This window comes from Primulina eburnea, chromosome 12 (assembly GCF_022965805.1).
Source record: "Primulina eburnea isolate SZY01 chromosome 12, ASM2296580v1, whole genome shotgun sequence".
Taxonomy (NCBI): domain Eukaryota; kingdom Viridiplantae; phylum Streptophyta; class Magnoliopsida; order Lamiales; family Gesneriaceae; genus Primulina; species Primulina eburnea.
Window position 1 is genome coordinate 7070264 of NC_133112.1, and position 72089 is coordinate 7142352.

Here is a 72089-nt window from a genome sequence, read left to right on the forward strand (position 1 = left end):
ATTGTTATTCATACCTGGCACTAAAGAATTGTGGCATCTCATACAGATTAGAAACATCAAATGGAACTATGTTTGAAGTTGTGTCATGCACTAGCTCGGTAACGTTTTCGAATGCATCCTCATTATCCTCATTGTCTGAATCATCACCTCGTTGTGTGTCAAGCTCGATATCACTTTCTAGATTTTCTGGTAATGCAGAATCAACCAACATTTGACGTGCTGCTTACTCATCTAGTGCCACTGCAGCTATTACATGACCTAAACTACCATCATCTACCATATGACCTGAACAACCAAAATCGATAATAGCTTCAGAAGTTACTTGTGATGCATTTCTGTCAAGTGAGTCACTTGTTAGAATTCCATGCGTGTAGTTTGTTCGGCCAACGAGTATTATCTTTATCTGCACATCCATTAATATATTGATCACAGTCACCAACACAATTATCCATGGATGTACAAGGTTGGTCCACATCTTCATGAAAAGCAGTTGTCGAAGTTCCAGCTTGTGATCAAATCCTATCATGTTTAAGCCTTGTGTAATACAAGGCATGTACGACTCGAGAATATTTGTTACTGCATTATCTTTGATGGTCTCACATTCAATATACAACTCTATGCATTGAACGTGAGAATTAGGACCCAACATAAATTGAAAAATATCATCATTAAGGACAACATGTGCTTTCACTAAACACGATCTGTCTATATACAAATATTTGATTGAAAGGTTCAACCTATACTTCGTGCCATCGATATCTAATTTCCGATGAACTGTTTCAAACAATTCATATAATGTCGTAGATCTAGATATACAAATTAATTTCACGACTTTAGTACTATAATTGATTGTTCCATGTCTTACAATATCATTACCACTAACATATAAAATTACTGAAACAATGTTCATGCATGCATTTAAATATATCAACAAATAAAATAACAATTTAAATAAAACATGTTAAGTATTACCATTAAAAAATACATGTATTTAAAAAATATATGATATTATCAACATATAATATATAATATTAAAAATGATCTTTTAAAAATCATAAACAAACAGCAAACTAATATTATTGATTTAACAGAAAGCAGAACTCGATAATTCATTCCTTTGGCTAATAACAGAAAACCCAGACCTATAAGCTCATAATATTTATGTATAAATAATTATATATACACAATATTATATATAATATATCATTAAATATTTATCTAATAATGAATTACACACATATATATAATAATAATAATAATAATTTAATGTACGTATATTGTATATCAAAAATCTTTTTATGACCGAAAAAAATTACAAATGAGTTATATGAAAAATCTTTTTGAGTTGCATGTAATTTAAAAGAAATAATTCATATTATTTAATTTCAAAAATTATGATATATACCACAAGAACTAGAAATCGTAAATGATTTATTTGCATATGAACAATTTCTCCTCGAATCTAACGAAGAAAAACAATTCGTGGATGTTGTAGCTAGCTAAGTTAAGAGATATCTTCATATAGATAATCAAGAACACCGACCAAATATAGTTAAGTTGTATATATTTTAAAGAAAAAACAACAAAAAAATAAATTATTTTACGAAATTTGTGTGATTCACACATATGATAAAAGTAATATTTTAATACATCAAAAAAAAAATTAAATTGAACGTGATCGATAATTTAATTTTTCAGAATTATATGAAATCAAAATTTTTAATTTAATAAAAAAAATCATCCGTCTCGTGGAGAGGAGTAGGTCTCTTGTGAGACGGTTTCACAAATTTTTATCTATGAAACGAGTAAACCCTACCGATATATATTCACAATAAAAAGTAATACTCTTGGCATAAAAAATAATATTTTTTCATGGATGACTTAAATAAGATATTTGTCTCACAAAATATGTATATGAGATCATCTCATAAATTTTTATCTGCAGAGAGACGGAGAAGTTTTTTAATTTTTTTAAAAATTCTACTCTCCTGTCCTTTGCACGGATGGGAGAGTGGATTTTTTTATTTTATAAAGAAATTGATATAAAAAAAAAGAAAAAAAAAGGAAAAGTACATGCAAAAAAAAAAACAGACTCCACCGAACAAAACGTGAACTACACGCGACCACCATACGCAGCTATAAATATCCTAATCCCAGTGGTCGCAGTAGAGAAAAGAAGGAAAAAAATGCAGTCTTTACAGGAGAAGGCATCGGAGTGGAGTGGGGTTCACCCAAACGATGCGTTCGCCATTGATGAGACCAATCTTTACGAGAAGCTTGGCCTTCAGACCTTCGTCAATCTCTCCACCAATTTCTACAACAGGTTTCGCTCTCCCCTTCCATTCAACATTTGCTTTCCGGGGTTGGTCGAATTTACAAATTGTTGGGTTTTGAGTCTTTGGCTTACAAGATCCTTTGAGTCTTTGGCTTACAAGATCCGAGTATCGGTTAAAAACCGATGGACTGTTAGTCAAATTTGTGGACTCTTGTTTGGAAGAGTTACATAGATTTCTTTTTAGGACTGTGTCTTAGGTTATAAATCCAAGTGACTTGTTTATGGATGATTAAACTTTTTTTTTTTGGTTACAAGCTACTTTTTATTAGTTTTAATATTTGAATATTTTTTCAACGTTGTCCGCGCCTTGAGAAGTCGATGTCTCGTGACGGCACACTTTAGAAGGGTTTCATATATCTTTCAATACTCAGTGTATGAATCATCTACCTTAATCCAGGCTATAATTTCACGACATTGATACAATGATAACCCTTTTCGCTACGCCAACTTTAGAACAACAATGTTAGCTTATAAACTCAAAGGATATATCATTCCAAAAGCTTGTATGTGTTATAATACTATTTATCAGTTTTAATGTTCAATGTGTCTTTTTAACACTATGGTCTGCCTAATGGCAAAGGGGTGATGCCCTTACATTAGAAGGATTTTGTTATGAATAATTGTTCTAAATATATAAGAATCTCGCGAAGAGATTAAATTGCTCATTTCGATCCGCGTCACCACCTTACCTCATTTTGGGTGGCTTTAAGCAACCCATCATGGGATTTAGTTGACCCCAAATTCCACGTCGTTTAGATTTTTTTCGTCATACGTAAATATGATGAACATTTACTAGGTCTCACAAAAGTGTTCCCAATCTAATGTGGCTCTTTCGTTTTCTCTTGAACGTGCTCTCGATGAATCTTTTTTATATTTGGTGTGCCTACCTTTGGGTCAAGAGATGTAGCATCTATTTGAGATTTTGAGTTTGAGTATTGAGAGATAGTTGTTAAGATTTTTATGATCTCTTTTGGTTTATAGCACAATTTCTTAGCCATCTGTGCCTATGGATCTCGCTAAACACCGAATCATCTCATTACATGTGTCATTGATTGTTCTGTTATATCTTACCATAAGTCTATTTTATTCGACTTTTGAAACTAGTGGTGTCAAAGATAAGTTATTTTTTTCTATTTTCTGTCTTCTGCATTGGTGGCAAGATTTGAAATTATAAAATTCTATGAGAAGAATAATTATTGTCTATCATGTGTCAAGATGTGAGCTCATTTAGTTCAGAAAGTGTTGCTTAAAGTGCTTGAAGGATAAGAAAGCTTAAGCAAGTCAGCAAGATTGTCGTATGATAAAAAATTTTCCTTGTAAGTTGTATTTAGCAAATGTGATGCTACGCTGGGCCACTGAGGAAACTGTTATTGCTAGGTTATGGCTTAAGCTCAAATGTTTGTATACAACTAAATCTTTCAGAAAGAGGCTTCATCCGAAATGATGTTTATACACCAATTGTTTTATAGGAGTTACACCAGTGCAAAGTCATCTCGATAACTTAAATAAAATCATTTTGAATTTGAAGAATATTGATGTGGAAATTTGCAAGGATCAGTTATTTCTTAGCTTTGTTATGTTTTGTATGAGCATTTTGTTAATACAATGTTGTATGGTAGAGAAACTATTGTTAGAATTGAAGAAACAGTGTCTGAAAATTGAATGAAATCATTCAAGTCAATTATGTTGTTATAGAAGAAGAGTGAACTATATATAGTTATGGTAATTGGTGATTATTGTGGCTTTATCTCATTCAGATCAGATTTTGATATTGCTTGTTCATGATAATGTGAACGAATGAGAACATTTTTTTTGAATTGAAACATTTTGAATGTATTTGGGATTTTAGAATTTGATTGGTGAATATTTGTTTAAGCTTTTGTAATTTCCTTTAGTTTACGTTTTTCCCATCACACGTGCCCTAGACCATGGATTGGTTATCAAATTTTAAGAATCTAATAGATTATATGTTGTAGAGTTTATGATGATGAGGAAGAATGGTTTAAGTCAATTTTTGCAAACTCCAAAAAGGAAGATGCTATACAAAATCAATATGAGTTCTTCGTGCAAAGAATGGGAGGACCTCCTCTGTACTCCCAAAGAAGAGGTAATCAATTAAACCTTGATTGTTTTATCTATAGCATCTTATATTATCGACACAATTGATGCCACCAAACTCCAGGCAGGACTCCGAAGTTCTATTTTTTGCATGTGCTGTACCTATTGTTGATGATTAAGAGTTAAGTAAATGGTTTCGTATCTAAAAGGAACAAGATGAGGTATTGGATCATCATTATGTTGTTGAGCAATGATAAAGCACAAATAACTACTGATTTGGTGATATGCTGCACTGTGACATCTCACTTTTGCCAAGCAGCCTTAGTGTTTCAAGTTATTAGATTGACTTCCTGCTGCATATCTCAGTCCATTCAAGGAAGGCCATTGCGATTGTAGTTCTATCAACCAAAAAAGTTGTGTTTGTTCTGGTATCTCCGATAGATACACATTTGTGTGTGCTTTTTTTCTTGATAGTTGCAAAATTTGCAATTTACTTGGCTTGAAACTTTGCTGCTTGGCTTTTGGAAGGACATCCCGCATTGATTGCCCGTCACCGACCATTTTCTGTCACCCACCAAGCTGCTGAGAGGTGGCTGGATCACATGAAACAAGCATTGGATTGCACCACAGAAATTGATGAGAGCTCCAGAATTAAAATGATGAATTTCTTCAGGTACAAGTCTATTATCCAGAATTTTTAATTTTGGCTCAATGCAGCGACGATTATTTTCTGGTATTTCAGGTGTTATATTTGTTCTCAAAAAATAAATTTGAAAAGTTAACTTTAGAAAATTCAGAAGGGAGTGAGCATCATTTATTTTCTTATGACAAGTCTATGAAGTTGAAATTTAATAAAAAAATATACGGTATCTTGAAATTTAAAATATGTTATTATAGTGGACTGGGATATAATATATAATAATAAAATTGATAGTGGAATGATCGGAAATTTAAATTTGAAAATAATTTTTTATGGAATGTATAATTTTACTATTGGAAAATAAGTTGAAGATCAGGTGAAAACTGTTTGTTTTCATTTCCGTGAAATGGAAATGAAATCAAATACAGCCTTTGTTGGTTTGTTTCCTGTGAAAAAGATTATGTTTTTGGCAGAGTCGTAAAGTAGCGGGTTGCGGGTGCAACTTCCTGTTAGTCCAGTTCCTTTTCTTTTCTGATAAATTTTAACCAACAGTTTTCTTCTGCTCAGGCACACTGCATTCTTTCTAGTGGCTGGGAATGAGTTAAAGAATCAAAAACAAGGATTTGCATGCAAGCATGCAGCAGGAAAACCTGCTGCAGCGTAAAATTCTTACCTATTCGGAGTAAACCCAATTGGTAACTAATTTCAGGAATACATCAATGATGTTTGAGTAGAACATGTCATAAAAATTTAAATAATTTCGGCAATAAAAATTTACGTTATTATTATCTCTTCATTATGTTTGTATTCAGCGTGAAAAACATGTGTTTAGATGATGTGTATGCTAGCATTTTCGCAAGTAGAGAAGATAAACCCAAGCTGAAAGGTTAATTTTATATATGTTTTAGGAAAATTAAGCATTAAAGTGAAGTTTGTTTCTTCATCTATATTGCCATGCTTTTCACCTATTGTGATTGCCTTACAATTTTATTGCGGGCTGCACCATCTTGCCTTCCTCGTTTGATTTCTTTGGTCCTGCTATGACATATCGGTGTCTGCATGTACCTCCAAACTTGTTCAACCTATGACCGAGTCGAACTGCTGGCTGTCCTCTGGTTTGCATTTCTTGAAAAGTAGTAGTGGGTTGCAAGTACAGAACTCACAGGGTTTGATTTGGATGTCTGGTTCAACAGAGGATGACCTACCATCTCTTATTGGTTTGGCCCTGCAGTTGCACTTTAAATGGCTTTTCTTTTTACACCCCAACACATTTTATCAAGAAAACTAAGCATAAATTCTGATATCAAAATATTGCATGTGGATGATACAGTACACTTCTAGTTGGACAACAGAGCAAGCTACTGTGAGACTGCCCAGACTGAACGGAAATGCTCAAGGGATTGATTTAATGTATTTGGAGTATATTATTAGTCAAGAAAATTACATAAAACTTAAAAAAAAATTCATTAAAACGCGAGGGACTGGCCCAACTCCCTCCCTGTTTTATCTGCTCATGCACATATGTCTCACAATGTAAGTAGCCAAAGGAATCATCCCCATTGTTAGGAAAGAGCTGGGAAAGTAGTTGTGTGTACATGAATGAAAAGCAGGCAAGTTTATCAACCGAAAGAAGTGAAAGTCCTGCCAAATTTCCATCTTCGCAAACAAAAGCTTCTCCTACCCCGGTCGTCTCGTAGGATCAGCATATCTGGCAGAGAAAGACCGATACAGATTGTCTGGCTCAGCCCTACCGATCCCTTCATCGAAGTTCTGCATATAACTTTGGTGATCATATGTTGTTTGCACAGTACAGGAGTCTGAAGTTGGATTCTTTAGTTTTGTGATTCTTCGCCAGAATATTAGCCATTTGGGATGTGAATCGTACTCTCTTTGCATGCCGTTTCGTCCCAAACGCATGCTTTTGCTGCGTGTAGTTTTCCAGTTGTTTAAGGACATAGTTGCTGTTGAAGAGAAGAAGGATGGAGGTGGCTGTGCATGAAAAGGAGAGTCATATTTGCTAGGAGGGTTGATTTTGCTTTCATAGAGAGGAAAAGGGATATCACATGGGCAAGTCATGATTGGCAATAATGGTTCACTTATATATGAGTTTCTGGCTAGCTAACTACCTTATCTCCCACTTTACAAATATTAATACATTAATGAACACATTGCGTGTTGTACGATATTTTTTATAATTTATTTGATATATATTTAAATGAAAATCAAAATGTAATTATAAGAAATAAAAAAAGGTAACAATTTTAGTGAATTTGTCCATAAGAGAGGTCAAAATTGGATACTAATATTTTAGTGTTTTTCTCAGTCGGTTTTTATCAAATCCTCAATTTTTATAAAATAGAATATATATATATATATATATATATATATATATATATATATATATATATATAGACACACACACACATTGCTTTGGAATCATAAGAGCACCATCTATATCTATACCATGATTGAACACATACTTTCTGACACTTTCTTGCAGCCAAATGTATACATTATTTTTTTCCGGTTGGGTGCAACATGTGCGAATCCATCATGAAACGGCCCTTCATCTATAACAAAGATACGTTCGCTAGGTTCAATAATACTAGAAAATGGACATATACATGTACTTGGAGAAGAAATTATAGAGAAAAATACAAATAAAATTTAAATTAAGAATCAACAACTCACACATATATATCAGCTTGGCCAATTCTAGTAAGTTCTACCAAACATGAACACTCAACATGAAGACCAAGTGGGGTGTGCCACAAGTTGCAATAAAAGTTCCTGAAAACCAAATTATCTGTAACAAAGTGACATAAAAACTTGAAACAATGCCTATAATCACAACCAACTTACGTACAACAGAATAGTATACCTTTTTCTTTAACTGCAATTACTTGCTATTTTATTAAATACAGTTCGACAGTTGAAAACTCAAATTTCCGAGTTAACTAAAATTCAAATTTTTGTTTCGACACGACATAAAATTACTAAAAAAAATCACCCGCCAACCTTTTCCCATTGTCCATCCTTTCAATTTTCTTGTCAACCTCCAACACCTCGGCAAATTTTTCTCATTCTGGACAAGGAGATGAATTTGAAAATAACTTAGAAGCTTTTAGCATTCACATGAAGTCTTCTTCCAGTTCTTGCAAGGATTTGTTGGTTGATGCTATTTCCTTGTTAGACGTCATCTTCTCTGCTACCATCAAATTTTTGTAGCTCCTTAAATCAGCCTGCCTGTCTTTTTCAAGCTTTTCCAACTCTTCCTTCCGTTTCTGCGAAAAGAAAAGGATCGACAAGAAGTAAATGCACAAAATGAATTTTGTTGTTCTATTATTTCACGAATAAAGTAATGTCTGGCTAATAAATGCAACTCATATACATCAGTTTGAACCAGCTCCATAACCATTTACTAAAGCCAAACCACAACAATCTGGGGAAATGGACCCATAGAAAGTATACAAATGTTCACACATACAATGAGCGTGATTAGGACCTTGCAATCTTTTAGCCTCAGCCTTCCCATAAATCAAGTGCTAACATCATAAAAGGTTTTGCAGCATATTTCTTTATCAACAACTCAATATGAATTTTAGCATACCATTACAACTTACATGGAATCTCAGTAGAATACCTATTTTTTTATAGATGTAAAATGAAGTGGAATGACTAAAAATCATTTTTTCTCTTTGACATGCATGATGAACCGAAATCAAACAATGATTCAATTAAATTAGGCTTATGAAAGAATATAAATAACACAACTCACTTTCTCTCTGAGCTGATGTTTCCTTTCTGCTCTTTCAGCCGCATTAACTGCTTCTCTTTCAGCTAAACATGAATAAAAGCATGAGTTAAAATCGCTGAAGCTCAAGTGTGAAATAGAAAAGCCATATACTCAAAAGGCATGGTTAAAAGAACCGATAAGAAAACATATGAGGGAAACAAGACTCGCAAAGAAAACACGAAAAGGCGCATACGCACCTTTTAAATCAGGTTTTCTTTCAACCTTTGTTTTGTTTAACCTGTTCACGATTTCATTTATTCGCTTTTCCACTCTCACGGTACGAACCTGAGCAAGAAAAATTTGAACTTACACCTCAAAGCTCAATCAGAAAATGATGAAACGCTGCAAAAGCTAGAACCTTTTCAGTGATTATAAGAACACAAAATGCATAATGGAGCTCACCATTTTTGGGTTGTAGAATCCAACTTGCCCAACGTCCATGGATGCAGTTTTCTTAAGATTTTGCCAAGGAGTATAAACAACATCAACATTGTTCACTTTGTTTCCTGAAAGTAGATAAAGTTAAATTTTAAGGGCTTGTTAATGCCACCAACTAGAATCATGCACGGTCCATCAATCAGACAAGATAAACCTCAAGCATGTGATTAAGTAAAAAAAATTCAACAGTTCAAAAAGAAACCATGAAAATTTTAGAAATGCAATGTTATGCTACAAAATAATTCAAAAAAGAAGAACATGCCCTGGATAGAATTTGCCTTCACCAGTTGGGCACAATCTTCCAATACACCTTCGGAAATGTCATCAATAGTCTGACCCTTGTGCAATCTCAGATAAACGTGGGCTGAAGACATTTTATCCACATGGAACCTACAGAATATAATCCCCGTCAAGAATGATAAAATAGATAATTCACAAATAGGTGTTAAATGTTTATCAGTGATGTCTCAGGCAATCACTTTATAAATCAGTAAGGGCATAGTAATTGATGACCCCCACACACCATCATAATTTTGTCATTCGACTGTGTCATGAGCAGGTGTTCAATCTATATTTTCGAAAGATTCGTCTAACGGATGCCTTATCCTTTTATTATACATTTTATATTTACTCAAAATTCCTTCCGTATAAAATAATATATGAGCTAAGCCCAAAGAAAATTTATATTTATAATTATATTGCTGGCCTACTAGTAAGTAAACACAAAACATGGTCCGATCACAAAACCAGCTATTCCAAATATCTTTCACAGAAAAAGGAACTACACCTGTTAACAATTATCATCACCCAACCTCCTCTGAAGTGGAATGGCATGAGCCTCCCCTTTAGTAGGGAGGAGGCAGGATCAAGACCCCTACCTCCAATGTTGTATCAAATAACAACAATAATAAAGAAATAAAATACGATTTTACTGACATCACTGGTTCAATTAACCAATCAGTGGGATTTCTTCATCAAAATCAAATTGATCATCCTATAATGACCCTTACTCTCAAGATTGTCTAACGCCATAAACTCATTACATCATATCATAAAAAACATCCAAAATCAGCTAAATTCAACGATCGAGAAAAAAACAATAAATTGAAGGAAAAAAAAGCAGACAGAAAGTACCATATATCTTCGACGAAACCGTATTTGATGAGCTCCTCGTTCTCGTGCTTGTCGAGACCCATGAAAATGGTGTAATCCCCCGACTCCGGGCGGGCCTTGAAGTAGAACACCATCTTCTTCTCTCCCTCGATTAGGGTTTCACTTCTCCCTGAGCAATTTCCTTCGGCTTGCTTCTCATATCCTCCTCTAATTCGATGGCTCCGGGCAGTTTTATTTGACCAGAGGTTAATCGGGTTTTCGGGCGCCTGCACCCGACCCGCTTTTGCGAAATGTAACAATTTTTTTAAATATAAATTTTTTTGAGTCTTTTTTTATTAATTTCATCAGATATACATTAAATATAAATATTATTTAAAATTAAAAAATTATAATTTTTTGATTCTATGTTAAGATAATAGATATAATAATCAGATAGTGAGAAGAGAATATGATAATTTTTTTAGTGAATTATTTAATTTTTTATCTTAATTAAATATCTTGAAAGAATAGTAATAGTAAATTTGAGCATCTATTAAAATGACCAATATAATTTATCTAAGATATTTACATATATTATAGTAACATTTAATTTTAGAGGGATGTTTTTCTATGATAAAAAATTAAATAAACAAAATATATGTTGTTAGAATTAATGTGTTGGAAAGTTTCAAGCTTAATAAATGTAAATTAAGTAAAAGAAAAGGCAAAAAAAACTAAAACTAAAACTAAAACTAAAACGAAAAAAAGGAATAGAACATGCGCCAAAGGAGACACTAGAGCTTAGAGGCGCCGAGTGCCCCATGTGCGGCTTGGAAATTTCAAGGCCGCAGAGGAGGCACCTCTACGCATCCTATTGTGCAGAAGAGGTGCCTCAACACTCTCCAAGGCCGAGAGGGAGGCACCTAGGTGCTCGAAAAGTGGTGCATAAGCAACTGATGTACTGTTTGGTAGTAGGTATGAGTTTTCATAAAACAATATTGTTAAAATGTTTTTTTTTTGTCATAATAGGTGCCCAAAAGTGGCGCATAAGCATCTTATGTGTTGTTTGGTAAGATGTGCGAGTATTCATGGAACAATATTGTTAAAAAGTGTTTTTTGGTCATTATTTCGAGATTTGTTGCTTAAATACTAATCCATCTGAATGAATTAAGATATATTTTTTGGAAATAGCATCACATTTGAAGAAACCAAACAATAAGAATGTCACTTGCATTCATATCAAACTTCTTCCTTTCTTTCTTCTCAAAGAGAGTATCCTACATTTCTGGCTATTAAATTTTTTATTTGTAGTACTACTATCAAAGTTGGAAGAATCATGCGAGATGATTATCATATCCAGTGAGCGCCATGTGTAGGGCAAATTCGTCTTATGGAAAAAGAGTTATCTCTTGCCTTGACTTCATATTTGCTAATATAATTTTATGAGTCTTGTTATCTTCAAGTTGTAGATCTATTGAATATGTTCCGGAGAAATCCCAATCCACAATTTTAAGACGAAGTTCTTTCTTTTCTTCTTTTTGGTACGAAGATGTGTTGACTATGAACATGAAAAACTTCAAATTATGCAATCTCATGTTAATATAACGAGTTGTGAATCCTGGATTTGAAATATCCGGTTTTGAAATTTTAATTGCTTTTTTTTGTTAAAATGCTTAAATTTGATGCTTTTTTGAATTCATGTTGTTGAAAAACTATGAAAATATGTTGATTTTTTGTACAAACTGCAAGGATTGTAATTATGAATCACAAGGATTATGTCAAACACATGAATCTAGGGAAGTCCATTCAAGTAGTTTTTGTTTCAAGAATTCAGTACTTTATGTATTGATTTAAGAAAATTCTTGAAGCTAAAGAAATATAAAATTAGAATGGGAATCGAGAGCTTAAATTTAGACTATGAATTGAAAAAATAATAAATCATGGGTCTAAAATGTACAGCATCAAATGGGATATGCGTTGAAGCATAAATGATCTCAACCCACTTGTTGAAAAAAATATGGCTCCTTAAATAGGAGAAAAAAATATTTCATCATATCCGATAATTATTGTACAAGATATGATATGCATATCTTGTGCAATGAAAGATAAAGCTTCGGTGGCTTATGATGAACATAAGAATGATTTGTAAATAAACATAGCAAACAAGTAAAAATTATTTGAAGTAACGGAGGAATATATTATGCACCATTAGATCTACTTTATTTAAAGGGGGAATAAGTGTGAATTGACCAGTTTTGTCCCGGTTGCAGGTTAAAACCCTAAACGTGCCAATTGTTTTTTCTTCCACCACAACAGAGAACAGAGATAATGAAACGTGAATAAAGAAAACATAGTGGTTGAAATGAAGAATCATACTCTGGATAAAAATTTATGAATGTTATTTTTATAAATTTATACTTACCCAAATATTGGGGGAGGGGGGAAGCCATATAGCGAGTCAACCACATTCTTAAAGAAGAAACAACACAAAAAGAATGATATAATTCATTTTCAGTTGTCAAAATGCGATAAAGTCCTATAAATAACTCGAAGTATGGAGGTGTCTTATTTAAAGTAGAAATATCATGTTAAAATATGACGTAAAATGGAATGAATGATGGTAAGTCTGGACACGTATGGCAAAGAAATAATATCATGTTAAACTTGATCTTCAGACGTGTATTCATTTTTGATGGAGGGAAACCATAGGATAACTTTACATATGCGTTATAAAAAAACCTTGAATAGAATTCAATTGCATGTCTTGTCAAAAGGAATGAGTTTAAAAAATACAAAATAAAGTTGCATAACCCAACCTTATTGATTGAAAATCCCAAAATCTTGGTTCAGCGGTAAAACTAAATTATGAAGACTTGTGTTGGCACTTGAGAATTACTTCTTTCTCATTCCTAGGACAAATCGTGTTGTTCCTACAAATGTAGTGAGAATAAGCTTTGTAATTTTAATGGGTTTTTTGCTTGTAAAAGGCGAAATATGATATGATACTCTTAAAAAGAGACCACCTATGTAAGTATGAGGAAAGGTCACCTCCACGAAACACTTATGAAGCCAAGATATGTTATGTGGCCAAAATGGATTAACCAATAAAACCAAATAGAAATGATAGGGAATGCACCTCGTGACCTGGTAAATCCGATATTATTATATTAATGAAGGTTTAAACTAAAAAATCAACCTTTTTTTATGTGATGATTTTTCGTTCTCTTTCGAAATCATATTTCATTCTCTTATTATTATCATTTGATTTCATTTGTTATTTATAATTTGGTGTAATTAATAAAGACATGGCGAAGGCAACCACCATGAAGTTGGGGTTTCTAGAGTTGATGGAGCAAGTGGAGGATAGAGCCTACAAGCTGCAATTGAAAGATGAACATATAGATATTATTTGTGTTACTAACTTGCTTTGTTTTTCTATAGGTGATTTGAAGATAAATCTTTTTGAAGAAGTCGAGTACGATGTGAATATGACCAGGCATTATGTGCTAATATTTGGAGAGAATTTCAAGAAGCTTTGTTATCTCGATTTTACATGATTGATGGTGATTGAAGATGAATCATCGAGTATATTGAAACAATTGAAGGAATTCAAGCGAGCACTTCGTGAACTAAGCTCGAGCAACCAAGCACAAGAGACAGCCCAGCTGTGCTGTGCAACTGTGCATTCCCAGTTCGCAGCCGCCCGCTCTAGCATAAACCACCTACTGAGGCAGCAAGGCTAGCACACCTGTGCCCCCATTCCACACAGGAAAGTGAAGATGAGTCTAGCATCACACACGTAATAGCACGATTTCAGTGTGCCACTACGTGTTGTGACGCGAATTCATGACTAAAACCCTAGTTTCGAGATTTTCGTGATTTGTTGCCTTTTATTTACATATAAAAGTGATTGTATTGTTCAACGGTGTCTTTTAGTCACAATTTTGAGATTTGTGACCTAAATACTAATTCATCTTAATGAAATAAGATATACTTTTCAGAAATAACATTAAATTTGAGATAATCAAATAATAAGAAGAATACTTGCATTCATATCGAACTTTTCCACTTCTTTCTTCTCAAAGGGAGTTTGCTACATTTCTGGTTATAAATTTTGTGATTTGTAATGCTGCTATCACAAGTTGGAAATCGTTATATCTTGGGAGACGATTGTCATATTTCATGAACAGTATGTATGAGAACTTAAGGACAAAGGGTTCTCTCTTGCTCGACTTAAAATTTGCTAACATATATAATTTTATTAATCTTGTTGTATTCAAATTACAGATCTACTGAATATGTTCCAGAGAAATCTTACCAACATAACATAGGTGCAAACTTTTAAACTTTAAAAGAAAAGAACCGACTAGTCTTATTTCACTAGTTGGATCCATTGACATTGATCTTCGTCTGAGAATTGGTCGACTCATGTTCGTGGTCTTTGTTTTTAAATGATTCTTTTCCATTTAAGATTATTTTGACTTTAAAATATGGACTTTTATTCCTAGAGTTTTGAAAAATGAAATCAGTTGACCATATCGCATATTTCAATGATACATATCTATAAAATTATTTTCAAAATATTATAAATAAACGTGCTATTTCTTTGGAGAGAGGAAATAAAGGGTGAGTTCCCACGTCTCTTTATATTTATTTTTACCATGTAAATAACTGGATTTTGTTGCTACAAAGTATATTTATGGGATTTCATCACCACTTCATTGTTTATTCATATACATGCACAGACACTTGTCTATATGCATAATATCATTTCTAGAGCAAGGGATTTTTGAAAAAGATAATGCATGATTAAAGTTTTTAAAATTTTACATAAGTGATGAAACCAAGTGAGTAGTTTTTGTAGCCAAAAGTGAAATTTTTTCAGGTTCAGAATGTTTGTACGTGGAGACCAAGACGTCCGAATTTCCAAAATCTAGATTCAGTGCAGTGGCAGAAGCACGGCGATAGAAGAACAATGACATCTGAATTTTTCAACCAAAAATTGTGAAGTGGCCGAGACGTGTTGTGACAATGAAGGGAAGGTTTTGTAAATTTTTGTGTATGTACTTGTGTGTAAAAATTCTGTCTTTATTATGCCCTCTAATGATGTATTTACAGAGTCTATTGAAGTGGCTGCCTAGCCTATTTCCAGCTTGAAGTTCCTCAACACATATCCTAATAAATAACTCGGTAGTTCTAGGATCCCAGCTTTCATCCTCTAGAGATTCATTGTGATACTCACGGGAAATTTAGGGTCCGCTTCCAACAAGTGCCACTAATCCAGACGCAGGTTTTGAAATTACCTTGAGCCCGAAATCACAAATAAGATCGTGAGAAGGGGGCCATGAGGGTGTCCTGCGTAGCCTCTCCGACGCTCAAGTCAGAGGCTGAGGATATATGGGGGGAACAGCTAAGGGTGCTGCTGAAATCAATATAGTGAAATCATCAACTGATCACTCAAACCTGGTATTTATAGGAGAATATATGTGCCCTTGATAGGCCTGTCTTCTATTTGGGCTTGGGATGGACCAGGGGTAGTGGGCTATCCATGGCATATCACCAGTCTCCCCCTCCCGAGTCGAACTGAATCGCAGGTTCGAAGTTCGATTAGTTGTGTTGTCCTCGGATTACCGGGTGCGAGTTGTGAATTTTCTTCCAGCCGTCCGTCAGTTTCAATTTCACATCTCCCCTACAGAATTTTCTCTTCAATTCACCAGCTCTCTCCCGTCTACTTCTCATCTGCGTGTTAACCCTAACGCCGCTTCATAATCACCTCACCGTCACCGTCGTGCACACTCTAGCCACCGCCTCGCTTGAGCCGCCGCCCGAGCTTCGCCCAGCCACTACCCCACATCGCCCGAGCCACCGCCCCAGGCCTTGCCTAAGCCAACGTCTCCCAAGCGTGCAGCCATCGCCTGGCGCTTCGCCCAAGCCAACGCCTCGCCCTCGCCAACGCCTCGTCCAGTATCGCCCTCGTCCCTTCCAGCCGCACGCGCACACGCTTGCCTCGCCCCTGCCAACCGTGCGCACACTCGTCGCGCCTCGCCTCTGCTAGCGCGCACCCTCTCCGCGCCTCCCTATCACTCTCGCCCATACACCCTCGCCCCACCACCATCGCCAGCCTCGCCAGCAAGCCACACCCTCACACAAGCCCTAGCCTCGCCTCCTCCCGCACGCGCACGCGTGCTCCAAGCCTTGCCTCGCCCATCCGCAGGCTCGCCCCTATGCCGAGCGCTCTCCCTCTCCCCTTCCACGCGCTTGCCCAGCCGCAAGCTCGCCCCAGCGGACCACACTTGCCCAACGCACACCACGCCTCGCACGAGCCGCACTGCCGCGCATGCCCAGACGCCCTCATGCTCGCCCCTCGCCCAGCGCCTGGCCGCATGCTCGCCCCTTGCCGAGCGCCCTACCCATCCACCTTCACGCTTGCACCATGCGCTCGCCCAAACCATCACCTTCATGGAGCAGCTCACCCTGACGCCCAAACTTGCCCTCGCCCAAGAACGCCCTCACCCATCCTCGCCATCCGCCCCTTGTGAATGATTGTCTAGTTTCTGAAGAGCTTTTGGGGGCGTTGCCCCCAAACCCCCACGACCTGACCGAGCAGGCCGATCCCCGTAATTTTCGCTGCCCCCATCTTCAAGGTCCTCTATTAAGCTTTTGAAGGAAACTAATTTCCACTTCTCCGCGCCCTTGAATTTTCTGCTAAAATAGTCCTTAACAGGAAAATAAAACTTCAATCTCTTCACCCCCTAACTCCTCTGCTAGGCGACGTCTTTGTAGGAAAATAAAATTTTTCTCCTCTACTAGGCGATGCCTTAGTAGAAATAAGTAGGAAAATAAAATTTTTCTCCCCAAATCTGCTCCTCTACTAGGCGACACCTTAGTAGGAAAATAAATTTTTTCTCCTCGACCCTGCTCCTCTACTAAACGATGTCTTAGTAGGAAAATTTTTATTTTTGTCCTCCACTCCGCTCTTTTACTAGGCGATGCCTTAGTAGGTAGGGAAAATGAAATATTACTCCTCGACGATGCTCCTCTACTAGGCGATGCCTTAATAGGAAAAATAAAATTTAATTCTCCTCCTCCAGTCTGCTCCTCTGCTAGGGGATGCCTTAGCAGGAAAATTTAATTCTCCTCTTCCACTCTGCTCCTCTGCTAGGCGACGCCTTAGCAGGAAAATTTAATTTTTCTCCGCCCAAACTCTGCTCTTCTGCTAGGCGATGCCTTAGCAGGAAAATTTAATTCTCCTCCTCCACTATGCTCCTATGCTAGGTGACTTCTTAGCAGGAAAATAAAGATTTCACCTCGTCACTCTCTGGCTCCTCTACTAAGCGATGCCTTAGCAAGATAATAAAGATTTTCCACCATCATCCTTTAACTCCTCTGCTAGGCGACGCCTTAGCAGGAAAATTTAATTCTTCTCCTCCACTATGCTTCTCTACTAAGCGATGCCTTAGCAGGAAAATAAAATTTTCTCCTCCACTCTGCTCCTCTGCTAGGCGATGCCTTAATAGGAAAATAAAATTCTTCTCCTCCACTCTGCTCCTCTGCTAGGTGACGCCTTAGCAGGAAAATTTAATTCTCCTCCTCCACTCAGCTTCTCTGCTAGGCGATGTCCTTAGCAGGAAAATAAAATTCTTCTCCTCTACTCTGCTCCTCTGCTAGGCGACGCTTTAGCAGGAAAATTAAAAATTTTCTCCTTAACTCTCACCCTCTGACTCCTCTGCTAGGCGATGCCTTAGCAGGAAAATAAAGATTCCCCACCCTCACCCTCTCACTCCTCTGCTAGGCGACGCCTTAGCATGGAAAATAAAAATTTCACCTCGTCACCCTCTGACTCATCTGCTAGGCGATGCCTTAGCAGGAAAATAAAGATTCTCCACCATCACCCTCTAACTCCTCTACTAGGTGACGACTTAGTAGGAAAATAAATATTTCACCTCGTCACCTTCTGACTCCTCGCTAGGCGACACCTTAGCAAGAAAATAAAGTTTTCTCACTTTCATAATACAACAACATTAATGAACAGAAAAGAACAACTTGATTTTATTAAATTTCAACCGATTACGTAGGACAAATTCATAAACGAAATACTCAACAATAAACTCAAGAATAATATTTTCTGAGGTGGTAAGCATTTCAGGATCTTTTTGAAGCCTTGCCCTGCTCATTCTCCAACTTTCCTCTCTGCTCCTCTTACACCTCCAGGACAAAGTCACCTACTTCTTCCTTTCCTAATCAAGTTAACCTCCACACGCACTCTTTTTCCCTCCTCCCTCACCCCTTCATAACACCGACGTGCGAATTTTTGGTCCCTGCACAAGACTTCAACTCCTTTTTCCTACAAGAAAACTTAAGCTTCTGATGACAAGTGGAAGCTACAGCTCTAAAATCCTTGAGGGATGGCCGTCCTAGAATTCCATTATATGCTGACGGAGTATCCACCACAGTGAAGGCTATCATTTTTGTTACTCGCCTAGGTTCAGTCCCCAAGGATATGGGAAGAACAATCTAACCCAAAGGCGGGATGGCGTGTCCAGCAAACCCATACAGCGGGGTGGAGACCGGCTCAAACTCGCATCCTTCCACCTTCATTTGATCCAACGTGCTCTTGAACAAGACGTTTACGAAGCTTCCATTATAAATAAATATCAACGCCACATCATAATTAAAAATGGTGGCAGTCACCACCAAGGCATCATTATGTGGAGTCACAACGCCTCGGAGGTCTTCCGGTCCAAAGCTGATGACGGGATCTTGTGGTAAGTCTGTACCTCTAGATATCTCAAAGTTCTCCAACTTTCTCCCATGTGCCTTCCGAGCTCGCCCAGAGTCTCCATTAGTAGCACCCCCCGAGATCATATTAATCATTCCTCTCGTAGGATGGTTATCCTCGTTCCCCTTCTCGGCTCGATGGGCTCCTGAGGGAGATTTTGACCTCGATCTTCCCTTCTCTGCTCCCCAATCCTCTGATTTATCCATGGAGGGCCTTGACCACGCTTAGGGGACGAGCGAGACCTCTGTCGACTCCTGGATGAGGATCCTTCTCGTCTATCCCGTGAAGGCAATCTAGCACTGCACGTAGCCCTTTGCGACTTCTCCCCCTCCCCTTGGGCTCCCTCAGTTCTATCACCTTGTCACGACTCCCATCTAGAAGAACATGGGATGATAATTTTCCTCTGCCCTAGCCTTATCATCCTCCCTCTCGCTCGCGCCTCTCTTCCTACCTCCTCTTTCTGCTCCCTCAACTCTGCTTCTCTCAGGCCGCTGCTCCATCCTCTTATGCCAGCTGGGCATCTTCAAGATTACATATTTTTTTCCGCTCGAGATAATAGATCATCATAACTTGATGGAGGTTTCTTCACTAATGATTTAAAGAACTCTCCTCATCTAAGTCCTTGGGTAAAGGCACTTATTATGATGTTAGGAGTGGTCGCTGGTATCTCCAGTGCTGCGTTGTTGAAACGCTAGACAAACTCTCGCAAAGTTTCAGTTTCTTGTTGTTTCACCACGAACAAGCTCAAATAGTTTTTTTGGTGTTTTTTGTTGCTAGAGAATCTGTGCAAGAAAGCAGCGAAAAAATCTTCGAAAGATCGTATGGAGTTGGGCTGCAAGGTGTTAAACTGTTGCTGGGCTGACCTCACCAACGTCCCCAGAAACACCCTGCACATGACCCCATCTGAATATTGATGTAACAGAGCCGCATTCTCAAAACTCCCAAAGTGTTCTTCGGAGTCAGTATGTCCATCGTACTCTCCCACATTCGACAGTCGAAAATTTGGAGGAAGTCCTTCTTCTAAAATGGCTAGTGAAAAAGGACTTCCTCTCTTGGGTGCTGGTGCTCTGCTTCCCAACTGCTACCTCAACATCTGTATTTCCTTCCACATTTCTCCCATCTCACTAATCTCCCCACTTTGGTGGGGCTGTGTCTCTTCAACACTGCTCTGGTAGCCCTCAACATTTTCCTCTCGCTCCTTGGCGAGTGGCCTGCTCTTCAGCAAACATAGATTCTTGGTTCCTCTTCATAGCCTCATCCACTGTCCGAGTGATAAATTGGCCCAACCGCTCCAGGGTCAAGTTCTCCACATTCTCATTGGGACGAGGTTGCTCGACCCTTGTCTCATGAAGGGGCTGATCGACTCTTATCTCTTGACGAGGTTGTTTCTGTCTTGTCTTAAGATGCGGTTGTTCATGTCTAGTCTCAACATGAGATTGTTCGGGTCCCCTCTGAGGACGCGATGATGATGAGGTAGCTCTTCTACTCTCTCTCTTGCCTACCATCTCTACGTCTCAACTCAAAGTTCCCACATACGGTGCCAAGTGATACTCACGGAAAATTTAGGGTCCGCTTTCAGCAAGTGCCACTAATCCAGACGCATGTTTTGAAATTACCATGAGCCTGAAATCACAAATAAAATCGTGAGAAGGGGGCCATGAGGGTGGCCTGGAGTAGCCCCTCCGACGCTCAAGTCAGAAACTGAGGATATATGGGGGGAGCAGCTAAGAGTGCTGCTGAAAACAATATAGTGAAATCATCAACTTAACACTCAAACCTAGTATTTATAGGAGAATAACTAGGCCCCTTGATGGACCTGTCTTCTATTTGGGCTTGGGATGGACCAGGGGTAGTGGGCCTATCCATGAGATATCACATTGATTGTAAGTACTGTTTGTCTTCTACCACCACTATCGATGATTTTAGAAGGTTGTGAAATGTTATTCAGTAACTCTAGAATCCCAATTTGCCTTCTCAGGAGAATCTTTGCTTCTAACCATTTGACATTTACTACTATCAATGCATTGAGAAAGTCGTGGACACTTTTCTATAGTTCTAGGATCCCAACTTGCCTTCTCTAGATGATCATTGCTTCTAACCATTCGTCGTATACTACTTACTATCCATGCTTTGAAAAAGTCGTGGATGTTCTTATGCAGTTCTAGGATCTCAAGTTGCCTTCTGTAGAGAATATTTGTTTTTAACTATTTTTCGCCGACTATTATCATTGCTTTGAGAAGATTGTGAATGAGAATAAAATCGGCCAGAATGTGTAGACCAAGGCATTTTTGACTCCATAACTCCATAGTAACCAACGAAGTATACTCATATGCAACAAGAACATGGAAAAAGGATGATTGCTTGAAAATGGAGATAATCCAACAATGGAGGCTTTCAAATTTCCTTTCTTCGATTTATAGTCTTCATTGAAGGAGAAAATTTTGCCTTCAAGTGCAAATTACCTGAAGAATTAAATATCTTCTTTTTATTAGAAGACGACTGGTCTCGATGAGATTTAAAAAACAAAAAAAAAAGTTGTAGATACTATATTTATTTTTGGTGATTCAAAATCAACAAGATTGAGGCATGTGAAACTCATAATTTTTTTCTTAAAACATATTATCCCTTTGACACGAGTGCTTTGAGAATCAATGATCATCCGTTTCGCATAATTAGATGGTCCAAAACCAGTAACAATTAAGCGCAAATTGTTACTTCAGATGAAATAAAAACGTACACGAATGTTATCACTTTGAACAAGAAGAATCGAACCAGAGAAACAATGTAACAAACTTTGAAATAATACAAGTGAACCGCTTAGAAAATCAAGTATATGAATTGTGGAAATAGACTCCCTATTTATAGGCTTGAAAGTAAAACATTAACACCTGTACTAAATCACATTCAAGGGCACTTAAAATGCACCCTCCCGTATTGATGACCATCACTTAATCATACAATTAAAATGATGATCAAGAAAAAAATGAAAGGTTGTATATTGAAAAATATACAATATATTTTACCTCAATTATTTGTTGTTGAACTTGAAACTGGTCAAAAATAGCTCGAAATATGGATGATTTATTAATTGGCAAGAAAGAAACTAAATATTATTGTACAATCGAGTCTCGAACCAGAAATATCCATGAATATATTACTTGGCAAGAAAGAAACTAATTATTGTTGTAACTCACTCGAACCGGAAATATCCATGAATCGATTACTTGGCAAGAAAGAAACTAATTATTGTTGTAACTTAAAAATTGGCTTCAAATTGGGACCGACGTTGTGATTTAGATTAAAATAATAATGATAATCAATAGAATAAGGCTATGTTTGGTTGGAAGGATATGATAAACTAATGATTATTATGTAAATGATAAAAAAAATGATTGTGATAGAAATGTAATATATGATATAAAATAATAGTATGTTTGGTATGATTTTTAAGTATGAGATAATTTTGAATTTTTTGATGAAATGACGCAATTGCCCTTTTCTTTATTTTGTTTTTCTTTACTCCGGCGACGGCCGGCGGTGGTCCGGCGACGGGGGACGGAATCGTGGCGGCGGCGGCGGTCGGCCGGAATCGCGGCGGCTGTCGACCGGAAGTGGCGGCGGTGGCGGTCGACCGGAAGTGGCGGCGGTGGTCGGCGGTCCGTGAAGGAAAGTGATGGTGAGTTTGGATATAGGAGAATGGTAAAATTGGAAAAATAAGATGGATTAAGAGTATGATAAATAATTCTAGAGAATGAATGATGTATTTTTTTAACCTAACTAACATAACCTAATCAGTCATAAGAGGAGGGCAAACGCCCCCTTAGGAGACAAGGGAGGAATGGAGAAATTAGGTGAATAAAAATTGATCCAATAGTCAAAACATCACTAAACAATAATTTACCCACGCAAATTCAACCTAAACCACTTGCTTTCTCCCCGCATTCCATTTTCTTCATTTGAGTTCTTTTTTTTCTTCTTCTTTTTATGTTTGTGATATGTTGAGGCTGTGGAAATGGTACCAGAATTGCTTGGCGACGCACCCAGTTAAGACCCAGGTGATTAGCTCCGGCTTGATTTGGGGAGTTGGTGATATTGCTGCTCAAACCGTCACTCATTCCACTTCCAGAAGAAATTATGTGAGGGGTTTTTTTTTTTCATTTTTAATGGCTATGTTTTCGTATGGTTTTTTATTTTCTAATTTGATTTTTCTGAGGTGGGAGCAATGGGTTGCGCCTAATTTTGTTTATTGTTCGTGTTTGATGGAATGGGTATATTTTTTTATCTGTTTGTATTTGCGTTTCTTTTCTCCAGTTTTATGACTATGTTTTGTGTGTTATTAGAAGGAAATATGCGTTGTGTGTGCTTCGAGTGGACGGGGTGGGAATTTTTTTATAGATGTTTGCTGTATTTTGTTGAACAAAATGCTGGTAACTGAAAACCCTTATTTGTCTGTCTTGATGTGGTTTTATTGTTCAAAGGGCATTAAACATCTCCAGAAAATGAGTAATCGAAGACATTAACTTGTTACATCTGCTATGGGTCTATATTCTTTGTATTCATGTTGCATGTTTTTTTCACAGACCATGTGAAGTCAAGTGTTATAATACGTGGGTATGCATAGTTATTAAGTGTTCGGTCTCCACGCTTAGAATCTCTCAAGAATCCTAAATGTAAACTTTTCTGGCGGGGAAGTGAGATGTTAATACTGGAAGGAGGATAAGATATTAATGGTTTAATCATTCTTTAGTGAGGAGGAAGACTTTCTTTGCGTGCCATATCTTGTTGATTGTCAACTGGTTTTTGGTCTATTTTTAACGAATTGACACGAATCTTCAACATGAGTGTCCCTCTTATACTTTGAACTGATTTAACTGAGTTGCTGAAAGGAAAACAAAGTCCTCATGTTTATCTTTAACCTACTACCTATTTTCTTCCAATCTTGAAGAATGTTTATGCAATATGTCGTTTAGCTTTCTTTTTTTTTCTTGACAAAATCGTTTAGCTTTCTTTAAGCCGTGCTTTTTATGTACTTATGTATATGTGTTTTTTCCTTTCGATGGAACAAACTCATGATGCTTTCTGCAGTCGTGGGCAAAGCTTTTATCTATGAATGATTAGAGTTATCATGTTTATGTGTTTTCATAAAAGATGGAGAAAGATATGACCAGTCTCACAATGGTAAGTTTACTTTTGGTTTTTCGGAATTAGATTGTGCTTTTATCTTTTATGCATCAGATATTACAAAATTTTGCGCTAGCATTCTTTATTCCTTTTCCCTGGTGTTTTTAATACTTGTTGAAACTTAAACGGCCACCAACCCCTCGTGTGCGTGAAGCCTGCCAAAATGAGCATGAAATGAACATTTTTTCTTTCTTCCTGCTCACACGTCTGATAGTCAATTTGGATATCTATTACTCTGAGAAGCTTAACATCTTCATTTTCACATCACTGAATAGTGATACCCATTGTTTCCTCTGCAGGATGAAGATAAAGAATTTAAGATCAATTGGAGAAGAGTCGCTACTACGAGCTTGTTTGGGCTTGGATTTGTTGGTCCAGTTGGGCATTTCTGGTAGTTTTCTATTGAGTTATGACTTTGAGAGTCAAACCCTCGTTTTCTATACTCGGTGGTCCTACTAAATTAAATATGAAAACTTTTGGTTTTGAGTTACATCACATGTTTAAATTTGAGAATGGACAAGTAGGTAACTAGGTTATTTTCTGTGGCTTTGCTCATGTTCTTGATGACCAGATTGAAATTGACAAAAAGAAGATTTTGACATATTCTCACTCGGTAATTTCTAAGACGAGGTCACAGTAACGAAACAATGGTTCATTATTTGATAGTATCCATCTCTGGAAATTCTCATGATGTAATAATAACCATTTACTAATGTTGTTGAAAATATCACTGTTAGAAACTTCATGAACACTGAATGCTGTTGAAATCCAAAAAAAAAAAAAATTGAAATCAGATTAATTAAAAAAATTTGAAATCAGATTAATTATAATTAGGTTAGAATGCCCTCTGAGCATTGTATCATGGATTTATTTCTTCAAGGCTGAATTGTGTCGGGGATGTGCGCATTCACTGTCAAATTGGTGTAAATCCTTTGTTGTGTTCTGTTCACTTTTCTTCGTATATCTATTGTTTAAAAGTAAGATTAATAAAGTTTTATCCCACTAAACATTATGTCATGGATTAGAAACGGATGGTGCTTTAAACTTCAAGTAATCTTTGATTCCCGTCATTACACACGCACAGGCTGTAGAGTTCTCAATCCTTCTTCCATTCAGGTATGAAGGGCTGGACCGTTTCATTAGATTAAGGCTACAACTACGGCCCAATTCCTTCCGTTTTATCGGCACAAAAGTAGCAGTTGATGGCATAATCTTTGGGCCCTTGGATTTACTCCTGTTTTTCACTTACATGGGTTTTTCTACGGGTAAAAGTGCCACTCAGGTCAAAGAAGATGTTAAGAGAGACTTTCTCCCAGCCTTGATTTTAGAGGGAGGCATCTGGCCAATTGTTCAAGTTGCCAATTTTCGATTCATTCCGGTTCGTTATCAACTCCTTTACGTCAATTTTTTCTGTTTATTGGATAGCTGCTTTCTTTCGTGGCTTGAGCAACAAGAAGATGCCCCTTGGAAGCAGTTGTTCAAATCGTTGCTTCCTTTGAACGAAGAAAAACAAGAAGGCGGGTAATTGGTAATTACTTGTTCATTGTTTCGGCTGGTTCCGTCTTCTGGGATCATTTTTCGAACTTTCATCGACTAAAATACATGTAAAACTTGATTTCTACCCCGGATATGAACGTTTTGTGATTGTAGAGTTCTTGGCTTCAATATACTGCTAAAGAGGACGATGGCATGAGTTCATTTTTGCATTTTATAGGCTTTCTATTTTGATGAAAAGGCGTTTTTATATGTTTGCAATACATTGTTTCCTTGTGTTGCCGCATTTATGCCCAAAATCTCAATCCAATTATCAAGAATCATTTACTCTTTTATATTTGGATTATCATTTGAAGTTAGATTCTTTTAACTGTGTTTTTCTTCAATGAAATTCTTGTAAACACAAAGGATAATCATTTAAAAATAGCAATAGATTTTTATAAGGCCTTCAATTATTTCGTCACAACAAGAGGTATTATGTGAAATGAACTTATTATTCTTTGCAATACCATGCTAAAATAAATTTTGTTTTTTAATCTTAAATTAAACATAGGATCAATTTATTGGATTGATAATTCTTGGATCATTCAAAAAATATTGTTTGTATACAGATGTTTTAACGAAACATGCATGATACAAAATATTTTTAAACCTATATTTGTTATTTTAGAAGAATATGATCTAGTTTTTTCAATTTATTTGATAAGACTAGTGAAAATATTTCTGGTATTAGTGAGCATATTGAAATATGTAAATCATCCGTATGTAATAAATTTGTTCATATTAGGTGCATGTGTCATATTTTAAATTTGTGTGTTCAAAATGGACTAAAAAAATTATCATCACATATTCAATCGATTAGTAACACAATTCATTATTTATGGACACATCCCCATGTTATTAAACAATGAGGAAAATTTTGCAAAATAAATTGTATGAGGTCTAAACGGTCTGCACGAGACATTCCAACTCTTTGGAATTCAACATAAAAATTATTACTATCGTCTTTTAAATATAAATATTTATATTTTGTCATCAATATGTTCAAGCTCATGATATTTATTTATTTTCAAATAAATAAAACATATGCACTAGTATTTGTGAAATTTTAAAATTTTTTAATGATGCTAGTGACCAATTATCCGGTGTTTATTATTATACTTCTCAATTTAGTTTTAACACATTGCTACAACATTGCATATATTTTTAGTGAAAATATTAAATCCAATGATGATGTTTTAGTTCAATGTATTTATGTAATGAAAGAAAATTGAGAAAATATTTTTAAAAATTCCTAAAATATTTTTATTTTTTGTTTTAGATTATAGACTTAAATTAGATGGTTTACAAGAAATATTAACAATATCTTTAGACCCTGTTATGGAAACAATTCCTAATATCTCATTGATTTTGTTTAATATTAAAAATCAGTTACATGATATTTATAATGAATATAACACCAACTATGGTGAACAAATTTTTCCACATGAAACACAATCAACCGCAACTAGTAATATTACTTCTAAACTTACTAAAATACAACTTTTATTAATAGAATAAACGAAACATCCACGAGGATCTTCAAGTTCCAGTAAGGAACTTGATAATTATCTTACTACTACTTTTTGATTCATTTTGCGATGATGATTGCATAAAATACAAATACATCCGATCTTATCTATAATGATAAAAAATAATTCTAGCTTGTCTCGTTTCAACGGTTGCAATAAAGCAATCTTTTATTATTAGAGGAAATACATTAGATAAGAGACGTTCCAATTTAATATCGGAAAATTTAGAAGTCCGATATTTTCTCAATGATTGGTCAATAACCGTTAGCCGGACACAAGATATTAAAATTGATGAAGAAGATCAAGACGAAACCGAGAGAACGTCTAGAACAACGATGATAGGAAATATGAAGGAATGTGATTGAATATAATGAAATGTAATATATATTTTTATATAAGATGTTGAAAGTTGAGATGTAATAATACAATTTTCATTAAAGAAAAAAAACAGATTTTTTATTGAAGAAATGTAATAAATTTTTTATTGAGATAATGAAATATATAATAGAGTTTGTATAAGTTCAATTGTCCGAGTTTTCTTTTTAAAATTTATTTTTTCATTCTTTAAATGTTTTTAAAAAATATATTTTTAAAAATAAAAAGATCACACCGAACCATAGCCGACCACGTGAGACCCCGTTAAGGGTCTCCAACTCGGACTCAGACCGATTCCGGCCCGTGGCCATGTGTAAATTATGACGTCAAGATTTCGAAAACAATTAAACAAAGAAAACAATATCCCAAAGCCCAAATCTCGGACAGTATCTGCACTCACTCCCATCCACAGCGACGCACACACTGAACGTGAGAACGCCATAGCTTAGAGATGTTTCTAACTCATCAACTTCCAAGAATTCACCTCATCTCTCATTTCACTTGTCCCAAACCCAGAAGGCTTCTCTTAATCACCTCAACCATCGGATCCAAACCCATACCTGCTTCAATCTCCCACTTCTCCGCAACAATCGCTGCTCCGTCGCAGCCCCAAGAGAGTTCGCCGCTTTCTCTTGAAACCCTCTTTGTGCCGCCGGATACAGACGTTTCGTCTCTCGAAATCTCGAGCTTTGGCTCGAGAATCTTGAAGGGCTCCAACATCGTGTTGAGTAAGTATGCGGCAGGCGATGGTGCTGAGGTTGTGAATTCGGAGTTTGTGAAGAGCAGTGTAACAACTGAGGAGTGTCCATCCGATGGGATTCCGGAATTCGCGCTCGTGGGCAGGTCTAATGTGGGGAAATCCTCGCTTCTTAACTCGCTCGTTAGGCGGAAGCGGCTCGCGCTCACTTCCAAGAAGCCTGGTATTTTCATTTGTAGCAGTGTAGTGCGTGTTCTAGACAGGACTAGTCACACATCATTTTTGTTGTCTCACGTGCGAAATTTGAGATAATAAAACCCGAAAATAAAGAATAAACTGGACACCGACATTTACGTGGAAAACCCCTAAAAATTATTAGAGGAAATGATGAAAAGATTTTCACTATAATATTTTATGGTGTACAACTCACTCACTGTGTTTCCAAAGAGAACACACACTCTCTTAATATAGGAGAACTAACACATCATAAATATTATAGACTCTTAATACAAGAGAACAAACACATCACAAATATTATAGAACTAATAGGAGAAATAAAAAAACTCAAGAAGAAGCTTGAGAATGAGATAATTTCAGAATGAAGAGGGGAGCTCTATTTATAGAGCTTCCAGTCAGTGTGAATACGCGTTAAAAACGCGTATTCAAACTTTCCACGAAATTTCCTGCAGCACGTTTTTTTTCTTTTCTCAAAGTAGGCAATTCAACTTTGGCAACTTTTTGGCCTCACCTATTAACTTTATTGTCGACATTTCTCCCACTTGGAGATTTGATTGAGAATCAAACACATATCCACACATCCTTTCAATCTTGCCATTACCTGCTGCTTACGTTTCCGCTAGACCACTTGAGAATCTACACCACTCAAACTTATCAGTGTTCACTGGCTTGGTCAGAAAACCATCTATGTTATCCTTCGTATGGATCTTCTGCATATCCACGCTTCCTTCTTCTACTACTTCCCGCACAAAGTGAAATTGTACTCCCATGTGTTTTGTCCTGGAATGAAAGGCTGGATTCCTTGCGATGTGCAAGACACTCTGACTGTCACAAAACAAAGAAACATTTTCTTGTTTGTGCCCGATCTCTTCCAATAACATTTTGATCCATATTGCCTTCTTGCAAGCTTGAGTAGTTGTCATGTATTCTGCCTTTGTTGTAGATAACGCCACATCTGTCTGCAGTTTTGAAACCCAGCTTACTGCTCCTCCTGCAAGCGTAAACACATAACCAGTAGTAGATTTCCTCTTATCAGGATCACCTGCATAATCTGAATCGACATAGCCCCTGAGTGTAAAATCCGATCCTCCATAACATAATGCAACATTCGAGGTACCCTTAATATATCTAATGATCTTCTTAACAGTGCTCCAATGCTCTCTTCCAGGATTCGCCATATAACGACTAACTGCTCCCACTGCTTGAGCAATGTCCGGTCTTGTACAGATCATGACGAACATCAAACTTCCCACTGCTGATGCATATGGTACTCGAGACATCTTCTTCCTCTCTGCTTCACTGCTAGGACACATCTCGGAGGATAACTTGAAGTTAACAGGAAAAGGGGTCGAAATTGGCTTACTATCTTGCATGTTGAAGCGTTGCAAGATTTTCTTCAAATAATTTTTCTGGGAAAGCCAAATCTTTCTGTTACTTCTATCTCGGTGAACTTGCATCCCTAGAATCTTGTTTGCTGGTCCAAAGTCCTTCATATCAAATTCCCTAGCCAATTGTGCTTTCAATTCTTAGACCTGATCTTTGTTGGGGCCTGCTACCAACATGTCATCCACATACAACAGCAAAATAATATAATCATCACCAGACCTCTTGAAATATGTACAAGGATCTGCACTCAGTCTGTTGTATCCAAGGCTGATGATATAGGAATCAAATCTCTTGTACCAACACCTCAGCGGCCAGCGCCTGTTTGAGACCGTACAGAGATTTGTTCAACCTGCAAATCAAGTTCTCTTTGCCTTTTTCCGCAAAACCTTCTGGCTGGAGCATATAGATTTCTTCTTCAAGATCTCCATGAAGAAATGCCGTTTTCACATCTAGCTGTTCTAGATGTAGGTCAAACACCGCACACAATGCCAGCACCACTCTGACTGTTGTAAGCCGAACCACAGGAGAAAATATCTCATTGAAGTCAATGCCTTCTTTCTGAGCATACCCTTTTACCACCAATCTAACACGATACCGCTCTACTTGGTTATTGCCATCACGCTTGATCTTATAGACACATCTGTTAATAATGGCTTTCCTCCCTCGTGGTAGTGTAACAAGATCCCAAGTTTTATTCTTGTCTAATGTCTCCAATTCTTCTTGCATTGCTATCATCCATAAGGATACATCCGAGCTTTGAGTAGCCTCGTGGAAACTCGATGGCTCGCCATCCTCTGATAATAGATAATATATTCAATGTTGCTTTCAGTGACATAATCTGAAAGCCAACCTGGTGGCTTCTGTCTCGAGTTGAATGCCTCACATTGGAAACCTCAGACTCAATATGTTTTTGTTCTTCGTGCTCTGGTACTGCTTCACAAGAAACTTGACTTTCGTCTGTTTTATTTTCCACCTGAAAAATAGTAGTTTCTGAATTCGGTGTGCCTTTGTCTCCCTTTACTTTATCTTCCTCGAAGATAAGATCCCTGCTGATAACAAGCTTGTGAACAGTAGGATCCCACAAGCGAAACCCTTTTACTCCATCAGCATAGCCCAAGAAGATACATTTTCTGGATTTCGAATCTAACTTCGATCTTTCTTGCTCATTGTACAGAACGTACATAGGACTTCCAAATGTATGCAAATGAGAATAATCCGTCGGATTTCCGGTCCACATCTCCATCGGAGTCTTCAGATCAATCGGCACTGAAGGAGAACGATTGATAATATAACAAGCGGTTTTGACTGCTTCTGCCCAAAATGACTTTTCTAGACCTGCAGTCCTCAACATAGCTCTTGTTCTGTCCAACAAGGTCCTGTTCATCCGCTCCGTTACTCCATTCTGTTGAGGTGTGTAAGCCGTCGTGAACTGTCTTTTGATGCCCTCATGTTGACAATATGCATCAAATTCATCACTAGTATATTCTCCTCCATTGTCAGTCCTCAGATTCTTGATTTTCTTTCCTGAATCAAGTTCAACCCGCGCTTTGAAATCTTTGAAGACTTGGAAAACATATGATTTCTTCTCGATTGGATACACTCAACATCTCCTAGAGAAATCATCAATGAACGAGACAAAATATCTCGCTCCTCCTAGGGATATAACCGGTGCTTGCCAAACATCCGAATGAATCAGCTCCAATATACTTTTGCTCCTGGCAGTAGAAGTGCCAAACTTTAATCTGTGTTGTTTACTGGTAACACAGTGCTCACAAAAGGGTAGTGACACTTTTGTAAGTCCCGGCAGCAGCTTCCGTTCTGAGAGAATTTTCAACCCTCGTTCTGACATATGCCCGAGCTTTCTATGCCATAACACTGTTAATTCTTCTCTTGAACCAATTGATGCAACAGCTAGTTCTGCCTCTTTGTGTGTTTCTCCCATAAGTACATATAGATTTGCAGCAACTTTTTCGACCTTCATAACCACAAGCGCGCCTTTCACAATTTTCATGATCCCGTTCTCGATCCAAGTTTTGCACCCGATGTCATCCAATTGCCCCAAGGACAAAAGATTTTTCGTCAGTCCCTTCACATGTCGTACCTCCTGTATGGTGCGAATGGTGCCATCAAACATTTTAATTTTGACAGTACCGACCCCAGCGATTTCCAAGGCATGATCAATCAAATCTCCAAGTGGGAGAAATGTCGACAATGAAGTTAATAGGTGGGGCCAAAGTTGGCAAATTTGAATTGCCTACTTTGAGAAGAAGAAAAAAAACGTGCTGCAGGAAATTTCGTGGAAAGTTTGAATACGCGTTTTTAACGCGTATTCACACTGACAGGAGGCTCTATAAATAGAGCTCCTCCTTCATTCTGAAATTATCTCATTCTCAAGCTTCTTCTTGAGTTTTCTTATTTCTCCTATTAGTTCTATAATATTTGTGAGGTGTTTGTTCTCCTGTATTAAGAGAGTGTGTGTTCTCTTTGGAAACACAGTGAGTGAGTTGTACACCACAAAATATTATAGTGGAAATCTTTTCATCTTGCCCGTGGTTTTTACCCTAATAATTTTTAGGGGTTTTCAACGTAAATCTCGGTGTCCAGTTTATTCTTTATTTTCGGGTTTTATTATCTCAAATTCCGCACGTGGGACCAACAAGTGGTATCAGAGCCTTGGTTTAAAATTTCTTAAAATTTTGAGTATGCTCTGTGGTTGCAGCCTAGACTTATCTTCCACATCAGAAAATATTTTTTTAAGATTTTTTATTTAAGGCGAGATTATTTTTTCCAGTCTACTAAATTGTTGTAGACATAATGGCGGGAAGGTACGAGATAGCAAAGTTCAACGGAAGCAATTTTATGCGGTGGAAAATAAAGAATAAACTGGACACCGAGATTTACGTGAAAAACCCCTAAAACTTATTAGGGTAAAAACCACGGGTAAGATGAAAAGATTTCTACTATAATATTTTGTGGTGTACAACCCACTCACTGTGTTTCCAAAGAGAACACACACTCTCTTAATACAGGAGAACAAACACCTCACAAATATTATAGAACTAATAGGAGAAAAAAGAAAACTCAAGAAGAAGCTTGAGAATGTCAATGAGATAATTTCAGAACGAAGGGGGAGCTCTATTTATAGAGTCACCTGTCAGTGTGAATACGCGTTAAAAAAAACGCGTATTCAAACTTTCTACGAAATTTCCTGCAGCCCCTTTTTTTTCTTTTTCTCAAAGTAGGGGATTCAAATTTGCCAACTTTGCTCCCACCTATTAACTTCATTGTCGACAATTTTGACGTGGCTTTTTTGGCAGATATTATGTTTGGTTTCAATCGGTAGGAATGAGTAACTTGGCCTTTCATAATGTTTATTTCTTAATTTTTTCAACTCAAGGGGCGGTTTGCTGCCGTTTGACTTCTGCTGCATATGATTTTTTTATGGATATGTGATCGGTATAAATGTTTTTCTTGGAAGAATTTGAGGCACGGTCTGATGCCAAGGATAATGCGTTACAGATATTTGTTTCGTACCAAACAAATCGAACGACTCAAGTTCTACAAATGTTAATTATCATTCCAGTATTATACATCATTTTTCGTCCATGGCATAAGCCAAATGGTGCCTAATAGTATTACAAACACTCTTTTGAGTAATTGTGCGTGGCTAGTTTATTGGTTATGCTGCTTGTTGGTTATACTGCTTCCTCTTCTTTGATAATTCCCAGAATATTAAATATTGTCAGAATCAAAATAAGAAAATCAGGTAATATTCGGATTAATGGATTATTTGGAAGAAATAACTTATAAAAATACCCGTCTGTGCTGAGCACTCCAGAGTGAAGAAGAGCCTCTGGTACCGGAGATAAAAAAAAAAGGTGCATTAAACATCTATGGACCAGGTTTTATGAATTGCCAAATAGACAGATTTGTTATTTTATGATTATAGATGGTGATCAAGAGTGATTGAATGTGAGATCAAATGAACTTATAACAGATAGTACCATAGCTATGGGAAGCTTATGTGTAAGTCGTACCATAAAACTTTTCATTTTGTCGCGTGATAGACATAGATTGCTTCATCGAACACTGATGGCTTGTTTAGGAGTGTTCTTTTTTATTAATTTTTTTGGAAGCTAAACAGGATTAGGTGACTTGGGTTTGTGGAGATGGTGAGTTGAATTTTTATGACAGAGAAGACGTTGAGTTTGTCTATTCTGTGATGCAAAAAGGAGCGACACATTGAATTTACTGTATAAGATGATAGAAAATATTTATCTTGAATGATTCAAAGCACAATAATTTTTTTAGCTTTTCATGCATAAAATCATGTTTCAAAAGTGATTATATTATGATGTTTCCATTTGCAGGTAAGACACAATGCATCAACCATTTTCGTATTAATGATAGCTGGTACCTCGTCGATTTGCCGGGCTATGGGTATCAACTTGACTTTCTTGATTTTCTCTCATTTTATGGGGTTCTCGTATGTGATTGGCGTTAAAAAAAGAGTCGGTTAGATATACAAGTAAACAATTGTGAGACAGTAGTTCAAATGGACCTGCTCATTTCTTAACATAAATGAACACCATAATTGTACTTTTAACATCAAAGCTGCCTAGTTTGCTGCGATTTGAGTCATTTCAAATTATCTGCTGCATCCATGCTTTATTTCTATATTTTTGGATGTTCACCATGTGCCCCCAGAAACTGGTTGAAGAATATAATTATTAAAAGTTTACATGCCATGCATCCATGTTCAAGGTTTAGTAAAACAACCCTTGCTCCTCTACCCAAGCAAAGGCCCACGACTTCGATGAAGCGCACACCATGACCATGAGTTTCGTCCTTGATGCATTTCTAAAGTTCATGAAACCTTTTAAGCGTGCTCTCATTGCGTGGATGATAGATTTTATTGTTACGTAATGCCTTGTGAAGTACATATTAATCATTTCCATCAAGCATAGCTACCTTCCACTTAGGATATAATTATCTAAGCACCTTATAATTTTAATAACTACGATATAGAACTCATGGCAAGCAAATGCTAGCTTTAGCACCATTTATAGCAGAAGATTCGAATATGTTGAGCTAACACGTTCATACACTATTCTAGTATATGGTGTTGAAATGATTGTTTGAACCATGAAAAACCGGAAGATTTCCTTTATGGAATATTCTTTTTCCCTCATTTCTCTCTCATATTTGTGTCTAATATCAACTTCCATGAAGTGAAATTTACGAAAAGGGAAATAAAGGTAAAACCGATTTGTTTAGTGATACTGTGAAGTTTTCACCATTCTGTTCCACGTAGCAACAAAGTAAATTGCACAAATTGTTGGTACCTGTGACGATGGCTAGTTTTTGTTCTTGAATAGGTACGCAGCTGCTCCACATGAGATTCGAACAGACTGGGACAAATTCACCAAGGATTACTTTCTCAACCGGCCCACGCTTGTCTCAGTTTTCCTTCTGATCGATGCCAGCATTCCCGCAAAAAAGATTGATCTCGAATATGCTAGTTGGTTGGGACAAAATCAGGTTTTTAGTTTATACTTTTACTTCTGAATGGGAATACAAAACAATATTAATTTTCTTTTACGGGCGAATGCTTCTCGCCATTTTCTGTTACCCTTTTTTTGTGGCTTTATGGAATGCTTTACACCATACTTGGTGTTATGACAAACGTTATACTAATTGGGCACTTGCCATGAGTTCGATGAATGCCTTTTTTTAAGTCATGTAGATGAATATTCAGTCAGTGCTGCAAAAAATGTAAAGATTAACTAATTGAAATGCTTGAATGGATGGTTATCTCTGCAGAAAAAGTTATCAAATTGATCTATAATTTTTCACGTTTATGCATCAGTAGTCTTCACATGTTTAAGGATCATCTTTATTAACAAGTAAAACTGCTAGTTAATTTGATAAAGAGGCTGTAGCAGGCTCAAGAAAGTTGTGATGTCTAGATTTTGTTCACTTCTTTTTCCAGATTCCTATGACTTTAATATTCACGAAATGCGACAAACGGAAAAAGAAAAGGAATGGAGGGAGACGACCTGAAGAAAACACCCAAGAGTTTCTGGAACTGATACGCAACTTTTTCCAGACGGCACCTCCTTGGATCATGACAAGTAGTGTCACAAACCAAGGAAGAGAGGAGATACTTTTGCACATGTCTCAGTTAAGAAACTACTGGCACAAGCATTAATCCTCCGATCCTACTAGGTATTACTTTGTATTCTGATTTTTTTTTCCCTCAATTTTTCATTAGAGGCTGATACAGTTAGATAAACTACACATAGAATATGCAGTTTTTGTAAATCTAGAGTGGTGTTCCATGTCGGAGGCACTCGGAGCGAGCTCCGGGCTATCGCCTCACCCCTCTTTTAATGTGTTTTCAAGATTTATATATTCTTAATATATTAAAACATAAAACAAAATGATGACGCGTTCGCTAAATTTAGAGTGTTGTTATTTACATTCTATTTTTTGTTATTTGTATTCTACTTGAGAATAAATTTTACACGAAATATAAAATGGAGTGTAAATAACATTATTCTTAAATTTAGATATAGATACTTGACTGAATTTAATTTTGGATTTTGACATCCATCTGTACCAGTGTTTTAAAGACGACGTTTAGGCGGCGGGCGGTCGTTCACCTCCTTCATTTTTACAAGGCGATATCTGTAGGCGATGATGCATAAATTGGGAGCTTAGGCAGCTCGAAATCTACCTAGGCGGAATAATGTATGTATTTTTTAAAATATAGTTTTTTTAAAAAAAATAAAAATTAAAAGCTCATAAGTCATAACCTCGTACATAAATTGTATTGTAGTAATATTTTAAATACATTAATATCATATTATTATTTAGTTTGTCAACGATTTTTTTCAAAAAGACGTATCATAAGCTATATTTCAAACTAAGGGTGCAGTTGATTCGAGCTCGAGTATCATAGAGCTCGACTCGATCGAATATTAATTTTCAAGTTCCAGCTCAAGAATATATTAAGTTATTCGAGTTCGAAAAGTTTGATTTAGGTTCTATTTTAATTCTTAATAAATAATAAGTATATTTATAGGTAAATAAATATATAATTGTATATTCGAGTAGCTCGCGAAATAATTGAATAGGAACATGCAAAACTCGAGTTCAACTCCATTAAAAATTCAAGCTACTCGAGCTCAGTCGAGTCGAATATCAATCGAGCTTTTCATGAACTACTCACAAATACTTTGACTCGTAGCCCGTCGCTTGTCTACCGCATTGCACTTTTTAAAACATGGATCTTTATTTGAAAAGGGCCAAATCCATCAAAATTCCCAATGAAATTAAATTCACCTGAATTAAATATATCTAAATAAGTAGAATAATTTTGAAATCATGAAGAAAATTGAAATTAACTAAAGTAAGAGTTGGGTTTCATGTGTAATTTGAAATAAATGGATAAATACAATATAAAGAAGACAAAACTTCACAAAAATCTATAACACAATCACATCACTTTCGCCATAAAGTCAAAATTTTAGGAGGGGGGCTCGTTTTCTGAACGAAATTCTACAATTATTATTATTAATTGAAATTCAAAATAATATTATTATATTTGAATCTGACACAAGAAAAATAAATGAGACATTCATAATAAATTACATGTTTTTTTATATAATTTTTACATTCTTTTTTCATATATAACATAATTTACTTGTAAACTAATCGAATTAAAAGAAGAAGTCTTGAGATACTTAACTTAGAAGAGGGCAAAAGGCTAAAGATTTTCATTGGAAATATAATTTTCTTATAACTGATGTGATTTGTAATATTTTTTATGTAAACAAAAGTATTTACATTACATTAATATTTCAGTTTGAAACAAAATTGTGGATACTCTAAATATAACATGTGGAAGCTGAAAATTTGAACTTCGGATTGATCAATTTAGATTTTTTTTATTCAGATTCAGATATTTGAATAAAACCTGAATTTGTTATGTTATATTTGAATATATATATATATATATATATATATATATATATATATATATATATATATATATATATATATATATATATATATATCATATCATATAAATTATTGGTTTATTATATAAAAAAGCAAATATGACTCAGCCCTTTCTTTGAAAACTCGAACTCAACTTTCAAATCACTCAAGTTTCATGTTTTTACCTCGTTGGAAGCTTCTAAAATGTCAAGATTCTCTTCCAAGTATTTTTTTTATGAAAATCAATAATTTTTTATTCGACAACCTCGTAACGTAATTGCGATTTAAAAATTTAAACTAGATATATATGTTAACAAATTAGAGAATAACATATACTTGGCTTCTTCCTTTTTTTTTTTTCTCTAAATTAATATGCATCTCTCACGTATTTGCTCGTGCTACGTACATCAATATATTATATAGTATAGACGGAAAATTATATTATTTGAACATAGTTCAAAATTATCGGATCAATTCTCTTTATCAATACTAGCTTGGATGAGTTGGTCACACATGATTTGCTCAGTACAGATTATATAATTTACATAATTTGTAAGTTAATGCATTAGTTCGACTTTTATCTAGGGCAAAAACTTGTGTGAGACGGTCTCACGGGTCATATTTGTGAGACGGATATCTTATTTGGGCCACCCATGAAAAAGTATTACTTTTTATGCTAAGAGTATTACTTTTTATTGTGAATATGGGTAGGGTTGACCCGTCTCACAGATTATGATCCGTGAGACGGTCTCACATGAGACTCACTCTTTATCTAGTATACACGATTATATATACGTATTCCCGATCTTATTTACAAACTATTAATTTTCATGTAATTTCAAAAGTTATATTTTTCTTGTAATAATAATAATAATAATAATATGTACATTTTAAATTTTTATAGATGTATTTTTCTTATAATTAATAATAATAATAATATATAGATCTACAATTTTGATATTTGTCTGTCATATTCAACGGATGTGTGTAACTTCATTAATAGACACATAAATTGACACGATTTGTGGACAACATAATATATATATATATATATATATATATATATATATATATATATATATATTTTGCAAATAATTTCATCAAAAACTATGGTGAAAGGATATATATTTTATGATGTGAAATTAATGTATTTTTCAGAAATCAAACGTACTTTTTATAAAAATTAATGCTATGTGAATTGTAGCTAAATCCATGTCACTATTAATATCTTGATTCTTATTAAATGTATTTTTTTCGAAGATAGAAAAGTAAGTCTCTTGTGAGACGATTTCACAAATTTTTATCTGTGAGATTGGTCAACCCTACCGATATACTCAATAAAAAGTAATAATCTTCGCATAAAAAGTAATCTTTTTTCATGGATGACCCAAATAAGAGATCCGTCTCACAAAATACGACGTGTGAGACCATCTCGCACAAGTTTTTGCCAAGATTAGAATTGTTCCAAAGATTAACAAATACCTCTACATATAAGATCCGTATTTTTTTTTTTTCAAAGAATCACTTTATATAATCTTATGCAACATTCCGTCGTATCCAATAGGTGAGTGTCATCTTACCAATGTACGTACAGATGTATATGATATGTGTGGAGTATATATATATATATATATGACATTCAAAACTAAAATGCATGCACATTCAAATTCAAATTCAAATTCAAATTCAAAACCAAAATCAAAATTTAAGAGTGCGTAACGGATTTTGATATTTCCGAATGGAAAATCACAAATTCATCCTCAGAATTTCTCGTTTGTTGTCTTCTTCTTTTGCTTCTTGCCGTTTCAGAGCCCTGCCAGATGTTGCTGATAGCTCCATCTCCATGCAAACTAATAACTGCAATAACATCATTATTCCCCATGAAAACGACAGCTCGCCCCTCATCAAAATACCTGAAAAAACGCTAAAAAATGATGGATTTTCAGGTTCGATTAGTTATCCCTGCAGGAAAAAAGAGGTGATCAATCGGAGTCCTTCGTCTCATAGCGGGTGGTTTAGTAGTACCGATGAGAAGTTCCCGGATAATGACGCTTTCTTCAGCTTTTCGTCTTGCTCCGGCGAGTCCTTTCGACTGAGAGATCGCCGCCCCAAGGTAAGATGTGATGAGATGAAAAGCATCGATGAAATTGGAGAATTACGTACCAGTTCTTCAGTAATATCTGCATCCATATCAGCGAAGATCACGACTCCATCTCATGATGTCATCACGGGAAGCAGCCGCCATATGCCACCACCTTCGCCGCCTCAAACCGCCAACACTATTCTCCATGAAACTTCTAACAAGCATCCCACCGTGACAAAAACCCATAAAAAGAATAACGACCTGGGGTGCGATCAAATGTCAGCCAGGATATACTATTCCGGCCAGAAAGCGAAGAGCACTCGACGGAGAGCTGAGATGAGGAAGAAATTCGGCGGCGGTGCGACGGTTGGAGAGTGTCTGGCGGTGGAGAAGAAGTCGAGGAATCCTCGCAGGGATTTCAAAGCATCAATGGTGGACATGATTTTGGCGAAACAGTCGCTCGGAGCAGAGGATCTGGAGAGACTGTTGATTTGTTTTCTGTCTTTGAATAGTGTTCGTCATCATGGCCTGATTTTCGAAGTTTTCTCTGAGATTTGTGAAACTTTGTTTCGTTTTTGAGTTACTTTAATCGATTTTGTTAATGTGTATTTATTGTTTCTCAATGAATATCTGTTCACTCTCAAATATACAATTGTTTCTTTGATCATTAGAGCATATATCACACGTATTTACACTTACCTTTTCTTAAAAACATACCATCCACATTACACATTACATTCATTTTGAGTCTCAAATTCCACACAACTCTTTATTTTTATTTTACATCAAGTAAAAATATTTTCATTTTGTTAAAAATATTTAAATGATTATTATTTAAAATAATTAATAATATTATTTTAAAATATATTTATCAACTAAAATAATTTCATCTTATTTTACAAGTGTAATTTATTTAAAATTAAATTTTTATTATAAATTCAAATGACGGAGTACAATGAAAAAAATCGCACTTAAATAAAATTAAAAATAACGTATAGATTAAAATTTTTAAAATATGTAAAATACTAATCACGAATTGTTGTTGTATTGTGCCAAAATATGCTCATTTAAGTCGACATGAAGTTGGTGATGCACTTGATTATCATGTAGTTAGGAATTTATCCGGAGATAATCAAGATATCCTCGGTTGGAGCCTGTATGGCTTGTGCTCAATCGTCACTTTCATCGTTGTATCAATTTGTCACGTGATCCCTTCATCTTCAACAATCATGTTGTGCAAACCTTGAGATACGACCGCAAAGAATGCATGCTCTATCCACAAGTCTTGATACACGATCGCTTCAAGAACGGTGGTTGGTGACTCATGTCCTCTTGTAAATTGGCATTTTCAAGTAACATTAAGATTTATTTCATTCCTAGTACATGCAATCAAGGCCGTCCAACATGCTAGGGAAGTACTGCCTCTCATCATGCATTTAAAGAAGACATTGATCATCATCAACATTCAAACTTCTCAAGTATCGATCTACAAATATTTCGACCACATATCTGCAGAGCTTGAAAGTCACTTGATGACAGTTTATTCACCCATACATACACTTAAAAAAAATACTCTTATAGAAGCAGGCTTTTTAAATTTTAAGAGCGATTTTTAATTGTTCCAGCACTTTTACCACCGGTTGCAAAATCATTCCTCTTATTGACGGTTTATTTCATCCTACCCATGTGAGTATTGCCCCCATGATAGGATGGATGGCCAAGATTTGCCCATGTATATATATGACCCACTTTTTTTTTTTTTGAAATTGTATGTGTGGCAAGATCTTACTCGTTGAAATGAAGTGGTGGTAGTGCCCACGTAGGTACGATCGCATCTACCCTTATTGACCCTCATATATCTTATAGATAAGTTTTTTCAACCGGTGGTACAAGTTGAAGAACCGCTTCTATTGTTCATTTTATGTTCTGTTTGATAATGCTCGTATATGTCAGACATATTTACAACAGCTTTAGGAAAAAATTCAAAGTGTTTTAAAAGGTGTGAAGTGTGAGAATGGTCTTACACAGCTCCTACATACCATGGATATAAGAGCGATTTGCAACCTTTGATGTAGGCAATTAAAGAGCGGTTTGAAATCAATTGTGCACACTGTGCATATTACAACGATTTTGGAACACTCCTATAGTTGTGCATTTAGGAGCTGCTTCAAAGCGTTCTAAAATGAGCGATGAATAAGAACGATCATCCACCTCTCCTATACACCATAGATATAAGAGTGCTTTGCAACCACTATTGATGGTAACAACTAAAGAGCGGTTTGAAACCGATCATACACGTCGTGCATATGACAGCAGTTTCGAAACATTTCTGTAGTCATGCATTTAAGAGCAATTTCAAAGCAAACTAAAAGCTGTGAGGTGTAAGAACAGTCTTACAACGCTCCTACACGCCATATATATAAGTTCGATTTCACCACTATTGATGTTGATAATTTAAGAGCGGTAGCAAATATATGTCATCGATATAGGAGCAAAAAATATAGGATCGGTGTCTAACTATTTTGGAAATTGTTTGCACTAAGAATGGTTTTCCGCCATTCTTATACGACATTGATATGATAGTAGTTTTTGAAAAATTTAGAAGCAACTGTAAACCGTTTTATAGATTTAGAAGCAACTGTAAACCGTTTTTGAAAAAGTACTAGATATAGGAAAAGTTTGGATTCGGTCTTCAAGTCAAAAATATTAGAACAGTTTTCGACCATTCTTGAAAACAATTGTTTAAAAAAAGCTTTGAAACCCCTAATTCGGCCATAAATTTGGAAAATTTTGGACCTCTTTTTAACCAGTAAATTTAAGAGTTGTTTCCAATCATTTATAAAACAATCAATGTTCGAGCCAAAATTTAGAATGATTTTAAAGAAATTATTTGGAATTTCTTCTATTGTTATATCAATATGAGCGATTTGAAGGAGTATTCATACAACCAATGCTAAAAGTAGTCAATAGGTACACTTCCTAAACCTACCCTTAAAAAATAAAGCAATAAAGTGGTCCACGACATCGGTTATTTGAAAACTGCTGTTACATATCTTCGATACAAGCAATATCTGGAATGCTCTTAATAGTTATATCAATAAGAGCAATTTATAGAAGTGATTTATACTACTAATACTAAAAGTATTCAATAAGTATAATTTTCAAAGCAATCCTAAAAAAGCAATTCCATAAAAGCAGCCAACAACATTGGTTTTGTGAAAACCGATGTTAGAAATATTCAATTAGAGTAGTTGCTTGCCCCCGACTCCGAGTTCATTGCCTTCTTTCATCTTTGTGCCAACAATGTGATCAATGGGTTGTGAAGTAAACATTGGATGGTCTTTCACGATTCGCCACATATGCTTGAGATTAAATGCAGTGTCATGATTTTCCTCCCTATATTTTTCATACTAAAGCCATAATATATTCTCGTCACTATAGTCTCTTTGATATGAACTATAAATGCTATTGTAATTCGAGTTGATGCGATATACCTTCTTTTAGATGGTATTATGCTAGTGCGATCGCATGACACTTGAAATTCTCTTTGGTGAACATGCGAGGTCATTCTCATTGTAGTAGCTTGTAACACGTCCCTAGAAAGCATCCGGATTATGATTATTGTTGATGATTGGGTCATTGTTAATAGTGAAAAACGATCTCACTAAGACATCGGCTTCAATATTTTTCCAAGTTGTCTGCTTTCTCCTACACTATCGCCTGAATCTGTCTTTTCCAAATTTACGACCTCCATTGAGGATTTACCTTCAGACACTTTATTCTTTTGAACAGAAGTATGAGTTGCCCGTTATTTTTCCATCATAGATGTAAAGGTCGGCATACATGTTGCATGTGGATTAGAAAATCCATAAAAAGAAGAAGACATGAAACATTGATTGCTCTTATTTTCCAATATGGTGGAACAAACGGAAAATTTTGGAAATTGAGAATATTGATAATTTGGTTAGATTTTTGAATTGGGTATAAGCATTTTCTTCCGGCATGTTTGAAGAATTCACGAAATTTCAAAAAAACCATATTTTATTTTTATTCTTTTCGGATAAAAAAAATGGATTACAAAAATAAATATTAAAAATGAAATTTAAATGTCGATGATAGAATATATGAGATTTTGGGAGTTAAACATGACTTAGAATAATGTATTCGGATGAATGAAATAATTTGTAGAAATCGATAGACGATTTTTTATTTTTTTTTAATTGATTTGACCATTTTATATATGATAATTTAAACATGATCTTTTAACATTCTGCTATTGTTGGAACATTTAGTTTTGGTGTTTAATAAAAACATCACAATTGAATTCGAGCAGAAACTGAAATCAGCAGCCTAACTGATTGCAAACCAAACTGATATCTAGCGTAAAAATCAACCTACCAAACTGATCTAGAGACTTCAGATTTAATTCAAATCGTCAGGCTATTACTTTAAATACAATTGTTACAATGACCTTATCGAGAAGTTGTAACGAACCGTACTTTTCATACTTAAAATTTACGGAAAAATTAAAAATTTTCTTAAATATAAATATCCATACGGTCGTCACTCATCATTCATCAAAATAATATTTGAAATCAATATCGTCCACTAAAATTTGCTAAAAGAAAACCTGCCTCATAATATCTAACATTCAAATCATAAAATCAGAGTGCAAATGTTTTCATGCTTAAAATCTTAAGATAACGTAGGCGGTCCTCGGGTCTAGCCTCCCACTCAGTCCAAGCCTGCCCCTTGGTCGCCACCTCCCGTCTCCTCATCAACATAGTCACCTGCATCGATCAAGTCTAGTGAGTCTAAAGACTCAACACGTATAAACTGTTATAACGAGTACTACATAATAAAATCGCATGCATCTTAAAAATAGAACGTACATAACTTGAAACTTGAGCTTGCATGATAACTTGAACTTGCATACATACATAGACGTGCCATCACGTGAAACTTTCATAATCATAACTGCATACTTGAGCGTACTAAAACATACATGACTTCATCATTTTTCGTAGAGGATGTTTCAAAGCAAGTGACCCATAGCATAATAAACGCCTGATCAGACACACCACAGTACTGGGCTGACAGGGACGTATCCACTGCCGCATACATGAGATCCCCGTTCATAATTTAACGGGCTGGTTGGTCCCCGTTCATAATTTAACTGCTTTCCAACCACGATCTAACCCGTTCATAATTTAACGGGGCGGAGAGGTCCTCGGCCACGTTCACCGACTTCCAAACCCATTCATAATTTGATCACAAGACATTTAGCATACCTCAAAAACTTAAAATATTTTCTTTGCACGTCATACATACTTACTTGGCGTTGAGGGATTCATTGGACTTCGACATGGGGCCGTTGCTGCACAAACTAGCATGAAATTTGCATACTGAACTTGCATAACTTAACGTAGAAATCATACTTACTCCCGAGTTCAATCATTACTTAGGACATTCTAAAATTTCTCATGACGCGACCCTGATAATCCTTGCACTAAACCATGACGTCTAACCTCAAAGCATACTAAATTATTTTTTCCAAAAACGAAGGACACGGACCCCGTACCTACATCCGTGTAGGGGTCTGTGTAGACTCTGGAAGTAGACACCGAAAGGAAGCAAAGGCACGGACCCCGTGTCAGGGTCCGGGTGGACATCCGTGTAGGTACTGGAAGAATACACTAAGTGAAACCCAAAGGCACGGACCCCGTGCCCTCATCCATGTAGGGGTCCGTGTAGATACTGGAAAAAGACGCCGAGAAGAAAACAAAGGCACGAACCCCGTGTCAGGGTCCGTGTACGGGTCCGTGTACCCACTGTGATCGCGAATTTACGAAAATTCTGTACATGCTTTGCTGAACATCCTAGACTCGATTACACGGACTATGAAACGACACCATGAGTCGTTCCTAGAACACTAAGGCATTATACCAAACCCAAGTAAACATTATCATTACCCCAAGAGTAACAAACCATCAACAACAATGACACAACTCAAAATTCGTCCCAATGTTACTTCCTACGACTCTTGATTCAACTTAGTGCCTATCGACCCGAATGAACCATTAGTGACCGTCCAAATAACATAAACAAGGTACCTATACGCAGCAACGATCACCCGTCGATCCCCAACGAAGCCTGCAACAATTAAACTTCAAGGATACATCAATATCATAACTTTTCTGAAAACGCAGTTTGAGCAGTCCCACGAAAAACATCATAACTCACTCAATTTTCATCCAAAAATCTCGAATTTTATATCAAATGGAAGGCATCAAAAAGTTCTACAATTTTCTAGTTGAAAGTTTTCTCAAAATCCCGACAGAAAAATCACAGTTTTCAATAGAACAGTGAGTTACGAGATTTCAGATCTAAAAAGTATTTCAAACGCATTCAAACCATTTTCCGCTCAAACGACGAACGTCACACATGGATTTTCACGCATAAAAATACACAACGCATACTATGACAAGGTCGATGCAGAAAAAACAGAATATACGTGCCTTTTGATATTTAAAGATACCGTAACGACGACACCGAAGCGGAGATGGAGCGAGGCTTGTTCCGGGACGAACGTGGCACCGTTTTCTTGCAATAAAAAACCACCGAAATTTGCTGGAAAGGTAAGGGGAAGGGGGCGGCTGCTTTCTACCTTAGAACCCTAGGTTTTTCTTTCTTTTAAAATCTGAAAATGAGATGTGTAGGGTGTGTTGTGTGTTTTAGTGTGTGTAAAAACATGTAAGTGTGTGTGAGTGTGTGTAACGTGTGTGTGTGTTTTAATTAGGAGAGATTCTTGCTAAATTAACTATTTAAAATACTACTTAAAGGTTAACACTTAATAATTCACTCAAAACTCTCCAATTAAAATGATCTCACACCAATTTTTTTTAAAAAATTTTAAACTCTTAAATCACTAAATACATAATAATGCTTTAAAATATTAAAACTTAATAACTTATTAAAAATGCCCCATCCTCAACTTGGAATAAAATACCATGTTTTAAATTGTCACAATCGTCACCGGTCTCTTCCTCGATCCCGCCTCGAAAAATCGCCTGAAACATGAAGCTTGAAAAAGACATTTTAACGTGTATCACAATGAACGTGAATAATTTAAAATAATGCATTTTCATAACTTATGCATGGCTAAAACTCATTTAAAATAATTAAATGATCTAATAATTAAATGAATGCATGAGTTATACGTGTATTGAATTTGGGCACTACAGAAGTGATTAAGGATCAGAACCTAAAGTAATACAACTTTTTGTTCATACCGATCAGTGTTAAGGATCAGAGTGACAGTATCTGTCATAAGTCAACTGATACTAGAAAAGATGATGAATCGACAACAAGTACATTTGCAGTCTTGAATTTATATTTTTTGTACAAGTTATCGTGAACATTGAGACTATATATCAGATCAGTTGAACCAGCCAGAGACAACAATTCTCGATTGAAAAAAAGCCAATCTCTTTGCAAAAATATTAAAAAAAAGTCAGATTAAAGAAGAAGTACACTCTGATTCGTTATTTATCTGATCATTTCAAGGATCATATTGGTGCACAAAATTCTTTTGTTTAGTTCACATAAGGTGTGAGCAAGAAACTCTATTGCTTTAAGTATTCAGTTTTAGTTTTACTAAGAGTTTCAGTTAGGCACCGTTAAGTTCTAACTGAAGTGGGTAACTTCAAATCACATGTAATTATCAAAATTTTTAGTGCAAACCTCCCTCGAAGAATAAGGGGTGATGTAGGAGTATTGAAGTCTCCGAACATCCATAAAAAATATTCCTGCATTTATTTATCATTTAGTCTATCTTCTCTTAACCACCCAACTGAATAGTCATTTGTTCAAATCAGTTTTAGTAAACGTATTTCAGCACAATTCAAAGAAGGTTTAAGGTGTAATTTTGACCGAGTCATGATCGGACGGACCGAAGATGGTTCGGAAGCACCGAAGAGTTCGTAAGGTCCGAAGTGAGTTCGGTGGATCCGATCATTAGGTGTCAAGTGTTGATCGACACGTGGGAGTTCGGAAGGTCCGAAGTGGGTTCGGTGGATCCGATCATGAGGTGTCAAGAGCAGCTGGACACGTGCAAGTTCGGACGGTCCGAAGTGTATGATCGGAGGATCCGATCATGAGCTGTCAAGAGCCAATGGACACGTAGCGTTCGGACGTTCCGAAGTGGTGTTCGGAGGATCCGAACATGGCCTATAAATAGTGCTCGGATTTCTCATTTGTGACTTGCCATTCCTTGAGTTAAGTCTCCTCTTTGAAAGTTTTGGAAGGATTCTAGGGCTAGTTGTTGTTCGAGCGATAGCCAAGAGCTGCCGGGATTGGTAGCATAGCAGCGCCGGAGTTTCGAGGCAATCGACATCAAAGGGCTGTCGACGGACGAAGGTAAACCCTAAACCTTTGGTAGTACTAGGGAGTACTGGTTTTGCTAGCCGAGCATGGTAGTATTGATTGAGTATGCTTTTGATGCGTAGGCTTGTGCTAGACCTGATTAGCGGTGTTGCGTAAGGCTAGGCTTGCTGTGATAGAGGTACGAAAGTACTATCCGAGATATCCTGGTTGAGTATACATTCATATATGTGTTGCATGATTATGTGGTGCATTGATATATGTCATATGATGCATGCTATTATGTCACGTTTATTACTGCACGTTGCATTTCATGTTGAGCCGTATTCTTCTTCGAGATAGCCTTTACTGTTGAGCTGTATCTCTTTCGAGATAAGCTATATCTTGGGGCCGCTCAGCCCTGTCTTGTGGACGCATGGACACCGAGAGTACACAGTGGCCGACGGGTCGGGAGGGCTTCGGTGGTCCGGGACATTTTAGGTCCACGTCTGTCTTGTAGTGGATGCAGTGACCCAGAGGTTGGACCGCGCGGCACTATCCACTTGGCGCCTCTAGACTGAGCATTGTTGAGATCCTTTTGTGATTCCTGTTTCTTGACTACCCCGGTATCATGATCATAGCATGTGACATAGGTCACACTTGTACGGGGTTCTTACGCTCACTTCGTTTGTTATTCTTGAATTCCTCGGGCACTCAGGTAGCTCAGAGAGCAAGGAAGTTGATACTGGTGTTTAGTTTCATTGATTCGATATGTTGTATGGTGTTATTCTAGACTTCGATTGGTGATATCAACTTGGATTGTGATTAGGTATTTGATGCTAGTTTTTGAATAGTGATTCTGGAAGCACATTCACACTTGTTGACTTTCAGAAGACTCTATCGACAAGAAGAAAGTTTCAGCATTGTTAACACAATCAAAAAAATTCAAACAAAATATATTCAATCCTTCTAAATTTCTAAACTCGATCTTGAAAGTTTGTTTAAAATCATTTTTATTAAACATGATATTTTAAATTTTTTTTTTAAAAAATGTAAATACATTAAAAGGGGGGAGTGCATCACATGGGAGTATGCCACAAGCCGCCGGCCACTTCCCAGCCCTAGGGATGTAAATGAGCCGAGCTGTTCGCGAGTTTTTCGGATCTCGGCTCGTTAAAAAGCTCGTTCGGGCTCGTTCGTTAAGCTTATCGAGCCGAGCCCGAGCCTTATTTTGGGCTCGACAATTTTGTTGAGCCGAGCTTGAGATTAATGATGTTCGACTCGTTAGCTCGTGAACATGTTCGATAATAGGTTCGTGAGCTCAAAATTGAGCTCGGCTCGTTTAGCTGGCTCGTGAGCTCGAGCTCGGGTTCGAGCTCGGCTCGTTTAGGTAGATCGTGAGCTCGAATTTGAGATAATTAATGAGTTATAATATTAAAATAATTATGTATGATAAATAATAATAAATTAAAAATTAAAAATCTATACATATTATAACAATGTGAATTAAGGTCAAAGTTATTTTTTTTATTTGCTTGTAGATGAAGTGAACATATATTTTTCACAAAATATTAAATTGAGTATGATTTGTTTTATTTTGTAAATCTATAATCTTTTGAATGAGTTATATATACAAGAAGTTTCTCAGAAAAAAAAATTTAATATATACAAATTTAATAATTCCAATAATATAGTATGAAATATAAAAAAAATTATGTTATCTTAATTTTGAATTTTTGTATTTAAATAACATATTGCATAAATATGTTATATCATTAAAGAGTTGAACACTTTTTGATAAATATAATAAAATATTAATTAAATCATATTTTGTCAGTTGTCTAGAAGATAGAATAACCAAAATTCATTGATTTTATTTGCTTGTAGATTAAGTTAAAATATTTACAAAAAATAAATATAATTTGTAGAATACTGAAATAACAAAATTCTTTGATTTTAATTGCTTGATGAAACAATTTTTTTTCTACAAAACACTTAATTGTGTGGAGATTTGTAGAGGCATCAAATAGAGAAGAATATACATTTCTTCTCATAAGATTTGCTAATGAAGATGGCGAGAATATTGTTTTTCAAAGAGAAGAAAAAATTGATGACAAAAAAAATCATGAAAGCAATATAAATTGAAAATATAAAAGAAGAAAAAATTTGACGCAATAATTTAATTTAAGGTTTAGAATATATTATGTATATTATATTTTTATTTTTAATAAATCAATAACACGTGATAAAATAAGTGGTCAACATTATGTATTATACTTTTTTCTTCTCTCAAATTTAATTTTAACACCTATTGTGATATCAATTTTATATTATATTTTCTCCAATGTCTAATTTATACAAAATTATAATATTTATTACTAATATGTTTTTCAACAATTATTAATTTATTTAGATTGTGCTTGGATAAATTGATTTCAAATTTATGGATTAGAATTATAATTTTATTGTTAACAATGAAACAATATATCAAATCTTGAATCTACACATTATTATTTCAAATAACATTATTATTTGGTGGACTTGAACAATATCATAACTAACATGAAATACTACTATATAAACATGAAATGAGTGGATTTGAAGTTTATGATGTTACATCTCTAAATAACAAAAATACATTTGAATGTATTGAAATCCATGGATTTGAAATCCTTCCAATCAAGAATAACCTTAGATTTATAACACATAAAATTTTTTAAAGAAATATCTTTTGCAATCATTTTATAATACATATAGTATAAATTATATTACATTGAATTTCCTTCGGATAATGCTAAAGGTACAACTAATATATAGTACTGCGATATTTACAACAATTATATCGTGAGATTTTGTTATTATCTAATGAGATTTTATATTTAATTTATCATGAGATTTTGATAAATGAAATTTCTATTGATTTTTTTGAATTATAAGAATTATTGTACAAATTTGGTTGCACATAGCATTACTCATTTCTATCGACTAATATAACATGAAATCATTAATATATAATTTTTTGTAAATTAATCTCTTCTGATCTCATTTCTTCAAGAACAATTATCGATAATAGAAATGTATTTTCACGTGCGTCGCACGTATCTTTACCTAGTTATATTAAAAATGTGAATGTTATGGCAATAATCACTAGTAGAAAAATCGGATTTTATTTCGGCAGACTTTACTTCGACAATAATAAATTACGAAGTAATACATTACCAATAACTTCAGTAATAACACAAGCGAAGTAAAATAATATATTTTACTTCGGATGTTTAAAAACACGGGCTTCACTATATTTTTTTATTATATTTTATTTCGGTATATCAATGTTGACGAAGTAAAAAAATAAGAAAAATAATTTTATGCTGAAGTAATAAGATGAACCGCGCAGATTAACAAAGGAAATTAAACTATGCTGAACATTTAGCGACGGTTTGTCGCTAAAAAACCGTCGCTGATTTAAGCAGCGACGGTTTGTCGCTTAAAAACCGTCGCCGATTTAATCAGCGACGGTCTTCCAAAAATCCGTCGCTAAATTTTCCGAGCTTCATAACTTCCGAACGAGCCGAGCCCGAGCCTTATACTGTTCGGCTCGGCTCGGCTCGGCTCATTTACATCCCTACCTAGCCCCTTGGACGCGTGCATGCATGCGCTTGTAGTTTTTGTGTGGTCTATAACACCACAATCACACAACCATTGTAGATGCTCTTCCCGCTTACTACTATTTGTACAAATATGTCTACTGAAAGAAATATTTCTCCATATTATTAAATTTAGATATATGCGACCTTTACACACACATGTATAGCAATTTTAGCCTTGTATGTTTCTTTTTTTGTATTTTTTTATCATCATGTTATTAAATTTCAATATTAGTTTTGAAGTTTTTGATTTTTGCTGATTTTAGTCATTTTTCATTTTAAGTACTCATGTGACATTTTATACGTAAGCACCACACTAGCACCATATCAACATCATATAAAAACCTAAAAATGAAAAAAAAAATCGATATCAGACTAAAGACTAAAATATGAAAATATAAAATATCAAAATCGCAAAAAACAAAATTACGAAGCCAAAATTACAATTTTACCATAAATTAATTTATCAATCCAAAGTACAATTACAAATGACTTCCTTCTCATTAAATATAGTTTCTCCTTCACACATTGATGTGTTTATGATATGTTAATTGGTTATAAAATTTACTTTTTGTTCTTCAAATGACATTCTTTTTTCACATGGAAATTGTGTGGTGAACTAGTTTTGCTTGGGTCTAGGGTCCAGATTAATGTCATGAAATGCAAGCCCATAAATCTTAAAGCCCAATTTTTGTGGGCTTCAAGCCCAGTCTCCATATCAAAGCTAGCTTTTATAGGGGTAAACTTATATTTCCAATAAAAATTCATTTTAAAAAATTTATAGAGGACGCATGTTAGTCACCTTAATTTAATTAATTAAATTAAAATTCTATGATTATAACATAATTTGGTTCCAAGCAGTTTTCTATTTATATGTTTCTGTTTACATATATTTTTCCAGAGTAGTTAACTATATGTGCCAGATAAAATAGGAACAATATCACAGCTCGAAAAGTACAACCACCCAAGTAGATATTACAATTTCTTCTTAACCCGACTGAGAAAACCCAAATAGAAGAGGATATGAAAGAAATTTTTTAACCCATTAAATAAATGAACAATCGAGTATAGAGATATTCGTGTATGGGATGAAGGAAGCTCTTAAAGAATCATACTCATATCCGACCCTAATACTCGATTAAATTAATATATATATAACCCATTAAATAAATGAACAATCGAGTATAGAGATATTCATGTATGGGATGAAGGAAGCTCTTAAAGAATCATACTCATATCCGACCTTAATACTCGATTAAATTAATATATATATATATATAGACACACACACACACACACATATATGATTTTTTTGGCTATTATATTAATTCAATGTGCTTTTGTCGAATGATATTAGTTGGATAATATGAGAAAATTATAAGTATAGAGGTGATGTTATTTTTGTAGGATAACGATGTTAGGATAAATGTTTACAATATTTTGTTATTTCTTCTATAATGTTTAATTTGCTAGTTTTTATATTTAATTTTTTCCTTTTTTTTCCAACAATTTAATAGATATCTATAGCTTACTCGAAATAATTCAAACTTGAGAAAATACAATTATAAGTAGAATATAGATATTCAATCTTCCGATGGATATGAGGATGATGATGATGATGAATACAATAAATAGGGATGGAGACAGATGATATGAAATAATACTCAAACCCGACCCATTGGCACCCCTATACCCTACCCTCAAATTAGAATGCAATATTCCCTATGTCCAATTCATTAAGGCTGATTTCTTTTTTATCCGTCTCATTTATAAAGTTTAGTTTCTATATCTATACTATATTATTAAATGTGAGACTCTTAGAGTAATTATCTTAGAGGATACCAAAATATTTAAGTCCATAATTAACTTCTTACTTTAATAAAACATTCTCAAGTAATTCCATATTTTACATAGAAAAAAAAGCCAAACAAACTTCCCTTTTAAATCAAACAATTTTTTTAAATTAAAAATAATTTCGTGTTAATTGTTTAGTATTATTTGATCAAATTAAAATAATAATAACACATGCAATGCGTGTGCATAATTTACTAGTCTAAGATTATTTTTCCATTTCTTTTATCAATCTACACCTATTTAATTTATGTTTTTGTTATTAATTTGTTCATTTAATTTTTAAAATGTAATATTTTAATTATTATATTTAATGTTAGAAATCCCGATATTTCTTTTGGTTAGATGTCCATTTCTTGGAAATATGGTCATTTTATTTTTTTGAAGAGATGAATAACGACATATGTGAAAATTATAAAAATCCAATTAATAAAATTACTCTTGGAGGTGGGATTACTTCGATTACTTCAACGTTTTAAATATTTCAAACTTCTATAGGCTTTGGAAATATATAGAATTTAGGCGGTCAAATTTTACAATTTGGAGTTTAATTAGAATGTTTAGGTGATTGAAAATTTTGGAGTTAGTTAAGTTAAAATCATTTACTTGTAAAAAGTTTTTACCTTATATATTAAAATCTTCATTAAATAAGAATAAAATGATAAACTGTTTTATTAAATTTATCTTTCCAAACATTTTTTTTAATTTGTGTGAAAACACACACACACACACACAGATATATATATATATATATATATATATATATATATATATATATATATATATATATATATATATATATATATATATATATATATATATATATTCAAAATCTATGTGTAATGTCTGAAAATATAAAATCTCTTGCCTTCAATTTTATTAAAAAAAAATAATATATCTTTATATGTGAATTTTTTATCCAGCCAATATAAATGTTTATAATCTCAATTCATAGAATCTGTCTATCTTGAAAATGAAAAAAATGTTAAAGAAGGCAATTATTTGCTTAGATGGAGAAGATTCATTGTACTTGTTTCTTGTTTTCATTTATGTGATTATATTATGCTCAGATTCCCTTTCTCATGGAGTTGTCTTACTCTTAAGATATCGAAAGAATTTTAAGACCTTTTTTGCCACTGAATTTGGAAGGAAAATGCCCATTCAAAAGCAAGTCTTCCTTGCAAACCATTAATGAATAAAAAAGTTTTATATATATATATATAGTCCATCTGCATAAGATTATCGAAAAAAAGATATAAACAATATAAAATTGGTTACATATGTACACAAGTTATACATACATTTCTTTTGGAAAAATTGAAGTTTTGGTCCTATAAGTTATGTTTTGGGTTCAGAACGATTTTGATTTTCATACATTAACTTGTAACTTTTTTTGGTTTTGATTTTTTTTCCCCGAAACCTTTAAACTACATCGAATATGATTTATTTGCCACATATTTCTTCCTATGTGGAACATGTGGCAGGACTGAAGTACATATTACTCACATTAAAATTTGTTTGCTCAAACAGAAAGGAAAAAATAAAGCTTATAACCACCCCAATAATTCAAAATGAGAGCAATTTTTTTGTCATTTTTCTTTATTTTTGTGTATATATATTTGATGTGTGTAATATAAGATTTACTCTTGTTACAGGAGGCACGTAGGAAAACATCGATATCAAATAAGCAATATCTGACGGATTTAGTAGTTTCGGACAAAAAAAACATCGAAATTACTGAATGAAATATAATTCTGACAAGTTACATGACAGAAACTCAAAACAAGTAACTTACAGAACTAAAATCGCAATATTCTCCACTCGCTTTATATAATAATTTCTTGTTCGTAATTTGGACCAAACTGATACAATGGATTTGTGATTTTTTTGGGGTAACAATTATTTACAACTCTGGGGTGGGGAGACATTTGTTAAACGTGGGTGTCAAACACACGCCTCGTAGAGGAGAGGTATCCGCCAGCTGAGACAAAGGCCGGTGGCAATGGATTTGTGATTTGAATAAAAATAAGCAAGTTCATTAATACAAATTACAAACACATCATGACATCTTGTTTCTAATCGTATATGAAAGAAAAATTAATCAAACTGCTTATGATCGAGCTTAACCCTAACAAGTAACTAATCGTGTATATATATATATATATTTTGATATGCTGCACACTAAGGATAATAATTTCCCACGATTCTGACTTAGAATCCGATATTCGACCCGAATGGAAGAGGACATCAGAGAATTTTTTTATCCGATTAAATAAATGGATAATCAGGTATTGAGATTTTCGGATACATTGATGAAGGCGGGACTATATATATAAATATTTTCGGTAATGGTATTAATTATAATAAGATTTTGTATAAAATTGAATACCCGATTATGATGATGATTAATATAATAAATGGGGATGAAGATGGACGATATGAAATCCTTCCCAAACCCTACCCATTGTCATCCAAACTAAAAACCCATCGTGTTATGTGTGCACCGATGAGGTGACATTCACCTGTTGATGTAATGAAACATAGAAAATTATATATCTAATAGATGAATGTCACCTGCACGCTGGGTTTTCGGGTTTGGGTAGGATTTCCTATCGTCCATCTCCATCCCCATTTATTATATTCATCATGAAACATATAAAATTGTATATCCAATAGGTGAGACTGTCACCTCATCAATACAATACGGTGAGTGTATATCATATATATCAAAACTATATATATGTATGTATATGATATCTAATTTTTAAAAGTGATTCTGAGTTCGATTTAGGCTTAAAATATCTTACGTGTAATGAACATCTGGATATGCTTGATCATTTTCGAATAACAGCATGTCTCACGCGGCTGTTAATAAAAATGAACTCGAGGGCACGCGAGCTTTGTCAATGTTGGCTTCGTACTTTTTAGACAGTGGATCATGTGCGTGAAGGAAGTATGATAGAAATAGATCAGGTGAGAATGGAAAAATGGAGGTCCCTGAAATTACATACGTACACGCAGAAACATGAACCGAACGTGATCGACGAAGAAATAGATGATTGATGGTGACGCTGACGATGAGTCATTTTCTCGAATGTACATGCATCTGCATGCATGTTACATGTATTTTTGAAGCTCTAGCCTTTTTCTCTCCACTCCTAGATCTTGAAATTTTGTGCTGTAAAAGCCACATAATAGTGAATTTTCTATGTATCCAGCGTATACATGTGAATGCAAAAATATTGTATATTTTCTTAAATAACAGATGATGTCAATGCTTTCGAAAAATTCGGAAACATTAACTCATAAATATTATATAATATGGAAGCATTTGATGATATATTTGTAACTCGTTTTAATCGCTTGGCAAATAACATGAACACGTCAAAAACATAAATGTATCAGCTAAACCAAACCGAGAATGTGTTGCAAATCTGTTAGAGTAGGTGTTCAACGAGCCAACTTCTGGCGTGTGCTTTATTGACTCTTATGTAAAAAAAATATTTATTTTGATAATATATTAGGATTTTATCTATTTATGACATTTATTTTATTTGTAGATTCATGCAAGTTACATGGATAAAATTATTGAATATGCAAAAGGTACTATGAAGTTTGTCTATCAATGTAAGATCATGAAACTCATTAAGAAGTGTATCATATATTCTAAACAGATTTCTAGTTTCATTGGTAAGGGCATGAAGATGTCCATTCATACAGATGACTGATCATTTGATGATGCACTAAACAACCCTCCCTCAACTATCCAAGTTTTTATCAGTTATCGAGTGAAATAATCTACGGCTATGGTTGTACACCATTAGTTCTTAGACCCGGGACAACGTAGAAGCTCTACGTACACCATTAGTTCTTACAATTGTTACGTTACTGACTCCATTGAAGGTCATCAGATGGCGATGTTGGGTATAATTTTGAAATACGTAAGAGTTAATACTTTGTAGTCGGGAATTTACAATTGTTTCCTGTTTCGATCGGGATATATAAGTTAAAGGGATCATACTGTACGCTAACCATAACTTAAGGTTCTTGTAGGCACTATAAATGATACATACGGGATCATGAGACGATTTTATTAGACGCTCTAACTATGATCTAATGAGTGCAATCAAATTTGAGTTATGACATTCTTGATCAAGTGGTTGATGAAAATAATGAGGCTAATTAAGGTAAGTCGGAATTAAAATAAATGATGTTCTGAATCATATGAAGTTTTGAATCCACGACTAGATGTATCCATGAACCATTGAGGCTAACACAAGTATTGGATTTTGTGTTCCATTGAGATAATTAAGTTCAATGAGTTTAATTTGGTGACTGTAGTTTTATAGAGATTAAACAGATTGCTCATAATATAAGTGGATTCCATATAATAGAAGTTGTGGAAGTTAAATCAATTGCAGATTGAGTTAGCAGAGTGGAACTGCCTGTTTTAGTGAAGGAGTTCACAAAACTGGCATATGCCAAAAAATGGATAAGTGTAAATTTTGATCTTCGAAATTTTCAATTTTCTTTTTATGAACAAGATTTGTACCCTCAGTAAATCGGCATTGTCTGATCGTCGATCGAGGTTATAATAAGTTAACAATTAGTTCTCTTCAATCGATCGAGCCATTATCAATAACATATTATTTATTTATTTTTATTTTTTTTAAAAAAGACGAGTATAACTTATTAATCAAATTCTACCACCAAGTTAATGCTTTCAGGATTTTATTGGGTATCCCTCAATTTAAACAAACGAATTTGCAATTGTCATTAACATAATACGTTATGGTGCTAAGCTTAAGTGCATTACAACTAAAGAAAGCACATTGAGCAGTCACCATACAGTTTGACTTTAATGGAAAGATTCATTTTTAGATAAATATATATAAGGATTCCACACGAGTTTTTGTTTTTGAAAATGAAGATTTTAATAAATTTTATAAAATAAATATCGAGAATTTTTTAATTTAGAAAGAGCCATTACTGATATCTACTGCACCAATGGATGTGTCTGTGATTGAATAATATATAGTTCCTAATTATATATTAATGATATCATCAATGGATGCGGCTTTATTTAATTAATATATAGTTCCTAATTATATATTAATATCAGCTACAACATATATGATCTTAACATCACCAGCATTTTGTTGTTCACAATATAGGAAAAACTAGCCAGCCTAAAGGCGGGGGCCGGTGCTGGCTAATCCGTTCTGCTAGCCCGTTTTGACATGCCTAACTACATATATTCTTAATATCCTCATCATATATATATAGAGAGATATCGAAATGGCATAGGTTTGTCATGCGATATAAGATAAATGTATTGATTATTAGAGTAGGTTTCCCGTAAGCTAACTGCTGACTTAGGATTTTATATATTGACTATATGTAAAAACCGTCTTTATTTTAATATAAATTACATTATTTTGGCAAAATTTTATTTTTTAACCGATTCAAGATGCATAGATAAAGATTTTGAATACAATACAATACATAAAATACAAGATCGTATGTTGGATGGCTATCATGAAATACATATTAAATTACTGTATATTCTCAATGCTTTCTTTGTTGATTCAGTTGCTTAAAAGGAGGATAAAGATCTCTTGAACCCGAGACTATCATTTGTCATCACATATTTCATTGATATTAACACGCATATGTTAAAAAATACAGATGGATGCTCATAGGATGAGTTCATCGAATTCTATTTACTCGAACTTTCCAAGTGATTATCATTTTTGGAGTGGAGAAGCTCATGATTATAGTTGTAGATCATTAGTCCTTATGACCCGAGAAAACACCGATGTTCTATATTCTAGTTTTATTCCTTGACTCATTTAATAACTCCGTGAGCGTCATTAAGTGGTGAGATTGAGTGTAATTACAAAAAGTTTAGGAGCCAATGAGTTGTAGTTGGATATTCACCTCTTGTCTATAGGTGTTGATATCCTATGTAATTTGAAGAGATAAATGTTCATGGAGTCTCTAGCTAGAGCAAAATGCGTACTTCAGGAAAAAAATTCTCCAGTTGCACGATGTCATTATGTATACTATGATATGTTTCTCATGGTTATCAAACTCATATATAACTCTCGATATACCAGAGATTGTAGATCCAATCAGGATATATGTAATGAATAGACCGTATCGAATGCAACCATAATCAATTGGTTCTTGCGGTAATATCATGATACCTAGGGAATCATGAAACGATGATACTAGACGTTCTTACCATGATTTGATGAGATAAAAAATGAGTTCTGACATTATTATGATGAATAAATTGATGCATAGAATATGTCTAATTAGGGTGAGCCTGCGTAATAAATAAATGTTGTTTTGAATCATAAAGAATTGTGAACCCACAAGTAGCTATTTCTTAAACCATTGAAGGTTACAAATGTATTGATTCCCCATTTTCTTTGAGGTACTCAAATTCGAGGAATTGAATTTGATGCTAGAAGTTTGATATGATCAAACATTTAGCTTACAAAAAAGAATTTATAAACATGTTCTATTTTTCAAAGTTCGAGAGATAGACTACTAAAAACATTTGGGAGAGTACGACTACAAAATAAATGTGGACGAATTCCAAAATTGACAGTCACCATGATTGTGATCAATGGGTCAAAATCAAACCACATATCATAATAAAGAATTGTTTATAATCTTCACAGTGATGATAGTGGATCGTCGACTGGGATTTTGAAAATGAACCAAAATTTGTATCTAAAATATGCAGAGAGTTTTTACGGGCTTGGAGAATCGAATTCCTAGCCCAACTTGAACTAGTAGCACTCCAAGTTCGTTGGAGTCCATTAGCGTTGATTATATATAACATGCTAGGAGAGTCCATTGTTGGAAACTTTCAGTATTGAATTTTCAAACACTAGGTTGGCAATTTCCCAACCCTTCAAAATAATTAGTCGCCCCTTCCTGCCTAATGGTGAGATTGGGCAGACCCACCCAAACCTGCTAAATTACACATAAAATTGGCTAGGCTCGCCACCCCACACGCCACCTAAAAAAATGGATTGAGATTTTATGTCTAACCACATATATGTTTCTAACATCACCAACATTTCGTTGTTCTCAATACATGCAATAATTTTTCTATATAATAATGGACGATTTATGGTAATATGATCAATATATCGATCTTTTCAACTAAATCAAATGTACAACTACAATTTACTAGAGCGTTTTTTTTTTTAAAAAAAATATATCAAACGTATAATAAGTGCAACCCTTTATATTCATGATGATCTGTTGTTAAGATTGAGATTTGGACCAAAATGAATCTTAAAAGCTAGTTCAATATGAGAAGATTGTTCAAATCCGTATATACAACTCTCAAAAACTTATTTAATCTAATATATGTGGGAGTTTAACACACCTCATTATGTCTAGGAATGAAGATCTGGAGCGTAAATTTTATGAGACATTATCAGGAGACCCATATGACGGTTCAGTACACAACGGTGGACTCGAGCTCTCATAAAATTTATATATGGACCTAACTTGAACTCAAAAGCTAGCTCAAAAAAGGATGATTGTCCAATCCATTTATAAAAATTACAAGGACTTAATTAATCCAACCGATGTGGGATATCTAACACGCTCATCATGTCTAAGAATAAACATCTAGAGCGTGAAATTTAAAAGATATTATTGGGTGGACCTTAGGGCAGTCAAACATATAACGGTGGACCTGAGCTCTGATATTATATTAAGATTGAAATTTGGACCTAACTCAACCCCAAAAGCTAGTTTAAGGAGAGATGATTGTCTAAGTCTATATATACAACTCCCAAACACTTAATCCAACTGATTTGGAACATTTCACTCCAAAAAATGAACAACTGATGTATGAAATTTTACAAAACATTATCAGGTGACTCATAAGGGCTAGTACAACACATAACAGTGAGTCTGAACTCTGATATATATCATGTCAAAATTGAGACTTAAAATTAACTCAACTCCATATATACAACTCTCAAGGAAATAATTAATCCAAACGATGTGGAACATCTAACACACTCCTCACGCCCAAGAATAAACATTTGGAGCGTCAATTTTATATGATATTAGCCCATATGATGATAGTTCAACTCATAACGATGAGTCCGAAATCTGATACCATGTTAATATTGAGACTTGGACCTAACTCAATCCTAAAAGTTAGCTCAATGGGGTGGATTGTCCAAGTCCATATATAAAACTCACAAGGACTTAATCATAGAAAAAAAGTTGAAAACATTAAGAGTATTGATTGCACTTTACATTGAATTTTGTTTTTGTACGACAATTTGCAAAAGTAGGAAAAATATGGAATGCAATTCGAGTAATATTTTTTTGCTTTAAATGAGAAATGAATGTGATTTGGAGGTTATATATGTTTTGTGATTGGAAATTCACTTATTCTTTATTTTCAAAAAAAGTATAAAGCCCTCGATATCATTCTATATATTTGATGGAGCCATGAAAGAAATGTCTTATTGGAAGGAGTCTAGATCTTCAGTTGTGCAAAGGACAACAACACCATATTGTGATTTATTTTCTTTGTTTCAACTTGGGCTTGCAAAAATATGGGCCCAAATTTCTTTTTTTTCCTCTTCGTTTTTCTTTGTTTCCCTCCATTTCACTCTATTTTATTTTTTCCCTTTCAAAACAGACATCAACCGTGCGCAACACATCCTGTAAGTTTAGTATATTAAATTTTTAACATTCAATGATAAGAAGATTGAAAATTTCAGTTTATTTAGTTTAACACCGATGCGTGACTAATCATCTCAATCATTCATTTTTGTTTTTGTTTATTCTGTTTTTTATGTTTTAAGGCAAACCAGAATATTTGCAATAAGTATTAGGGCAATGTCGTCTAAACAGTAATTCCTGACGACTCGGATCTCCATACTACTCTTGACGATACCACTAAAGGCTATTTATTACAACAAACTTTAAGATTTTCAAAAACTTGATTATACTTATCATGGTTAAAAACCGAAATTGTTGACATGCTCTCTCTCAAATCAAATTAGTATCTTTGATTTATATGGTTAGTTTTATACATTTTAATCATTGTGCTAAAATATTATAAATACATGACACCACATTTTTGCATATTTCTTATACATTCATATTGTGGATTCAAGTTCAAATACTTAACTTGCAAACAAATCAATTTTCTATTTTTTGCATAAGATATTTGAAATTATTTCGCATCATTATGAATATGTTAATTGGATTTGTTCGTATCTGTAGCAGTGCTTAGCTCAACCAAGATTTGTTTTGTAATACTGTTTATGTATAAAAACAAAAATCTAATTGATCAACATAGATTCTTGATGAATTTTAGTTCAGATATTGAGTTCAAACCTAAGATTGGTATGAAATTTGATAGCTTAGATGAGACTTAGAAGTATTGGGTTGAATGTGGTGAGAAAACTGGATTTGGAGTTAGGAAACATTATTTTAACATGAACAAAAGCATTGGCTTTATAACTTAATATAAATTTGTTTGTTTCAAGGAGGGCGTTCGTAAAGAAAACAAAAAAAAATTCTTTGACACTCAATCCTCGGCTTAGACACAAAAAAATTGTAAAGTAAGATTGGGATTGACATTCGAGGACAATAAGTATAAAGTTATTGAATTTATCGAAGAGCATAATCACTCGCTCCATCTTCAAGAGACATTTCACATATTGGCTTCCCAACATAATGTTACAGAAGTTCAGGCCTATGAGATTGATTTGGCAGAGGATGTTGGGCTTAAACAGAAATCTACTTTTTATTCGATGAATGGACCTGCAGGAGGAATAGATTGTCTCGGTCTTACAATGTTGGATGCTAAAATTTATATTCGATCCAAAAAATAAAGAAATATGGTATATAGGGAAGTTGGTTGTCTGATGCGATATTTTAAACAATAATTATCTAAAAATCCATCATTTTAGTTTACCATGCTAATCAGATTGATGAGGAAGAACAAATAACTAATGTTTTTTGGGCTGATGCAAGAATGCTAATACACTATGAGTAATTTGGTGATTTGGTGTCACTTGATATCACGTATTGTACGAACCCTGGTCGCCGACCACTTTATATCTTCTCAAGTTTCAATCATCATAGAGGAGCGGTGATTTTTGGTACTGCACTTTTGTATGATGAAATTGCATCATCATTTAAAAGGTTGTTCGAAACCTTTTTTTAGAATCACACAAGCAAAAAAATCATGTCACCATCTTCACTGACCAAGATCAAGTTATGGCAAAGGCCTTGGAGAAGGTGATGCCTGAGATATTCCATGGACTGTTCACATGACACTTAATGCAAAATGACATCAAGAACTTGGGAAACTTGCTGAAGGATGATTTTCATTTCTTAACCGATTTTAAGAGATGCATGTATGGTATTGATGATAAGACCTAGCTAGTTTGAGGAGGCATTGATTGTTCTACTAGCACATTATAATATTCATGGAAACACATGGCTACAATCAACTTACAATATAAAGGAGAAATGAACTTCTTGCTACATGAAGAAGGCTTTTACGCTTGGTACGAGGAGCACACAACTTAATGATAGCGTTATTCAAAATATTTTTCCTTTCTTTTTATTTATAAATATGGTTTTATCCGAAAAGTCGTTAAATAGTATTTTTAGGAAAATTGTACAATTTTTGCATATATCATAAAAATATCATATTTTCATCAAAAACATTTTAAAATATCATTCAGCATGTATTGTAATTCCTCGGACACTGCCAGACCTCTCAAACTACCCGAGCGTAAAATGACCATTTTACTCCTGGACCTCGAACTTCTCAATTTTGACTTTTTTTTATTTTTCTTGACTCGAGCCTATCCTGAACCATCATATAAGCTTATTTTTTACTCTAGTATTTTTTTTATACGTAAACCCGAGCCTTTAGATTTAATGACTTAATAGCTAAACCGTGAAGCGTTTCGAACTCGAATTAATTCAAACCTTAATATTTTCTTCCAAATTTTAAACATAAACTTTTCATGCCTAAACTACCCCAGTGAACCACAAACCAGCCTCCGTGAACCATGGTTCGAGCCCCATATCTTTCTCTAGCCATTTTCTAGCCTATTTCTCCCAAACCAAGACGCGCATGCACTTAAAACTCTCAAGCCACCCTTGAGCCACCTTGGACTAGAACACTTCATTTACCACTTAAACGACACATTTTTCAATCCATAAATGTCTCGTATTGACACCGATTCCCTTAGAATTCATAACACGTCTCATATATGCATATAAACGTCAAAACTTTGAAAATAATCATCAAAACGTTAAATTATTTGCTCAATATAATTTTCATACTTCAAAACATAAAACACACATATGATGATTTGAATGGTGCAAAAAAAAAAGTTTAGAAACATGCTTTTGTGTTTAAAACGCTTGAAATAGGAATATCGAAGCGGTAGAACGTCAGTGACGAATGAAGGACGATTTCTACCCTTTTTTCTCGTCAAAACCCCACCAAAAACCCACTTTGGGATGAAAGAGAGTCGGGTTATCGTTGTAGGAAGGAAGAACGAGGAGAAAAATCGAAGAAATTAAGGAGAAAAAAATCGAAAACTTCACTTGCCCAAGAGCTCCAAGTTTCGGCCGATGTTCTACCTTCACTTTCGATTTCACGTAAATTGTGTGGTGTGTTTCGGTGTGTGTGTGTCTAGGGTTTAGGTGTGTGTAGGATTCTTTTAAAAGAATTCAAGGTTTCCTAAACACTAAATTAATCCTAATTTTTAAAATAATTAATTATGTCCATTAAGATTAATAAAATCATTAGACCTCAAATTAAAAATGATATTTAGAATTTTTTGGTGTGTAAAAATTTTAAGCAAAAAAAAAAAATACTCGTAAATATGATATGGAAAAATTGTTATAACATGTAAAAATATTATTACTGATATAATAATATTTAATTTTAAAATCATTAATTTAACTTAATAGAATTAAACTATATACATTATTTAAAATCATTAATTTAACTTAATAGAATCAAATAAAACGACTCGGCTTGATTCTAAATTAAATAAATTTTCTTCTATATTTCAAACCCCCCAAAAAAAAAAAATCGTGAAGTTTTTGTTTCGCCCTCTACACGAGAGTTCCGGCTCATACAATTTCCGGCCACCTTTATTATAGACAATGGTAGTATGAACTGTATTGTGGCCAAGAAATGACTGATAAATGCTTCGCTTCATCCCTCCAACAACTTTCAATGTCATTCGCTATGTTCTTAGCATCCATGGACGTCCCGAGAAGGCCACGCTTGGTGAATCCCACGGCGTATAGCCCGCGTTCGCCTTTCCAGCCATTCGGAAATGCCATTTTTGGCAGTCCATCTTTCTTTGAAAACATGTCATTCTCCTGGGGAAAAAGTTGCTTATTCAGCCAAATTAACATGTCCTTTAATTTAAGATTGATTAAATTCTTGAATGAAAATGGTCGTACCTTTAGCCAAGATGGGACATTGCTTTTGTATCCTGTCCCTAAGATTAATGCATCAAAATGTTCCATACTTCCATCTACAAATTCAACTGACTGATTCCTTAGTCTTCGGATTCCGGGGCACACCTTTAATTAAGTTGATTAATTCATTTTATAAAATATCAGAGAACCTACACTCTAAAAATATTTTCGAAATGTCTTTGTTATGTGAATTTAAGTAATAATATAGTTAAAAAATGTGTGTGTGTGTGTGTATAATGCAAAGTAGACCAAGAAAAGAGCAACCTATTTTATATAATTGTTTGGACAAAACTATTGGGTTTTGGCACACTAGGTAGAAGTGCCATTAGTTAAAGCTAAACAATTATTGAAAAGTGGAGAAAGAGTGGGTAGTGATTGAGTAGTACCTTGATGTCTCCACTTTTGATCTTGTCAAGTGTTCCGACATCGAGCACCGGCGTCTTTCCTGACGAGTTCTTGAGCTCGAGTGGGCCTAATCTTGGACGGTCCAAACCAAATCGAGCAGTGTCGCCGAGCATGAGCCATGACATGGCTAGTAGGAACCGGTCGACAAGGCGAATGGGAAACCATTTCAACAAACACATGGACAACCCGAAAGTTGATCTTCCTAACATTTCTCGTGGTATAATGTGTACCTAAAATTGTCATCGAATTCTTACCCATTAATGAAAAGGATGAATTGGGGATCAAACTGATCAAAGCAAAAGTACACACACGTGTAAGTGAAAGAATAAATGCAGACTAACTAAAGTGAAATATAAATATATATATATATATATATATATATATATATATATATATATATATATAGTTTTGATATGCTGCACACCACCGTGCACACCTATGCGAGCACCGATGAGGTGTCACTCACCCATTGGATGCGCAATTTTTCTATATTTCATCACATCCATTTTTCTATATTTCATCACATAGGTGTGCAGCATATAAAAACTGTATATATATATATATGAAAAAGTTAATTTTGAAAGTTGAGAAAATCAAATAACCCGCTGTGTTCCCGACAAATGTATGTATTTATATACAAGTGCTAAAAAAAGATAGCATCTTTATAAAAGAAAAGAAACTTGGAAGAATATATACGATTTACTGCTTGACTTTCTTTTTCAAGACAACCGATATCAGATAAAGAGAGATGCAAAATATTCAGAAAATTTTAACGTTTTGATATGTTTCCATATTCTCTATATATTCTCATGCAAAAGCATATCTAATCGAGAGAAAAGCCTAAAAAGATGAATCTAGGCATGTTCTTGCATTTCTTTCCAAATACATGAATGGAAACATAAAAACATGAAAAGAAAACATCCCGATTCTTGAGTTATGCATTATTTTGAAGTTAATAATAATAATTAAAATATATGGATGATTTATTACACATGTTTTCTTGTAAGCTCATTTTTCTGTCTCAAAAGAAAGTTTGTTCCGTTTATGATTTTAGAGTGAGGGGTGAGCATCATGATTGCAAAGATATTCTTGTAAAAATTGTGTTACCTTATCTCTAACCACGATCGAGGGGTGTGCATCATGATTGCAAAGATCCAAACACACCTCCATTCCCGAATTCCCACACCCTACGACAACTACTTTCTTCCCCTTGTAGATTCCTCCACTTTTATACTCGCTCGTATGCACCACATCTCCACCAAACTCCTCCATCCCTTCTATCTCCGGCACCAACGCCTCCGCATTCTCCCCCGTCGCCACCACCAACCAACGGCAAACATACTCCACCTCCCCCGCCTCCTCCGTCGCAGCAGCCGTGCAAACCCTCCAGAACCCAAGGTTTTTATCATGCTCGGCACTCACCACTCTTTGGTTAAAAACAGGCTTGATCTCGAATCTTTTAGCGTAGGATTCCAAGTAATGAATGAAGTGTTGTTTAGTAGGGTAAGTTGGGAAATCTTTAGGAAAAGACATCAACGGCAACTCACAGTATTGTTTAGGCAAATGAAGACTTAAACGATCATAAGTACTGTGTTTCCATAAAGAAGCTAGACAAGTTGATCTCTCGAGTATAAGACTCGGCACTCCTTTCTCTTTCAAACAGGCCGCAGCCGCCAGGCCAGAAGGCCCCGCGCCAACTATCACGGGGCCTGGGAACCAAACGCAACGTTTCGACCTCGAGAAAGAAGTATTAATCTTCTTGCCATTGTAGTACCGATCATGAACAATCTTGGCCTCCATTTCTCTTATATAACCATCCATGATAATCAAGAATGGTGTAAATATACAAGGGAACCCCGAATAAGATTCGAATTATTCAATCTTATAATCCGAGTTGAATCTCGATTCTTGAATTCTCGCATTTGATTCATTCAAGGGGAAGAATTTTTGTAGAGAGAATTGGATTGAACTTGCCCCATTGTTGTTTTTTTTTTATTATTGAAATAAATACAAGTCTACCAAAGTTTGTGTGTGTGCAAGAAGTGGTGAGTCATATTTATAGTGTGTGATCCATGTGTGCATATTAATCAGTAATGAAATTGAGTTCAAATAACAATTAATTAACCAGCTTTCCAAATTAATTTAGTCATTTGGTTTTAGACAAAGTCTAAAAATTCCTCATTCTTATATCTTTCAGATAAAAATAACAAAAAGTTGATCATGTTGAAATGAAAAGAATTTGGTGCAAATAGAAAATATTCTTACAAGTTACCAAAACTAAGTGAATTTGATAACATAAAAGGTTCCAATTCTTTTTCTTTGTTGTCAATGAATTCTTTAAAAAGAAATAATAAAATGATATATTTAGTGGTGAGAAATTCCCATATATATGGCGCATCAAAGTATATATTATATGATATTGGGATGAAGTAATATTACTAAATATTAATGGATAAATTGTGTTTCTTGTTCCTCTTACTTGGGAACTATGTGATCTGGAGAATCTAGCCAACATAGTGCCTAGAGGGCTATCATATAGGGGTATAACTGTAATTTCCCATCAATATATATATATATATATATATATATATAGATGAGCAGGTCTTTGTGAGACGGTCTCACGAATCTTTATCTGTGAGACGGGTCAACCCTACCGATATTCACAATAAAAAGTAATACTCTTAGCATAAAAATTAAACTTTTTTTTATGGATAACTCAAATAAGAGATTCATCTCACAAAATACGACTTGTGAGACCGTCTCACACAAGTTTTTGTCATATATATGTACTACATACAAAATTGTGAAAAATTACATAAATTTTTAAATATTTTTGGCCGAAGAAATTAATACCTAACTTTAAACACACAGAAGAGGGGGCTGCCTCGACAATAATGGATGGCCCCATTTATCCACCCAAACTCGAATTAAAACGATAATGTATGTATTGGGTCGATATAAAGATTCAATTCAATTTTTCTATAAATTTACCTTGATTTCATTAAATATTAAACTATAGAATCAGATCTTTTTAAGTGATTAATGAAACATATATCCAATTAAATTGTTCAATGACTATGTATTATTCACCTCAATTTCATTAAATATTAAATTGTCATGATTTAGACGGTAGAGAAAATAGATTAAGCGCGCTTTAACGATTATTGCGATTAAATTACAAAATTTGTGTTTAATTTAATAGTTTAAGGTTATATATATATATATATATATATATATATATATATATATATATATATATATATATATAACCTTAAACCTTAAACATATATATATATATGTGTGTGTGTGTTGTGTGTGTGTGTTGTGTGTGTGTGTTTTGTTTCTTTTTAAGCACTAATCGTCAATAATCATGATAGAACCATATAAGCATGATATAGATGAATGAGTGTGTGTATTAGTATGTGGGGCCTAGAGATCTGCCTCTACTTCTAAAAAAATTAGAGGAATATATAATTTTTTTTATGAATCTTTATTAAAAATGACAAAAGATTTGTTATCTACTCCCACAAATAAATTTTTTTTTTTTTGTGCTTTTAGAGTGTCTAAGTTTGTAGATTAGATGACCGTTTGACCAATTAATATTATCATGAGCTCAATTTTCTCCATCGACATTTTTTTTCGGACGAGCCCTGTTTTATAAAACCTGTCATCTGCTGTTTACTTGGTTAACATGATTCATAAGCTACAAAGTTAGTCTGAGGGTTTATAAGTGCGAACAGAAAATAAAAACCACGGATTCCATCTTCATACAACTAAATAAAAGGTTTTTGGTCCTCTTGCTTGTGCTTTTTTTATTGGGAAGTATATTATGTGTGTGAATTTTTTTAATAAAATTTAATCTATAGATTTCAATATCATCTATCTATTACTAAAAAAATCGAAAAAAATAGCTTAGATGATAAAATTTGGATTCATTTGATAGATAATGCGTTAAGGATTACTTTGTTTCCCCTCGGTAGAGTGAGTTTACTTAGCGAATTGGCAGGACGCTAGGGTTTTTTTTTTTAATAAATGAAATCTTACCTTTATTTTTTGTTTTTTTGTGGGGTAGGTATAGACATTGTTACTACTAGACATTTGATAATTTTTACTTGTCAAATTTTTATAGAATATTTTCTTGTCCTATACATGCATGATACTAAATATTCATAATGAGTATTGACATGGCCTAATTCCACCATCGCATGCGCAATACATAACCTTGACCTAGATAATATAAAAGTCACGACTCTATTGTAGACTTAATTAATGAGACAAAAAACTTGTGTGAGACGGTCTCACGGGTCGTATTTTGTGAGACGGATTTTTATTTGGGTCATCCATGAAAAAATATTACTTTTTATGCTAAGAGTATTACTTTTTATTGTGAATATTTGTAGGGTTGACCCATCTAACAACTTAGGATTCGTGAGACGGTCTCACATGAGAGTCACTCAATTAATGAAGGAGATCGACAACTTATTGTCAGTTTAATTACTAATTACTGGGATTAGCCGAAAGTATATGAGATAGTAAAAGTAACTTTATTGTTGACATAGGGAAAAAAATATCATGTTACTTGTTGATTTAGGATTAGCCGAAAGTATTCGAGAGTACGAATTTTTAAATTAATTATTATTGGGAGAACTGTCGCTAAATCTATATAAAATTTATAGGATCATAATTAGATAGGGGTAAAAATGAATAAATTAATATTGAAGTACTAAAAGAAGATTTTAGCATTAGAATATTGTAGAAGTAATAAATTAAAATCTTCTTGGGCAACCATGAAATTGGAATGGCAAAATTCATGAAAGGTAAAAATAATGTAAGCAAGTTCCAAAAGAAAATTCTAAGATTGTTTTTTTTTTTAAAGACGGTCTACTTTAAAAAATTGGGTCCTTTAATGTGATAATTTGCGCCAAAAGACAAGCCTGTAAGATTATTGTTAGTTTGACTTAAGTTTTGTTAATGACAAAAACAATATCGAGTTGTTTCAAGTCTAGCTAAGCAAGTTCCAAAAGAAAATTCTAAGATTGTTCTTTTTTTTTTTAAAGACTATCTACTTTAAAAAAAAATGGGTCCTTTAATGTGTTAATTTGCGCCAAAAGACAAGCCTGTAAGATCATTGTTAGTT

At 34.6% G+C, this 72089-nt stretch overlaps 6 protein-coding genes across 10 annotated transcripts; 4 read left to right on the forward strand and 2 right to left on the reverse strand.

Moving 5' to 3' along the window:
- The first annotated feature begins 2092 nt into the window (after positions 1–2092).
- Positions 2093–5821, forward strand: LOC140807730 (group 2 truncated hemoglobin 3-2). The gene is made up of 4 exons (XM_073164692.1): positions 2093–2323; positions 4312–4442; positions 4922–5066; positions 5601–5821. Exons 1-4 carry the CDS (start codon positions 2187–2189, stop codon positions 5695–5697), a joined length of 510 nt encoding a protein of 169 aa, XP_073020793.1. The 5' UTR covers positions 2093–2186; the 3' UTR covers positions 5698–5821.
- Positions 5822–7850: 2029 nt separating this feature from the next.
- On the reverse strand, positions 7851–10604 carry LOC140807925 (uncharacterized). The gene is made up of 6 exons (XM_073164880.1): positions 10402–10604; positions 9530–9657; positions 9232–9335; positions 9027–9114; positions 8812–8873; positions 7851–8317 (listed from the first exon to the last, which is right to left on the reverse strand). The coding sequence occupies exons 1-6, from the start codon at positions 10512–10514 to the stop codon at positions 8165–8167; spliced, it is 648 nt and encodes a 215-aa protein (XP_073020981.1). The 5' UTR covers positions 10515–10604; the 3' UTR covers positions 7851–8164.
- A 12373-nt stretch (positions 10605–22977) lies between these two features.
- On the forward strand, positions 22978–26159 carry LOC140807199 (uncharacterized). Of its 2 annotated transcripts, XM_073163938.1 has the most exons (4): positions 22978–23274; positions 24224–24316; positions 24619–24710; positions 25436–26159. In XM_073163938.1, exons 2-4 carry the CDS (start codon positions 24287–24289, stop codon positions 25842–25844), a joined length of 531 nt encoding a protein of 176 aa, XP_073020039.1. In that variant the 5' UTR covers positions 22978–23274; positions 24224–24286; the 3' UTR covers positions 25845–26159. The 2 variants fall into 2 exon arrangements, with proteins under 2 accessions (XP_073020039.1, XP_073020038.1); XM_073163937.1 differs by lacking the exon at positions 24224–24316.
- A 1947-nt stretch (positions 26160–28106) lies between these two features.
- Positions 28107–36892, forward strand: LOC140807406 (GTP-binding protein At2g22870-like). 3 transcript variants are annotated; one of them, XM_073164239.1, is made up of 5 exons: positions 28107–28679; positions 34450–34519; positions 35458–35620; positions 36072–36307; positions 36705–36892. In XM_073164239.1, the coding sequence occupies exons 1-4, from the start codon at positions 28211–28213 to the stop codon at positions 36288–36290; spliced, it is 921 nt and encodes a 306-aa protein (XP_073020340.1). In that variant the 5' UTR covers positions 28107–28210; the 3' UTR covers positions 36291–36307; positions 36705–36892. The 3 variants fall into 3 exon arrangements, with proteins under 3 accessions (XP_073020340.1, XP_073020341.1, XP_073020339.1); XM_073164240.1 differs by lacking the exon at positions 36705–36892 and adding an exon at positions 36394–36560; XM_073164238.1 differs by lacking the exon at positions 36705–36892 and having other exon boundaries at positions 36072–36560.
- A 2871-nt stretch (positions 36893–39763) lies between these two features.
- On the forward strand, positions 39764–40747 carry LOC140807908 (uncharacterized). Its single transcript, XM_073164864.1, has one exon. The coding sequence runs from the start codon at positions 39822–39824 to the stop codon at positions 40743–40745; it is 924 nt and encodes a 307-aa protein (XP_073020965.1). The 5' UTR covers positions 39764–39821; the 3' UTR covers positions 40746–40747.
- A 25348-nt stretch (positions 40748–66095) lies between these two features.
- On the reverse strand, positions 66096–68960 carry LOC140807375 (indole-3-pyruvate monooxygenase YUCCA6-like). 2 transcript variants are annotated; one of them, XM_073164201.1, is made up of 4 exons: positions 68060–68960; positions 66934–67182; positions 66530–66652; positions 66096–66445 (listed from the first exon to the last, which is right to left on the reverse strand). In XM_073164201.1, exons 1-4 carry the CDS (start codon positions 68771–68773, stop codon positions 66215–66217), a joined length of 1317 nt encoding a protein of 438 aa, XP_073020302.1. In that variant the 5' UTR covers positions 68774–68960; the 3' UTR covers positions 66096–66214. The 2 variants fall into 2 exon arrangements, with proteins under 2 accessions (XP_073020302.1, XP_073020303.1); XM_073164202.1 differs by having other exon boundaries at positions 66314–66445; positions 66530–66603.
- Between the last annotated feature and the right edge of the window lie 3129 nt (positions 68961–72089).

What these genes read in the sequence shown, in the direction of transcription:
- LOC140807730 (XM_073164692.1), top strand. Translation starts at nt 2,187, where the DNA reads ATGCAGTCTTTACAGGAGAAGGCATCGGAGTGGAGTGGGGTTCACCCA. An exon ending in TCCACCAATTTCTACAACAG is followed by an intron (nt 2,324 to 4,311) that starts GTTTCGCTCTCC and finishes TATATGTTGTAG; the next exon opens with AGTTTATGATGATGAGGAAG. An exon ending in TCTGTACTCCCAAAGAAGAG is followed by an intron (nt 4,443 to 4,921) that starts GTAATCAATTAA and finishes GGCTTTTGGAAG; the next exon opens with GACATCCCGCATTGATTGCC.
- LOC140807925 (XM_073164880.1), bottom strand. Translation starts at nt 10,514, where the DNA reads ATGGTGTTCTACTTCAAGGCCCGCCCGGAGTCGGGGGATTACACCATT. An exon ending in GATTCTACAACCCAAAAATG is followed by an intron (nt 9,115 to 9,231) that starts GTGAGCTCCATT and finishes TTTCTTGCTCAG; the next exon opens with GTTCGTACCGTGAGAGTGGA. An exon ending in AAGAAAACCTGATTTAAAAG is followed by an intron (nt 8,874 to 9,026) that starts GTGCGTATGCGC and finishes ATTCATGTTTAG; the next exon opens with CTGAAAGAGAAGCAGTTAAT.
- LOC140807199 (XM_073163937.1), top strand. Translation starts at nt 23,134, where the DNA reads ATGTTGAGGCTGTGGAAATGGTACCAGAATTGCTTGGCGACGCACCCA. An exon ending in CCACTTCCAGAAGAAATTAT is followed by an intron (nt 23,275 to 24,618) that starts GTGAGGGGTTTT and finishes TTTCCTCTGCAG; the next exon opens with GATGAAGATAAAGAATTTAA. An exon ending in GGTCCAGTTGGGCATTTCTG is followed by an intron (nt 24,711 to 25,435) that starts GTAGTTTTCTAT and finishes TCTTCCATTCAG; the next exon opens with GTATGAAGGGCTGGACCGTT.
- LOC140807406 (XM_073164239.1), top strand. Translation starts at nt 28,211, where the DNA reads ATGTTTCTAACTCATCAACTTCCAAGAATTCACCTCATCTCTCATTTC. An exon ending in GTCGATTTGCCGGGCTATGG is followed by an intron (nt 34,520 to 35,457) that starts GTATCAACTTGA and finishes GTTCTTGAATAG; the next exon opens with GTACGCAGCTGCTCCACATG. An exon ending in GTTGGTTGGGACAAAATCAG is followed by an intron (nt 35,621 to 36,071) that starts GTTTTTAGTTTA and finishes TTCTTTTTCCAG; the next exon opens with ATTCCTATGACTTTAATATT.
- LOC140807908 (XM_073164864.1), top strand. Translation starts at nt 39,822, where the DNA reads ATGGAAAATCACAAATTCATCCTCAGAATTTCTCGTTTGTTGTCTTCT.
- LOC140807375 (XM_073164201.1), bottom strand. Translation starts at nt 68,773, where the DNA reads ATGGATGGTTATATAAGAGAAATGGAGGCCAAGATTGTTCATGATCGG. An exon ending in TCAAAAGTGGAGACATCAAG is followed by an intron (nt 66,653 to 66,933) that starts GTACTACTCAAT and finishes ACTTAATTAAAG; the next exon opens with GTGTGCCCCGGAATCCGAAG. An exon ending in ATGTCCCATCTTGGCTAAAG is followed by an intron (nt 66,446 to 66,529) that starts GTACGACCATTT and finishes CTTTTTCCCCAG; the next exon opens with GAGAATGACATGTTTTCAAA.